The sequence below is a fragment of the Mobula birostris genome, chromosome 2 (assembly GCF_030028105.1).
Source record: "Mobula birostris isolate sMobBir1 chromosome 2, sMobBir1.hap1, whole genome shotgun sequence".
NCBI lineage: Eukaryota > Metazoa > Chordata > Chondrichthyes > Myliobatiformes > Myliobatidae > Mobula > Mobula birostris.
In genome coordinates this window covers 82,886,125-82,958,213 of record NC_092371.1, presented here as the reverse complement: position 1 = coordinate 82,958,213, position 72,089 = coordinate 82,886,125, and the positions used below count along the sequence as shown (strand labels likewise).

At 44.6% G+C, this 72,089-nt stretch overlaps 1 long non-coding RNA gene across 1 annotated transcript; it reads right to left on the bottom strand.

Annotated features, from left to right (window-relative positions):
• Nucleotides 1–30,003: 30,003 nt before the first annotated feature.
• LOC140208623 (uncharacterized) lies at nucleotides 30,004–44,368 on the bottom strand. Its single transcript, XR_011888847.1, has 3 exons — nucleotides 44,291–44,368; nucleotides 33,919–33,987; nucleotides 30,004–30,343 (listed from the first exon to the last, which is right to left on the bottom strand). It is a non-coding gene; the product is annotated as an uncharacterized lncRNA (long non-coding RNA).
• Nucleotides 44,369–72,089: the final 27,721 nt, after the last annotated feature.

Here is a 72,089-nt window from a genome sequence, read left to right as displayed (position 1 = left end):
TGTCCTTGACTTTGTGGGCTACTGTCCAAGGGCAGTGAGAAGTTTAGACTGAGTCATTGACGTAAAGGGTGGTTTGTGTGATGGACTACATGTCCATGTATCTCACTGGGTGGATGGTTTGTGTGATGGACTACCTGTCCATGTGTCTCACTGGGTGGATGGTTTGTGTGATGGCCTACCTGTGCATGTATCTCGCTGGGTGGATGATTTGTGTGATGGACTACTTGTCCATGTATCTCACTGGGGAGATGATTTGTGTGATGGACTACTTGTCCATGTATCTCACTGGGTGGATGATTTGTGTGATGGATCACCTGTCCATGTATCTCGCTGGAGAGATGGTTTGTGTGATGGACTACCTGTCCATGTATCTCACTGGGTGGATGGTTTGTGTGATGGACTACCTGTCCATGTATCTCACTGGGTGGATAGTTTGTGTGATGGACTACCTGTCCATGTATCTCACTGGGTGGATAGTTTGTGTGATGGACTACCTGTCCATGTATCTCGCTGGGGAGATGGTTTGTGTGATGGACTACCTGTCCATGTATCTCGCTGGGGAGATGGTTTGTGTGATGGACTTCCTGTCCATTTATCTCACTGGGGGGGGGGCGGTTTGTGTGACAGACCACCTGTCCATGTCTCTCATTGGCTGTAATATTCTGTTATCATATTTGTTTCCACCAGCTCCCCAGACATTCGCTGTCCTCAGTGTAAAAACCTTGCCTCATTAATCTTCCTTACACTTTCACTCTCTTGTCTTATTTATTTATTTCTTGAGATACAGTGAGGAATAGGTCCTTCTGGCAATTCGAGCCGCACCCCCAGCAATGCCTGATTTTATTTATTTATTATTATTGAAACACAGTGTGGAATAGTCATTTCAGCCCTTCATGCCATACCCCCCCCCCCAGCAGCCCCCAATTTAGTCTTAGCCTAATCACAGGACCTGTGCAGCTTCTTTCGGTCCTGTGCGGTAGCCTCCCCGCCCCCCCCCCCATACTAGGGAGCGATGCAGCCTGTCAGAATGCCCTATTAAGTGTAACCTGCGTAGATGCAAAGATACCTCACCCATCTCTACCAGTAATGCCGACGTTCGGAATGATTTAAAAGCACCGCAACATTCTCAATGCTTGAGCTTGCACCTTGTCTCGGGGCTTTCAGACCGCTGGTGAGGCTGACCCACAATCAAAGACAGACCTGATTAAGCAATATACATTTGTTTAAGTGACCTCCTGCTCGCACCCCATTCACACCTAACTAAGCATCTGAGCACATTAAGGCCTTTTTCACACTTCTCTAGAATTTTACTCCCATACACCTCCATGTTAGCCTTGTGCCCGTCCACATACAGCACCTAGAAATTGTGCCACTGACTCACCATCAAGGGATTTGCCAAATAACTTGAGATCAATTGTGGGGTAACCTTCCTTGTAGAAGAACAACCAACTTGAGTCTTTGCAACAGAAAATTTAACCACCCCCACCCCCTGTCAACGTCCCCATTCCTCTATTTCATTAATAGCTGGCTGCATTTCTGAGTCAAGTCCATTCAGAAACCGGATGGCAGAGGGGAAGAAGCTGCTCCTGAATGGTTGAGTGTGTGTCTTCCGGCTCCTGTCCCTCCTGCCTGATGGCAGCATGCCCTGGGAGACGGGGGCCCTTAATGATGGACTCTCCTTTCTGAGGCATCTCTGGTTATTTAATTTAAAATCCTGACTCTCTTCCACACTGCACCATTGTCAGTGTATGACAGATTGGAAATGTCTGAGCCAACATTTAAGAAAATATCACTAATCACAATATTACAAAGGAGTGGGCTACATACGCTCCCCTGTGGAGTCCCATTCCCTATCTCACACTCCTTAGAGAATGTTGTTCCCACCCTAACTTGCATCTTCCCACTGCATGAAAATTGAACATTCTCCCACCTATTCCCAGCTTTTCCAGTGTAAGCAGCAACTCTTAACATAAGCTTTCTTTACATCAAACAGAACTGTTACCACTGATTCTTTATTAACTTGGCCCTTATCATTATCAGATTCCAGACTTAACACTGAGTACATAGCCATTCCTCCTTTACAAAATGCAGATTGGTCTACAGCTAATTTCCATTACTTTCCACAAAATAAGAAAGCCTTGATGTAACCATTCATTATCTTACGTGCATGTGAATTTAGTGAAATAGGTCTATAAGTGGAAGGCTCTGATTGATCCTTATCAGATTTCAATATTAGGGATAACAACAGTTAATTTTCAGGAAGCGGAAAGTTGCCCTTCAAGCCATATTGGGAATCCCATAACTGTGTAAACATACCATCTTTCCCAGGTGATGTCTCACAGGCACTATTAATATCCCTTTTAAGTTCAGACAATGTAAATTCGACATTCAAGCAGGAAGTGAAACATTCGTTTTTCTCAGCAATTTGAGGATTACTTGCCAAAATTGTTCCTCTATAAGACCTCTCTTCTTTACTTAAATTGGCCAAACTATGTACACTGACATATGTTTTGCTAATAATTCTGCTTGTTCAGAGTCAGTACTGCGACATCCCCCCACCACCACCACCACACAAATCTGGTACTGCATCAAGTTTTCTAACTCCCCCCATTTTCTGTATTGAGTGACACTTTGTGTAAATAGCCATAAGGTGGAGCACTGGTGCTCTCTGGTGTCTGGGAGTGATGGTGCACATGGCCAGGCCTCAACTCAATAAACACAAGAGATTCTACAGATACAGTCAATTCAAGTTTATTGTCGTTCGACTATATATGCATGTATAGTGTCAAACAAGACAACATTTCTCTGGACCAGGGTGTAAAGCACATAACACACAATAATCCAGGAAAGTAAGAACTAAATCTACAAATGAATTATGCACAGAAAAACAAAGAAAAGTGCATAAATCAAATATTGTAGGGGACAGTACAAATTATCCGGTGACACTTCGAATGTGATGCGATAGATGCTGGACACCCAGAACAATACAGCTTCAATACCGGAGGAACTCAGCAGGTCAGGCAGCATCTACAGAGGGGACGAAACAGTTGATGTTTCAGGCCGAGACCCTTCATCAGGACTAGAAAGGAAGTGGGCAGAAGCCAGAATCAGAATCAGAATTGGAGGTTTCTGGATTTGCACCCATCCTTTCCAGTCCTGATGAAGGGTCTCGGGCCAAAACATCAACTGTTTGTTCATTTCCATAGATGCTGCCTGACCTGCTGAGTTCCTCCAGCATTTTGTGTGTGTGTGTATGTGTGTGTGTGTGTGTGTGTGTGTGTGTGTGTGTGTGTGTGTGTGACACATTATTAGATGGTGCACTGAATTCACAGCCAATAAACACATGTCCTCCCACCCCTTGTCACCTCAAATACTGCAAATCCTTTCTCCCTCATACATTTCACCTAATTCCACTGAGATAAATCAATGCTGTTTAAAAAGCAAAATCTTGGCAGAGTAAGAAAGTGAGAATGGGGAGAGCATTGGGAAGTGAGAATCTAGGACTGGAGTCAACTCTGTCACAGCAGACAGGGAAGTCATCGTTCAGAGCGTTTTGTCGAGTTGTGACTGCATTAGTGAAAATCAAAAAAACTGCAGATGATGGAAATCTAAGATAAAAGCAGATAATGCTGGAAACATTCCAGATTGGAAATAACATCTCCTCCTCGCTGACAATCAACACTGCCACACCTGAAGGATGCACGCTTAACCCACTGCTCTACTCTCTCTACGCCCACAATTGTGTGGCTAGGTACAGCTCAAACACCATCTATAAATTCGCCAATGACACCACTGTTGTTGGCACAATCTTAGGCAGAGACAAGGAGACGTACAGAAGCGAAATTGATCAGCTGGACGAATGGTGTCACGACAACCTCTCACTCAGCATTAGCTAGCCCGGGGAATTGATTGTGGACTCCAGAAAGGAAAAGTCGAGGAAACACACACTTGTCCGCTTCAAGGGTTCAGCAGTAAAAAGGGTGAGAGGTTTCAAGTTCCAGGTAATCAACATCTCAGAGGATCTGTCGTGGGCCAAAAATATTGATGCAATTATGAGGTAGACGTGCCAGTGGCTATATTTCATTAGGAATTTAAAGAGATTTGGTTGAGTCACCAAAGACTCAAATTTCCACTGATGTACCATGGCGGCCATTCTGACTGGTTACATCACCACCTGATATAGAGGCTCCTCTTCACAGGATTGAAAGAGGCTCAGAGGGCTGTAGACTCAGCCAGATGCACACAATCCTCCCCACCATCAAGGACATCTTCAGAAGGTGTCTTCCATCATCAAGGACCCTCACCACCCAGGACACGCCTTCTTCTCATCGCTACCGTCAGGGAGGAGGTACAGGAGCCTGAAGACACACACTCAACAATTCAGGAACAGCTTCTTCCCCTCTGCCGTCCAATTTTTGAATGGTCAATGAACCCATGAACACCACCGCTTTTACACTACTGTACTTATTCATTGTTTGTAACTTATAGAATATTTTATGTATTGCACTGTACAAATGCCACAAAACAACAACTTTCACAATATACATCAGTGATAATAAAGCTGATTCTAAGTTCAAAGTTCAAAATACATTTATTATCAAAGTATGTATACTGTATACAACCTTGAGATTCATCTCTTTACAGGCAGCCAGAAAACCAAGAAACACAATAGAACTCATTAAAAAAGAAAACTGTCAAACACCCAGTGTACAAGAATAAAGACCAAATTGTGTAAATGATAAAAAGTAAGCAAAAAACATTCAGAACCAAAGTTCATGAAGGTGAGTTCACAGCCACGACGCCAGTTATCAGCATAGCCGATTCAGGAGCCTGTCAGCTGCAGGCCCGGCCACAGCCTCAGCTCACCTCTAAGACCAGTAAACCTGATGGAACACCTCGCCTCCGGCCCTGACACCCTGACCTTTGCAGTCTCGCCCAGCGCTTAAATTGGCCAAATGTCAGCCTGTTCCTCGCTCTCGGACCCAGACCCTGCCACTTTGATTCTAATCCTGTTTCTGATTCAGATTGTGATTCTGATTCTGATTCAGAGCCGGTTGCACCTTATGGGAAGAGACAGAGAGTTTGCTGTTTCAGGTTGATGAACTGAGAGGGAAAGACAGTAGCTTGCGAAGCTGCAGGGACGAAGGTTGTCTCTGGTGGACAACCATCAGAATATGCTGCAAGCAAGGTTATCTGAGCAATCGGTGACTGGGAGTGAGGACCCTCAAATCCAGCTAGAGAGGTCTGGGTCAGATGTCAAAGTCTCCACTCAAAACACTGACTGTCCACTTCCCCTCATAGATGCCAGTTGGCCTGCTGAGATCCTCCAGCAGTCTGTGTCTGCAGTTCAAGATCACAGCGCCTGCAGTCTCTTGTGTCTGGGTAGCAGAGGAGGCGGTGAAGAGTGTTAGGTGGAACAAAGGAAATTTTTATGACAAAGTGAAGTTGTGTGAACACACCCAAGTGAAGTCAAGTCGAGTCATGTGCCCAGGGATGGCAAGATATGAGAACAATGGGAAACGTGTTTGTGGCAGCATCACAGGCGCGTGGTTACAGGAAACACTCCGATTATAAATCATAAACACAAAAGATTCTGCAAATGCTGGGAATTTTGAGAAACATACCCACACAAACTGCTGGAGGAACTCAGCATGTCAGGCCGAACCTGTGGAGAGGAATAAACAGTCAACGTTTTGGGCCAAGACCCTTCATCAGGGCTCATTAAACATTTATTATTCAAGGCAGTGAAGAGAACAAAAAGCTGCAAAACAAGATGCAAACAGAAAGAGGATAAGACTAGGAAACACACACCAGTCCTTGTAGAGGGATCAGAAGTGGAGAGAGTGAGCAATTTCAAGTTCCTGGGTGTCAAGATCTCTGAGGATCTATCCTGGACTCAACAGCGACAAAGGAGGCACGACAGCAGCTATACTTCATTAGAAGTTTGAGGAGATTCTCAAATTTCTACAGATGTACCATGGAGAGCATTCTAACTGGCTGCATCACTGTCTGGTATGGGGGTGAGGGGGCACTGCACAGGATTGAAACAAACTGCAGACAGCTGTAAACTCAGTCAGCTCCATCATGGGCACTAGTCTCCCCAGCATCCAGGACATCTTCAAGCAGCGATGTCTCAAAAAGGCGGCGTCCATCATTAAGGGCCTCCACTGCCTGGGCCATGTCCTCTTCTCATTGCTACCACCAGGAAGGAAGTACAGGAGCCTGAAGACACATACTCAGTGAATCAGGAACAGCTTCTTCCCCTCTGCCATCCAATTCCTAAATGGACATTGAACCCGTGAACACTACCTCAATACTTTTTTACATTGTATTTTACAATTTTTTATTATTATGTATTGCAATATACTGTTGCTGCCAAACAACAAATTTCATGACATTTGCCAGTGATGTTAAACCTGATTCTAATGCCAGTCCTGTCAGCAGCAATGCGTTTGGTGAAATAATCCTCTAGAGGGAGCTGTTCACTCAGTAACAACATTTCTCCAAATCTGCCAAACCACCGAAAGTAAAATGTTCCTGTCAACAAACTTAATTAAATCTGAAACAGGTTCATCAGGTTAAGCAAGACAATGGAGTAAGCAGAAAACAGAATACAGACATTAAACATAGAACATGCCAGAATGTAAAACATACAATATACAGCATACAACACAGAAGACAGAACTTGGACTGTAAAGCATAGAACTCAGCACAAAACATGAAATGGGGAACTTGGAGCAATTTTAAGTTTTTGAATTGTACTGTTGCGGTAAACCCCCAAATTCTGTGTCAAATAAGTCAGCAAAAATAGAGTCACAGAATCTTAGAGCACTGCAGCATGGAAACAGGCCTTTCAGCCCATCTAATCAGCTGGCCTGGCCTTCTGCCTAGCCCATCGACCTGTACCTGGACCACAATCATCCATACCCCTCCCATCCATGTACCTGTCCGAGTATCTTTTAAACGATACAATTGGATCCACATCCACCATTTCCACTAGCAGTTCATTCCACACCCTTACCATCTTGAGTGAAGAAGTTCACCCTCAGGTTCCCCTCAAACATTTCACCTTTCACCCTTAACCCATGACCTCTAGTTGTAGTCCCACCCAACATCAGTGGAAAAAGCCTGTCTGCATTTTCCCTATTTATACACCCCATAATTTTGTATTCACATCCACACTCACGTCCCCATCTACATCAACGGAGCTGTAGTGGAGCGTGTACCAAGCTTCAAATTCCTTGGTGTCCACATTTCCGGGGATCTCACCTGGTCCCTGAACTCCTTCATCCCGATCAAAAAGGCGCAACAGCACCTTTATTTCCTGCAGAGCATCAAGAAAGCTCACCTCTGTCCCAGGATACTGACGGACTTTTACCGCTGTACCATTGAGAGCATACTCACCAACTGCATCTCAGTGTGGTAAGGCAATTGTCTTCTATCACTGGTGAGTGTGGTGAAAAGCATTCCAGCGTGTGGTGAAAACTGCCCAGCGGATTATCGGCACCCAATTGCTGACCATTGAGAACATCTACCATAAACGCTGCCTGGGCAGGGCGAAAAGCATTATCAGGGATGCATCTCACCCTAACCATGGACTTTTTACTCTCCTCCCATCCAGTAGGTGCTACAGGAGCCTCCGCTCCCGCACCAGCAGGCACAGGAAGAGCTTCTTCCCTGAGACTGTGACACTGCTGAACCTCACATCACAGCGCTAAGCAGTATTGTACCCATCTTGTACTGTCTCAGTACGTCTATATTTGTGTGCTGTAGCACTTACTTTTTATTCGCAGCTATTTTGTAAATAACACTATTCTTTGCACTTCTGGTTAGATGCTAACTGCATTTCATTGGCTTTGTATCTGTACTCGGCACAATGACAATAAAGTTGAATCTACTCTAATCTACTATCTCTATCAAATCTCTCCTCAGTCTCCTGCACTCCAGGGAATAATGTCTTAATCTATTCAAGCTTCCCCTAGGGTGGTGCAGTAGAATAGTGGTTGGTGTAATGCTTTACAGTGCCAGTGACCTGGGTTCAAATCCTGTAAGAAGTTTGTATGTTCTCCTGTGACTGTGTGAGTTTCCTCCAGGTGCTCCGGTTTCCTCCCACATCCAAAAGAAGACGCATGCTTCGGTATTGCGTGCCATGCCGTGTTGTCACCAGAAGCATGGTGGCAAATGTGGGCTGTCCTTGGCAGAACCTCAGAGTCTGTTGGACACAAACGATGCATTTCGCTGTATCTTTTAAACACAAGATGTTCTGCAGAGGCTGGAAATTCAGAACGACGCTCCCCCCTCCCCCACCCACTCACCTTCCCCCTCACCTGGTCTCACCTGTCACCTGCCAGCTTGTACCCCTTCCCCTCCCCCACTTTCTTATTCTGGCTTCTTCCCCCTTCCTTTTCAGTCCTGATGAAGGGTCTTGGCCCAAAACATTAACTCCGTCAATGCCGCCTGACCTGCTGAGTTCCTCCAGCGGTTTTTGTGCGCTTAAATACTCCTGTTCCGTATCCTCCACTATCTCCTGAGCCTGAGCCCCTCCAGTATTTTGTGTGCACTTCACTGAACGTCTCGATGTTTCGATATACGTATGACAAATAAAGCAAACACTTAAATCATGAGAGCTCAGGTTCTGAAGTCTCGACAACATCCTTGTAAAATCTGGTTCTGCTTGGTGATTGCCAGTGTCTTTACTACAGATTGGCTGACAAGCACGTCAGCAGCTGGAGACCAGACAAACACAAAGAGCGGTAACTAAATGCTGCTCGCACAGGAAGGGTGGGTCTCCACCAGGTACGACAAGGCAGGTACCGACACTAATAAACAGAGACGCTTCAACAACTGCTAACTGCCCGCCACTGATCATCAGCAGCCTGAGGCACCCACTACGTCAAGACCTCATGAGCGAGGAAACAGTCACGTACAGGGGAGGGGAGGGGCAGGCCACTGACGCACAGCAGAACCCCAGAGATACAAGGCACAGGCTGGAGCGGATGGTAATAACTCAAGTGTTCAAAGTTCAAAACAATGTAAGTTTATTATCAAAATACATACATGTCACCATATATACAACCCTGTGATTTGTTTTTTCTTGCAGGTATTCACGTTAAATGCAAAGAAACACAATAGAATCAATGAAAGACCACACATAACAAGATGAGCAAACAACCAATGTGCAAAAGTCAACAAACTGTGCAAGTATATATATATGTGTGTGTGTGTGTGTGTATAAAGAAGAAAAATAAATAAATAAATAAATAAACAATAAAGATCAAGGACATGATATGAAGAGTCCTTGAAAATGAATCCATTGGTTGCGGGAACAGTTCAATGATGGAGCAAGTGAGTTAAGTGAATTTATCACCTTTGGTTCAAGAGGCTGATGGTTGAGAAGTAATAACTATTTCTGAACCTGGTGTTGTAGGCCCTGAGGTCCTGTATCTGCTTCCTGAAGGTAGCAGTGAGAAGAGAGCATAGCCTGGATGGTGGGGGTCCTTGATGGTCTCCTGCGACAGGGTTTCATGTAGATGTGTTCAGTGGCGCGTGGGTTTTACCCGTGATGGACTGGCCTGTATCCTCTGCATTTTGTAGGATTTTCCATTTAAGGACATTGGTATTTCCGTACCAGGCTGTGATGTAACCACTCAATATACTCTCCACTATATATCTATAGAAATTTGTCCAAGATTTCAATGTGTTGCTGAATCTAATCCCTAAGGAAGTAGAGACGTTGCTGTGCTTTCTTTATAATTGCACCTATATGCTGGGTCCAGGACAGATCCTCGGAAATGATGACGTCAAGGAATTTAAAGTTGCTGACCCTCCCTCTCCACCTCTGATCACTAGGACTAGCTCATGGACCTCCGCTTTCTTCCTCCTGTAGTCAATAATCCGCTCCTTGGTTTTGCTGACGTTGAGCGAGAGGTTGTTGCCCTAGCACCACTCAGCCAGATTTTCAATCTCTCTCTTGTATACTGATTCATCACCACCTTTGATTTGACCATTGACAGTGGTATCATCAGCAAACTGAAATATGGCATTGGAGCTGTGCCTCATAGTCATATGTATAAAATGAGTAGAGCAGGGGACTAAGCACACAGCCTTGTGGAGCACCTGTGTTGATGGAGATTGTGGAGGAGATATTGTTGCTAGTCCAAACTGACTGGGATGAAGGATCCAATTGCACAAGGAGGTATTGAGGTCAAGGTCTTGAACCTTATTGATTAGTTTTATGGGGATGATAGCATTGAATGTCGAGCTGTAGTCAATGAAGAGCATCCTGATGTATGCACCTTTACCGTCCAATTGCTCCAGGTTCGTGTGAAGAGCCAATGAAATGGCATCTGCTGTTGACCTGCTGTGATGGTAGGCAAACTGGACTGGATCCAAGTGGCTTTCTGGAGGTTATACATGGACCTCGTGTATTTTACTTGGTCACCAGGCCTGAATGCCATTGATCTGGCCCTCAGCAGGTTGGCTCACCCAGAGATGCTGACTGGACAAGACGCTGAATGATTTTGTGGCGACTGTTTTATAAGGTCCGTGACAACCGTGGTGTATTCGTTCAGATCCTCTCATGAGTCCCTGAACACGGCCCAATCCACCGACATGAAGCAACCCCTTCGCCGTCCCTTTGCCTCCCGAGACCACCTCTCTGTTGTCTTTACCTCTGGAGCTTCGCACTGTCGCCTCCATTTGTGTGCAGGTAGGAGGCGGACAGGTAAATGATCAAATTTCACAAAATGCAGTCTGGGCATGGAACAGTATGCATTCTTACTGGTAGTATAGAAGTGGTTGAATGTGTTGGGACCCCTGGTGCTGATGATAATAGGGCAGAAATTTCTTCAGACGAGCCTAAATGAAGTCCCCAAAAATGATTTGAAACGTGTTTCTGTAGGCCGATGCTTGTTTGCTAATCACAGCACTCAATACCCCGAGTTCTTGCTTAACATCGGCCTTTGGTGGCCGGAAACTGTGGTCAGGATCACAAGGAGAGCTCTCTCGGTAAGTACAAAAGTCGGCCATATATTCATTAGATGTTCCTGGTCGGGGGAACAAGCGTGCAACAAGACCGTTACGTCTGAGCACCAACAAAAATTTATCATGAAATATAGACCCCCACATTTTGCCTTCTCTGAATCAGCACTCCAGTGCTTCTGGTAGAGTGAGAAGCTCTCAGGTCTTACTGACATATCCGGCTTGCCAGAGTGAGCCATGTCTCTGTGTAGCACAGAATAGACTAATTTCTCATTTCCCTCCGATACAGCAATCCTGCCCTTAGTCTCCAGCGCCTGCCTATTCACTAACAAGATGCTGGGTAGAGGAAGTTTTACACCTCAATGTTTGAGTCTAGCTTGGAGACCGCCTCTCCTCCCTCTCTTCACCATGTAGGTCTGGTTGCCTCATTATATAACGTGCGAAGGCTTTAAAGAGGGCGCAGAGGAGACTGACCAGGATGCTGCCTGAACTGGAGAGCATGTTTTATGAGGAAAGGTGACATGAGCTAAGGCTTTTCCCTTTGGAGCGAAAGAGAATGAGAGCCGACTTGATAATAGGTACAAGACGATGAGAAGCACAGAGGAAGTGCACAGCCTGAGAATTGTTCCTAGGGTGTAAATGGCTAATACGACAGGGAAAATTTAAGCTGATTTTAGGAAAAGGTAGGGGGGATGTCAGAGGTAGGTTTTTTACACACAGAGTGGTGGGTGCTTGGAATGCCCTGCTGGGGTGGTGGTAAAGGCAGATATGTTAGGGGTATTTAAGAAACTCTTAGATAGGCACATAGATGATTGAAAGCTGGAGAGCGATGCAGGAAGAAAGGGTTAGATTGGTCATAGAGTAGATTAAAGGGTCAGCATGACATTGTGGGCCAAAGGGCCTGTACTGTGCTGCAATGTTCTATGTGGTTTGTAGCTCAGATGAGGGATAATTGCAGACTCCGTAACCGGAGAATAAGTTCCTGTTCTTCAGGAAGGTGAAATGGTATCTTTAGAGCATACGTCATAGCGCCTCAGATCTTAGAAAGAGGCCCATTCATTTTCCATTTTGTTGTGGAGGGGAGGGTGTTGTGTTCTGTTAGCTTTTTGTGTGGGGCAGGGGTTGGGTTTAGGGGGTCGATGTTCCTTTTTTCCAGTGTGCTTGACCCACCTGCCCTATCGTCCCTACACCTCTCCTGTCCATGTACTTATCCAGATGGCTTTTTATTGGCGCTAAATAAAACATAGAAATATAGAAAATAGGTACAGGAGTAGGCCATTTGGCCCTTCGAGCCTGCACTGCCATTCAGTATGATCATGGCTGATCATCCAACTCAGAACCCTGTACCTGCCTTCTCTCCATACCCCCGATCCCTTTAGCCACAAGGGCCATATCTAACTCCCTCTTAAATATAGCCAATGAATTGGCCTCAACTGTTTCCTGTGGCAGAGAATTCCACAGATTCACCACTCTCTGTGTGAAGAAGTTTTTCCTCATCTTGATCCTAAAAGGCTTCCCCCTTATCCTTAAACTGTGACCCCTCATTCTGGACTTCCTCAACATCGGGAACAATCTTCCTGCAGATAGCCTGTCCAATCCCTTTAGGATTTTATACGTTTCAATAAGATCCCCCCTCAATCTTCTAAATTCCAGCGAGTATAAGCCTAGTCGATCCAGTCTTTCATCATATGAAAGCCCTGCCATCCCAGGAACCAATCTGGTGAATCTTCTTTGTACTCCCTCTATGGCAAGAATGTCTTTCCTCAGATTAGGGGACCAAAATTGCACACAATACTCCAGGTGTGGTCTCACCAAGGCCTTGTACAATTGCAGTAATACCTCCCTGCTCCTGTACTCAAATCCTCTTGCTATGAATGCCAGCATACCATTTGCCTTTTTCACCGCCTGCTGTACCTGCATGCCCACTTTCAATGACTGGTGTACAATAACACCCAGGTCTCGTTGCACCTCCCCTTTTCCTAATCGGCCACCATTCAAATAATAATCTGTTTTCCTGTTTCTGCCACCAAAGTGGATAACCTCACCTTTATCCACATTAAATTGCATCTGCCATGAATTTGCCCACTCACCTAACCTATCCAAGTCACCCTGCATCCTCTTAGCATCCTCCTCACAGCTAACACTGCCACCCAGCTTCGTGTCATCCGCAAACTTGGAGATGCTGCATTTAATTCCCTCGTCTAAATCATTAATATATATTGTAAACAACTGGGGTCCCAGCACTGAGCCTTGCGGTACCCCACTAGTCACCGCCTGCCATTCTGAAAAGGTCCCATTTATTCCCACTCTTTGCTTCCTGTCTGCCAACCAATTCTCTATCCACATCAATACTGTACCCCCAATACTGTGTCCTTTAAGTTTGCACACTAATCTCCTGTGTGGGACCTTGTCAAAACCCTTCTGAAAATCCAAATATACCACATCCACTGGTTCTCCCCTATCCACTCTACTAGTTACATCCTCAAAAAATTCTATGAGATTCGTCAGACATGATTTTCCTCTCACAAATCCATGCTGACTTTGTCCACCTCAACCGCTATTCCAAATACGCACCAGCCATTGTGTAAAGAAGCTGCCCCTGACCTGTGGAATTCACGGCCACAGACGGCTGTGGAGGCCAAGTCATTGGGTATGCAGTATTTAAAGCATATGTCCAGAGAGTGAGGTAGCACCTTTGGTGAAGGGACTTGTCGTGTCCATTCCCGGACAGTTCTCACTCACCTTTGGTCCCCACCAGACACTCAGCTCTCACCTGAGGCTCCATGAAGCTGTTTGCATTTGACGGTGGCCACATCCCGGTGCACCGCTTTGACAGGAGGGCTGAAGCAGGTGAGGATAGCCGAAGGTTCTCGTTACCGGTGAGATAGGAACATGCCTGTCCCAGAATGCAAAGTCTGCTCTGGCAGACTAAGTGGATGAGATCCAGTGGCCAGGAAGGCAGTTCTGCAACGCTTCCTGGCAAGTGAAGGGCATGACACGGCACAGAAGACATCTTGGTCATCTACTGAAATCAAGGAAGACCCCAGTTTGTGACATTTCCTCATACCACCTGACCCAGAGTTCTAAGGTCGAGAGAATGGAACTGACCAGTGCAAAGGCTCTTCCACTTTTAAAAATTCTCCCACACAATTTTCCTGCCATTTAAAGCAGAAGTTGATAGGTTCTTGCTTAGTCAGGGCATCAAGGTTATGGGGAGAAGGCAGGAGAATGAGGTTGGGGGGATAATAAATCAGCCATGATGGAATGGCGGAACAGACTAAATGGACTAAATGGCCTAATTCTGCCCCTGTGTTTTATGGTCTTCTAGTTAATTCCATTTGGAATTCTTGGACCACACAGGAGTGCCTCTGGAAGAGGCTGGTACCATACAAGATCTTTCAACTTTTTGCAGATGCTTATTGAGATGTTAAGGGTTGTCATAAGAACATAAGAAATTAGGATCAGTTCAAGATTGACTTCAAGGGAGTCAAAGGCTACGGGGAGAAGACGGGGGTATGGGGTGGAGAGGGAAAATAAATCTGTTATGATGGAATGATGGAACAGACTAGATGGGCTGAATGGCCTAACACTATTCCTATGGTCTTATGTTGTCCCTTTTAAATCTCTCGGCTCTGCTCTTAAACCTGAGCCTTCTTGTTTGTAGCACCCCTCCCTGGATAAAAAAACAGCTATGTCCTTTTACCCTGCCCATGCCCTTCATGATCTTAAATAACTCTATAAGATCACCCCTCAGCCTCCTACATTCCATGCAAACTATAACCTTCTGACTATAAACCTGTGTCAAACACGAGAGCTTTATCTCCTTCCTTAGTAATCAGATTGCTGCACTAATAGCCTTTGTGTTCTGGCTTATGAATGATAGGGGAATCTCACTGAAACCCATCAGAAACTGAAAGGCCTACGCGGAGTGGGCAATGAGAGGAGTGAGAGGATGTTTCCTATAGTGGGGGAATCTAGGACCAGAGGGCAGAACCTCTGAATACTAGGACATCCCTTTAGAACAGAGCTCAAGAGGGATTTCGGTAGCCAGAGGTAGTGAATCTGTGGAATTCTTTGCTACAGACGGCTGTGAAGGCCATGTCATTGGGTACATTTAAAGCAGAGGTTGATAGGTTCTTGATTAGAAAGGGTATAAAAGGTTACGGGGAGAAGGCAGGAGAATGGGGTTGAGAGAGATAATAAATCAGACATAATGGAATGGCCGAACAGACTTGATGGGCCAATTGGTCTACTTCTGCTCTAAAGTCTAATGGTCTTTATGGTCTTATCACCTTCCAGCCTCTCTCTCCACATTCACCTGCCATTCCTCCACCTGGCTCCACCTGCCCGTCATCCGCAGTCCACCAATCACCTACCAGTCCTTGTCTCGCCCCTCCCACTCTCCACCAACAGCTCATTCCCTCATGTTCCCTCACTCCCTGTGGTGGAGACACAGGAGGTTCTGCAGATGTTGGAAATCCAAGCAGCACACACAAAATGCTGGAGGAACTCAGCTTTTTCAGATTTAATCGTTTTCATACTCTGTGTTTTTTTATCGCCCATTCTGAGGGTGTTTGGGGTTGATGTTCTGTTAATTTTTTGTGTGGGGATGGGGATGTTTCTTGGGGGGGGTCGAATTTCCTGCTCCATTTGACTGGGGGGAGAGGGGTTTTGGGGGGATTGGTGATCAGGATGCCATTCTTTTTTGTACGGGGGTGGTTTAATGTTTCTCTCTGAATAACTTCCATCTTCTTTCTTTGTTAGGTGACTATCTGGAGAATGCAAATTTCGGAGTTGTGAATGGATACCTACTTTCATAATAAATGAACCTCTGAATGTTTGAGGTCAGGCAGCATCTATGGAGGGGAATAAATGACATTGACATTTCGGGCCAAGACTCTTCATCAGGACTGGAGACAAAGGGTGGAGAAGCCAGAAAGGAGAAGGGGGAAGAGGGAGAAATGGGAATGGGACCTCGAATTGAAGGATTTCCCAGTGGCCACCCAATTCAACTTGACTTCCCATTCCCTGTTCAACACGTCGGTCCATTGCCACAATAACGCCACACTCAGATTGGAGGAGCAACACCTTGTATTCCGTCCTGATAGCGTGAACATCAATTTCTCCAACTTTCAGTAATTTCTCCACCCTCCGCCTTTCTCCCTTTTTCCATTCCACATTCCTCTCTTACACCTTCTCTTCTCCTCACCTGCCCATTGCATCTCCCTGGTTCCCCTCCTCCTTCCCTTTCTCCCATGGTTCACTCTCCTCTCCTGTCAGATTCCTTCTTTATCACCCCTTTACCTCTTCATAATTATCAATTACCTGCTCTGTCCGTTGAGGGTCATTATTATATGGCCGTAGAGAGCAACACTGACACAATCTGATTCTGACCTGGTGCACCTACAAGTCCTCTACAAAGCCCTTTCTTACCATGCTGACAGATGTGAGCAGGACAGGAAACAAAACTGTGAGCTCTTTCTAGACGAGTGATCTTAGGAGGTGGAGTGGGGGAGTTTACCTTCCACATTGTGCAGCAATGGAAAAGATGGCACTTCCCACGGAAAGTGACATCAGGAACATGACAATAAATGCTGTGACATTTCATCTGAAGGCAGCCCACTGATGGACGGCTGTGATCTCTGAACCTCAGATCCTAAACACAGAGGCCCGACCACAGACAACCCGCAAAATCTCCTCGCTTCGTCACACACAGGCATCTACATCTGTATACACACAGAGTTATACGTACATGAACACACAGAGTTATAAATAAACTCACACACACTCACACACACACACACACACACACACACACACACACACACACACACACACACACACACACTCAGAGTTATAGACAAACACACAGACACACATTAGATCTTTACAAATTAGGAATTTTTTACATAGCTTACTTCCAAATTTTCCCTCTGCTTATCCACCCAATATGATAGATACTCTTTTTCAGGTTAAACCATTTCAAAAAGGACTGATAGCTATAATTTATAAATGGTTATTGAATTTGCGAAAGGTATCTAACGATAAAATTAAAGGTGTGTCGGAATTGGAATTTCAAGAGTCACTTTCAGATAATCAATGGGATAAAATTTTTCATTTGGTAAATACCTCATCTATTTGTGCCCGTCATTCCTTGATACAATTCAAGGTAGTATATCGGGCATATATGTCAAAGGATAAATTAGCCCATATTTGTCCCAATATTAATCCTATTTGCAACAGATGTAATATTGAGGTGGCTACTTTAACTCATATGTTTTGGTCTTGTATCAAGGTAGATAATTTTTGGAAAGATGTCTTTAAAACTTTATCAAAATTTTTGAATTTCGACCTACAACCGAATTTATTTACAGCAATTTTTGAGATCATTCCACCAGAAGCAGGATATGTTCCTGTTTCCGCTCAACGGATGATAGCTTTTACAACTTTATTGGCTAGGACAGCCATTTTGCTTAAATGGAAGGACTCTAATCCACCTATTGTTTTTTATTGGCTTTCCTCCATTATGTCCTGACTAAGTTTAGAGAAAATAAGAAGTCGGACATTTGATACATCCTTTAAATTTGAAGAAACCTGGCGACCTTTTATTCAATATTTTCATATGGTTTGATTTATTGCTCTTCCAGTTACTCTCTCGAAACTTTGCATTTGATCAGAAAGTTTTTCTTTTTTCTTGCTTTTACTCTCATATGAGCTGCCCAGTCCCCTTTTTTTTCTCCTTTTCTTTTTTTAATGTTTTTTTTGTTTATAGAGAACAGTGGTTTTATATATATATATATAAATTATAAAAATTTCTTTATCTTTTTTTTCTTTTTATGAAATGATAACAGGAGAATTGATTATCTTATTTTTTATTATATACTATTAGATTAATACTATGTATGATCTTGATAATGTTGATTTTACCTTTTATATATAGTTATCGATATCGCTATCTGAGATAATCCTCCTCTTGTCTGTATATATGTACCTTTTTAAAATTAATAAAAAGATTGATAAAGATAAAGATAAAATATATGTACATGAACACACACTCACTCACACACGTGTGCAGATGCACTCAGGCATAGTTATACATAAACACACACATGCGCGTGCACACTCTGAGTTATATACAAACACACAGACACAACCAGAAACTTATGCAAACACATTGTGGAATTAATTGCCACAGGCTCCTGTGGAGGTCAAAGTATATTTAAGGCGGAAGTTGGTAGGTTCTCGATTAATCAGGGTATGAAAGGTTATGGGGAGAAGGCAGGAGAATGGGATTGAGAAAGATAATAAATCAGCCATAACAGCCGAACAGACTTGATGGGCTAATTGGCCAAATTCTGCTGGTGTCCGATGTCTAATGGTCTTTATGGTCTTATCATCTTCCAGCCTCTCTCTCCACATTCACCTGCCATTCCTCCACCTGGCTCCACCTGCCCGTCATCCGCAGTCCACCAATCACCTACCTGTCCTTGTCTCGTCCCTCCCACTCTCCACCAGCAGCTCATTCCCTCATGTTCTCTCACTCCCTGTGGTGGAGACACAGGAGGTTCTGCAGATGCTGGAAATCCAAGCAGCACACAGAAAATGCTGGAGGAACTCAGCAGGTCAGGCAGCATCTATGGTGGGGAATAAACGACAATGACATTTCAGGCATCATCAGGACTGGAGACAAAGGGTGGAGAAGCCAGAAAGGAGAATGGGGAAGAGGGAGAAATGGGAATGGGAACTCGAACTGAGGGATTTCCCAGTGGCCACCCATTTCAATTTGACCTCCCATTCCCTGTTCGGCATGTCGGTCCATTGCCTCATCCACTGCCACAATAAGGCCACACTCAGACCAGAGAAGCAACATCTCATATTCTGTCTTGATGGTGTGAACATAAAGTTCTCCAGCTTCCAGTCATTTCTCCTCACTCCACCTTTCTCTCTTCTTCCATTCCACATTACCACTTCTCCTCACCTCCCTCTGGTGCCCCTCCTCCTTCATTCATGGTCCACTGTCCTGTCGTAGAGTCATGGAGAAGGACAGCACAGAAACAGGCCCTTTGGCCCATCTAGTCCATGCCAAAACCATTTAAACAGCCTAGTCCCATCGACCTTCGCCGGGACCATAGCCCTCCATATCACTCCCATCAAAGTACCTATCCAAACTTCTCCCCAGTCTCATGGACCCACACCCGGACCATAGTCCTCCATACCCTCCCATCCACGTACCTATCCAAACTTCTCCCTGGTACCATCGACCCACACCCGGACCATAGTCCTTCATACCCTCCCATCCACGTACCTATCCAAACTTCTCCCTAGTCCCATCGACCCACACCCGGACCATAGTCCTCCATACCCTCCCATCCATGTACCTATCCAAACTTCTCCCTAGTCCCATCGACCCACACCCGGACCATAGTCCTCCATACCCTCCCATCCATGTACCTATCCAAACTTCTCCCTGGTCCCATCGACCCGCACCCGGACCATAGCCTCAATACCCCTACCATCCATGTACCTATCCAAGCTTCTCCCTGGTCCCATCGACCCACACCCGGACCATAGCCTCAATACCCCTGCCATCCATGTACCTATCCAAACCTCTCCCTAGTCCCATCGACCCACACCCGGACCATAGTCCTCCATACCCTCCCATCCATGTACCTATCCAAACTTCTCCCTAGTCCCATCAACCCACACCCAGACCATAGTCCTCCATACCCTCCCATCCATGTACCTATCCAAACTTCTCCCTGGTCCCTTCGACCCACACCCGGACCATAGTCCTCCATGCCCTCCCATCCATGTACCTATCCAAACTTCTCCCTAGTCCCATCGACCCACACCCGGACCATAGTCCTCCATACTATCCCATCCACGTACCTATCCAAACTTCTCCCTGGTCCCATCGACCCACACCCGGACCATAGCCTCAATACCCCTGCCATCCACGTACCTATCCAAACTTCTCCCTGGTCCCATCGACCCACACCCGGACCATAGCCTCAATACCCCTACCATCCATGTACCTATCCAAGCTTCTCCCTGGTCCCATCGACCAACACCCGGACCATAGCCTCAATACCCCTGCCATCCATGTACCTATCCAAACCTCTCCCTAGTCCCATCGACTCACACCCGAACCATAGTCCTCCATACCCTCCCATCCGTGTACCTATCCAAGCTTCTCCCTAGTCCCATCGACCCACACCCAGACCATAGTCCTCCATACCCTCCCATCCGTGTACCTATCCAAACTTCTCCCTGGTCCCATCGACCCACACCCGGACCATAGTCCTCCATACCCTCCCATCCGTGTACCTATCCAAACTTCTCCCTGGTCCCATCGACCCACACCCGGACCATAGTCCTCCATACCCTCCCATCCGTGTACCTATCCAAACTTCTCCCTGGTCCCATCGACCCACACCCGGACCATAGTCCTCCATACCCTCCCATCCGTGTACCTATCCAAACCTCTCCCTGGTCCCATCGACCCACACCCGGACCATAGTCCTCCATACCCTCCCATCCGTGTACCTATCCAAACCTCTCCCTGGTCCCATCGACCCACACCCGGACCATAGTCCTCCATACCCTCCCATCCACGTACCTATCCAAACCTCTCCCTGGTCCCATCGACCCACACCCGGACCATAGTCCTCCATACCCTCCCATCCACGTACCTATCCAAACCTCTCCCTGGTCCCATCGACCCACACCCGGACCATAGTCCTCCATACCCTCCCATCCACGTACCTATCCAAACCTCTCCCTGGTCCCATCGACCCACACCCGGACCATAGTCCTCCATACCCTCCCATCCACGTACCTATCCAAACCTCTCCCTGGTCCCATCGACCCACACCCGGACCATAGTCCTCCATACCCTCCCATCCACGTACCTATCCAAACCTCTCCCTGGTCCCATCGACCCACACCCGGACCATAGTCCTCCATACCCTCCCATCCACGTACCTATCCAAACCTCTCCCTGGTCCCATCGACCCACACCCGGACCATAGTCCTCCATACCCTCCCATCCACGTACCTATCCAAACCTCTCCCTGGTCCCATCGACCCACACCCGGACCATAGTCCTCCATACCCTCCCATCCACGTACCTATCCAAACCTCTCCCTGGTCCCATCGACCCACACCCGGACCATAGTCCTCCATACCCTCCCATCCACGTACCTATCCAAACCTCTCCCTGGTCCCATCGACCCACACCCGGACCATAGTCCTCCATACCCTCCCATCCACTTACCTATCCAAACCTCTCCCTGGTCCCATCGACCCACACCCGGACCATAGTCCTCCATACCCTCCCATCCACTTACCTATCCAAACCTCTCCCTGGTCCCATCGACCCACACCCGGACCATAGTCCTCCATACCCTCCCATCCACGTACCTATCCAAACTTCTCCCTAGTCCCATCGACCCACACCCGGACCATAGTCCTCCATACCCTCCCATCCACGTACCTATCCAAACCTCTCCCTAGTCCCATCGACCCACACCCGGACCATAGTCCTCCATACTCTCCCATCCACGTACCTATCCAAAGTTCGCTTAAACGTTGAAATCAAGCTCGCAAGCAGCACTTGCGCTGGCAGTTCATTCCACATGCTCACAACCCTCTGAGGAAAGAAGTTCCGCCTTGTGTTCTCCTTAAACTTTTCACCTTTCACCCTTAACCCATGACTTTTGTCCCATCCAACCTCAGTGGAAGAAGCCTGCTTGCATTTACCCTATCTATACACCTCATAATTTTGTATCCCTCTATCAAATCTCATCTCAGTCTTCTATGTTGTGAAGAATACAGTCCTAACCTATTTAATCTTTCCTTATAACTCAGGTCCTCCAGACCTGGCAACATCCTTGTAAACTTTCTGTCAGAATCTTTTTATTGAATTAGTACACAAAAGGCAAACCATGTAGGCACTAATACACCGTTGCAATATAACTTTACAAGAGATATTAATACACAAAAAGAAGTTAGTACAAACAGTGCAGTTTAGATATAAAATAACAAGGTAATATAATAGCATACTAATTTTCATACATATCAATAAGGAAAAGAAAAAAAAACCCAACCCCCCCCCAAAAAAAACCCACCATGCAACTAATCTAAAATGCAAAGCAAAGCAATGGTCTAGCTAGGTATCAAGTAGAGTTAAACAGCTTAAAACAATCACGTCCTCAAACCCAACCTCCATTAAAAACAGTTAAAAAGCAAGAAGGGAATGTAAATATGAACAGAGAGAGAAAAAAAATTACAATAAATGAAAATGTTGAATAAAAGATCTCCAGGTCTGTTCAAATTTAACTGAAGAATCATAAACATTACTTCTAATTTTCTCCAAATTTAAACATAGTATCGTCTGGGAAAACCAAAAGAACGTAGTTGGGGCATTAATCTCCTTCCAATGTTGTAAAATACATCTTTTCGCCATTAAAGTAAGAAATGCAATCATTCTATGGGCTGAAGAGGAAAGATCACTGGAAATTTTAGGTAATCCAAAGATAGCAGTAATAGGATGGGGAGAAATATCTATATTCAATACCTTTGAAATAATATTAAAAATGTCTTTCCAAAAAGTTTCCAAAGTAGGACAGGACAGGACCAAAACATATGAGTTAAGGAAGCTATTTCCCCATGACATCTGTTCCCTTATATCAGAACCTTCCATTTAAATTGGTTAATAATCATTTTTCATATCTTGGGATTAAAATTACCTGTAAAAATAAAGATTTATTTAAGACTAATTTCCTACCCTTAATTGATCACATTACTCAACTTTCATTTAAATGGTTTCCATTTTATTTAACTTTGATTGGTCATATTAATGCTGTTAAGATGTTTATTCTGCCAAAATTTTTATATGTATTTCAGGCACTACCGATTTTTGTTCCAAAATCCTTTTTTGACAAAGTTGACTCTAAAATTTCTTCATTTATTTGGCAAAATAAAAACCCGAGATTGGGTAAGATACATCTACAGAAAGCTAAGAGAGATGGAGGTTTGGCATTACCTAACTTCAGATTCTATTATTGGGCAATTAATTTTCGACACATGAAATTTTGGTTACTTGATCAAGATACACTATCCATTCCTAAATGGGTAGTATTGGAATTACAATCTGCTCAAGGTTATGCACTTGGCTCCATTTTAGGTTCTTCTCTTCCTTTTGATTTGAAACGCCACAAACAGGTTTGTAACTCAATAGTTAAATATACCTTACGTATTTGGTTTCAATTCCAAAAATTTTTCGATCTTAATCAATTTGGGCTTGCGATTCCTATTTTAGGCAACATATTCTTTCCCCCCTCTTCCACGGACCGTGCCTTTCAAATTTGGAAGACTAATGGTATTTCACGGTTTTTGGATTTATTTTTAGATGGTTCCCTTATGTCTTTTGAACAATTATCTAACAAATATAACTTACCAAGAATAAATTTTTTTAGATATCTCCAAGTTAGAAATTTCCTAAGTACTATACTCTCTTCCTTTCCGACCTTACCTCCTACATATATTTTAGATACTATAACTAACCTTAATCCATGTCAGAAAGGTGTAACGGTTATTATTTATAATACTATTATGAAACTTAGGAAAGCTCCATTCAATAAGATTAGGTCAGATTGGGAAAAGGAATTGGGCTTTATTATTTTGGCGGATGACTGGGCCATATTTTACAACTAGTCAATACTTCCTCTATTTGTTCTAAACACTCCCTAATTCAATTTAAAGTTGTCCATAGAGCACATATGTCTAAAGATAAATTAGCTCGTTTTTATTCTCATATTAACCCTCTTTGTGACAGCTGTCAGAATCTACTATCAGATTCCTTTTTCTTCAGTCCTTTACCTCTTCATAATTCTCAATTACCTGCTCTGTGCATTGAGGGTCGTTATTAATTGGCCGTAGAGAGCAACACTGACACGATCTGACTCTGACCTGGTGCACCTACAAGTCCTCTGCAAAGCCCTTTCTTACCATGCTGACAGATGTGAACAGAACAGGAAACAAAACTGTGAGCTCTTTCTAGAGGAGTGATCTTAGGAGGTGGAGTGGGGGAGTTTGCCTTCCACATTCTGCAGCAATGGAGCAGATGTGAGCGATACCCACACAGAAAGTGACATCAGGAACATGACAGTAAATGCTGTGACATTTCATCTGAAGGCAGCCCACTGATGGAAGGCTGTGATCTCTGAACCTCAGCTCCTAAACACAGAGGCCTGACCACAGACCACCCCGCAAAATCTCCTCGCTCCATCACACACACAGGCACCTACATCTGTATACACACAGAGTTATACGTACATGAACACACACACACACACACACACACACACACACACACACACACTCACGCACTCACGCACGCATGCAGATAAAATCACAGATAGTTAACCATAAACACACCCACACTCAGAGTTATAGACAAACACACAGACACACATACAAACACACTGTGGAACTCATTACCACAGATGGCTGTGGAAGTCAAGTCATTCAATACATTTAAAGCAGAAGTTCTTGATTAGTAAGGGTCAAAGGTTAAAAGGAGAAGGCAGGAGAACGGGATTGAGAGGAATAATAAATCAGCCATGATGTAATGGCAGAGAAGACTCGATAGGCTGAATGACCTAATTCTGCTCCTATTTCTTATGGTCTTATGGTCCACACACACAACTGTGCCAGTTCCTCTGTGTGTGTGTGTGTGTGTGTGTGTGTGTGTGTGTGTGTGTGTGTGTGTGTGTGTGTGTGTGTGTGTGTCTCGCTCTCTCTCTCCTCTTGTATCCCACCTTTTTCTTTTCCTTTCCCTACCTCTCTACCTCTCTCCTCTCTCATTCTCAGTCACACAAAAAGCACACACACAAACACACAATCAAATCCAAAAAATTGTAAGTTTGCCCCACCTCTGACTGCTAACTTGTTTTAAATGTCAACCAAGAACTAGTTCCAATCCCTGTTTTCCTTGCTCCCTCCCTGATCTCACACAATCTGATCTGATTAGTCATTTATTATGGAAGAACTTTGAACAACATACACCCATGAGATAAAATGCTGGAATGCAGCTGTGGGAATCACTGTCTGAGCTGTAGTCCCCTTCCTGTACTCTCTGTCTTGTCCCATTGTTAGCTCTTTCCAGTCATAGCTTCCCACTCCAAACCAACCATGGTCAGACTTCAGCCTGTGTAAAATATATAGTTGCCACATCATATGCAAATCAGCTCCTTTACTAATTTGTAACACACACAAATTTCTGCAGGAACTCGGCAGGTCAGGCAGTATCTATGGAATAGAAGAAACAATCGACATTTCAGACCGAGACCCTTCATCAGGACTGGAAAGGAAGAGGTAGAAGCCAGAATAAGGAGGTGGGAAGGAGAGGAACCAGTTCAAGCCAGCAGGCGATAGGTGAAGTCAAGTGAGGGAGAAGGTGGGTGGGTGGGAGGGGCAATGAAGTGGGAACTGGGAGATGATAGGTGGAAAAGGCTGAATCTGATAGGAGAGGAAAGTGGACTGTCGGCTATCAGAGGGAGTTGATTGATAGGTTAGAAGGGGTGAGGATCAACCTTATTCACAATATACATCCTTTTACATATATCAACAAGTTCCTAATACCTGTAAGTGTGTGTGACGAATGAAGTCTATCCTTGAAGTTGAGAGGGGAATCTCCTTGGGGATAGCAATTTAGGTGGGGTCTGTTCCTCTGTCCTGGAGAACCTGTCCGGGAAGATGGCCAATACTCTGGACCGGCCTCTGCACCAATACTATCTCTCCACTGCTTTCACACTGGTGAATTCCAGTACGCAGAATCAGGTTAAATATCACCAGCAGATATCGTGAAATTCGTTGTTTTGCGACAGCAACACATTGCAATTCTCAATAAAGAAGCGTTAAATTACAATAATTATATATATAAATTAAATTAGTGCAAAAAGAGAGAGAGAAAAGAAAAAAAACAGTGAGGAAGCTCATGGGTTCATTGTCCATTCAGAAAACTGATGGCGGAGGGGAAGAAGCTGTTCCTGAAGCGATGAGGCTGCGTCTTCAGACTCCTTACTTCCTCCTTGCTGAGAAGGGGACATGTCCTGGGCACTGGGGTCCTCACTGATAGGTACTCACTGCTTATTGGATGCTAATCGTCACAATCTCCTGCATTGATTGACCTCATCTTCTATCTTGCCCAGTTTTGCTTTGAGGAGCTCGATGGGACTCAGGTCTGCCTCCCAGCCTGGCTGTTCTTGGTTCCTTTGGTGAGGATCCTCAGACCTGTGTCTGTGTCCAGGGTCACACACCACGTACCGCTGGAAGATCGTCAATTCAGAGAAGACGCCCATTGATCTGCCTCGAAACGTATTGGTCTGCCAGCACATCGAGATACCCTTGAGGGAATACTGCTGACTGGCACAATGCAGGTTGCAGGAGGACATGCTGGGGGATGGTGGGAAGGCCCACAGCCTGGGCTCCTTCTGCCACCACACCTGGCAGGGCTGCTTTGGGTGGCGAGGCCTCTCAAAAGTTGACCCAGGGGGCCACGAGTGCCAATGATAATTTAATTAACCAATTGACACTAAGAAAATAAAAGGGTTTTGCACTGTGTGTATATACTTTTTTACTGTGTACATATTTTTTTATTCTAAAAGTCAAGTTTATCATCGGATGCACAAGTACATGTCTGCACAGAACCATGAAAAACTTCCTTGCAGCAGCAGCACAGGCCCATTGTATCAATACCCAGCATTTACAACATAAAACTTGAATTAAACATAAATAACCTACAAATTTTACAAGGAAGAAGACAATTAGAACAAAAAGACAACGTGCATTTTAGTGCAAAGTGATACCGAGTTGCTAAACTGGCGTGATTAGCGTTCTGCAGAAGCCAATGGTTGAAGTGAAGTCACTGTCCTTGGACCTGGTGGTGTGGGACGCCAGGCTGCTGTACCTCCTGCCTGGCAGGACCTGTGAGAAGATGGCATGGCCCAGATGGTGGGGATGATGGATGTCTCCTGTAGATGTTACTGATGGTGGGGAGCGATGTGTCTGTGACGTACTGGGCAGAGCTCACTCCTCTCTGCAGCCTCTTACATTTCTGTGCGTTCGTATTGCTGTACCGGGCTATGATGCAAGCAGATAGGGTACTATCAACAGGACATCTGTAGAAGCTTGCTCAGTGGCAAACCAAACCTCCTTAATCTCCTAAGAAAGGCACACCTTGTGGTTCTATCTGTGTACTGAGACCAGGACAGGTCACCTGACATTTTATAACTACTTACTTCCTGTTTCCGCTGAACGTATAATAGCCTCTTTGACTTTACTGGCAAGCAGAGCCATTTTATTGAAGTGGAAGGATTCTAATCCACCTGCGGTCTTTTATTGGCTTTCCTCCATTATGTCCTGTTTAAGTTTAGAGAAAATAAGAAGTTGGACATTTGATACATCCTTTAAATTTGAGCTAATCTGGCGACCTTTTATTCAAAGTTGCTGGTGAACGCAACAGGCCAGGCAGCATCTTAGGAAGAGGTACAGTCGACGTTTCGGGCAAAGACCCTTCGTCAGGACTAACTGAAAGAAGAGATAGTAAGAGATTTGAAAGTGGGAGGGGGAGGGGGAGATCCAAAATGATAGGAGAAGACAGGAGGGGGAGGGATGGAGCCAAGAGCTGTACAGGTGATTGGCAAAAGGGATATGAGAGGATCATGGGACAGGAGGCCTAGGGAGAAGGAAAAGGGGGAGGGAGGGAAACCCTGAGGATGGGCAAGGGGTATAGTCAGAGGGACAGAGGGAGAAAAAGAATGTGTGTATATAAATAAATAACGGATGGGGTACAAGGAAGAGGTGGGGCATTAGCAGAAGTTAGAGAAGTCAATGTTCATGCCATCAGGTTGGAGGCTACCCAGAGGGAATATAAGGTGTTGTTTCTCCAGCCTGAGTGTGACTTCATCTTTACAGTAGAGGAGGCCGTGGATAGACATGTCAGAATGGGAATGGGATGTGGAATTAAAATGTGTGGCCACTGGGAAATCCTGCTTTCTCTGGCGGACAGAGCGTAGGTGTTCAGCAAAACGATCTCCCAGTCTACATCGGGTCTCGCCAATATATAGAAGGCCACATCAGGAGCACCGGACGCAGTACACCCCACCTCCCCCTCGTACCCCATCCGTTATTTATTTATATACACACATTCTTTCTCTCTCTCTCCTTTTTCTCCCTCTGCCCCTCTGACTATACCCCTTGCCCATCCTCTGGGTTTTCCCCCCTCCCCCTTTTCCTTCTCCCTGGGCCTCCTGTCCCATGATCCTCTCGTATCCCCTTTTGCCAATCACCTGTCCAGCTCTTGGATCCATCCCTCCCCCTCCTGTCTTCTCCTATCATTTCGGATCTCCCTCTCCCCCTCCCACTTTCAAATCTCTTACTAGTTCTTCCTTCAGTTAGTCCTGACAAAGGGTCTCGGCCAGAAATGTCGACTGTACCTCTTCCAAGAGATGCTGCCTGGCCTGCTGCGTTCACCAGCAACTTTGATGTGTGTTGCTTGAATTTCCAGCATCTGCAGAATTCCTTGTGTTCACCTCTTATTCAATATTTTCACTTAATTTGATTTATGACCCTACCAATTTTTTTTCTCAAAGTTTTAGATTTGATCAGAAAGTTTTTCTTTTTTTTGGTCATATCCTCAGAATGGACTGCCCAGTCCCTTTTTTTTGTATAGTGTAGTGGGGGAGTTTTTTTCCCTTCATTTAAAATCTAAAGTTTTTCTCTTTCCTCTTTATGAACTGATAAGGGGAGAATTGCTGTTTTCTTTTTTATTATATACTATATATTAGCTTAACACTATGTATGATTTTGATAATGTCTATCTCAATCTCAGTTTGTATTGCTATTGATATAGATATTTGAGATAATTCTCCTCTTGTTTGTCTTTATGTTCCTTTTAAATCAATAAAAAGATTAATAAAGAAAGAAAGAAAGTTACTTACTGATGCTCTCCACTGCTGATGCCCCTCTGGAGACTGGCAAATTTTCACCCTCTTTCCCCTTCCTGAAGTTAACGATCAGCTCGTTAGTTTTGCTGGCGTTGAGAGGATGTTGTTGCAGCACCACTCGACCAGGTGATCTGTCTCACTCCAGTAAAGATAAAGATGATAAAAATCAGCTTTCTTTGTCACATCGAAACATGCAGTGAAGTGCCTCATTTGCATCAACAGCCAACGTAGACCCAGGGCGTGGTGGGGGCAGCCCGCAGGTGTTGCCCATAAAGCAACACACGTAAAATGCTGGAGCAACTCAGGCAGCATCTATGGAAATGAACGGCAGTCACGTTTTGGGCTGAGACCCTTCTGGAAAAGAAGGAGGAAAATGTCAGACTTGTAAGGTGGGGGGAGGGGAGGAAGCTATTCAGAAGGTGATAGGTCATTCCAGGTGGGTGGGAAAGGTAAAGGGGCAGGAGAGGAAGGAATTTGATAGGAGAGGAGAGTGGACCATAGGAGGAAGGGATGGAGGCGGGGATCCAAGGGGAGGTGATAGACAGGTGAGAAGAGGTAAGAGGCCACAGTGGGGAATAGAAGAAGAGGGGAGGGGGAGGGAATTTTTTTTTAACCAGAAGGAGAAACCGATATTCATGCCATCAGGTTGGAGGCTACACAGAGAGAGTACAAGGTAATACACACAAAAGGTTCAAAGGTTCAAAGATCCAATTTAATATCAGAGAAATATATAGAATATACATCCTGAAATGCTTTTTCTTCGCAACCATCCACGAAAACAGGGGAGTGCCCTAAAGAATGATCAACAGTTAAATGTTAGAACCCCAAAGTCCCCCCCGCAGCTCCCCCTCCCGCGCATAAGTGGCAGGGAACAACAATCCCCCCTCCCCCCACCGACAAAAAAAAAGCATCAGCACCCCCCACCGAACACTCAAGCGTGAGCAAAGCAACAGCAAAGACACAGACTTGCCCCAAAGACTTCACATTTCACCGGTATTCGACATACCACAGGTTCTCCCTCTCCCTAATAAGGGAGAAGGCGGTGTCTCCATTTTCCCAATGAGCGGTAAGACAAAACAAACAATTCCTTGGTTTATGATGTTAAAAGACTGTTATGTCGCTTTTTTCGAGCTCTGTGCCTGAAGATCGCAAAGATCCCGGGTCTCCAGGCACACAGCAGATATCCTGACTCCTCCGACAACACACGGGTCTCCTGTCGTGACGCTGACCCTCTCAGGCCGAGCCTTTGGCGTGCCAAACAACAGCCAGTTATGGAACCCCGAGAGTGGGTCCCATTCCTGCAAAGAACCATAGTCAGCATGTAACTCCAGGACAAGGTCTTCAAAGAAACCCTGAAAGGGAAAAATAGAGATATTAAAGATAGAAATAGAGCTGTTTCCAAAGATGCAAACAAAGGAGTCGCCATTAGGTGCCATTAACCTTCCTAAGTTCCACCTTCAAAATGCTGGAAAACCTCAAAAGGTCAGGCAGCATTAATGGAATTGACTAAACAGTCAATGTTTCGGGCCGAGACCCTTTATCAGGACTGAAAAGGAATGTAAAGTGTTGCTCTTGCAGCCTGAGTGTAGCCTCATCATGGCACAGGAGGAGGCCACGGACCAATATGGGAGTGGGAATGGGAATTAAAATGTTTAGCCATCAGGAAGTTCCGCTTTTGGTGAATGGAGTGAAGGTGCTCAACGAAGCAGTCCCCCAATTTACGAGAGGTCTCACCAATGTAACGGAGGCCACATTGGGAGCACCGGACACAACGGACAGCCCTAGCAGATTCGCAGGGGAAGTGTTGCCTCACCTGGAAGGAATGTTTGGGGCCCTGAATGGAGACCTTAACCTGTACGTCTTTGGAATACGAAAGGAAACTGGAGCACCCGCAGGAAACCCATGCAGTCACGGGATGAAAGTACAAACTCTTCACAGGCAGTGGCAGGAATTGAACCCCAATCATTGGTGCTGTAATCCATTATGCGAAACACTACACTACTGAGTTGTTCACTCAACATTGACTCATTGTCAATGTGATTCATCCAACAATTGTGTTATCATTGGCAAATTTATTTATGACATTGGTACCAAAGGAAGTTTGTTTCTGAAATAAAAAATAATAATCATTCAGCAATGATATCACAAGCCAGACTGACTCAATGTCCACTGTCTCTGCAGATTCCAGACAAACCGTCTGGGTTGTTCTTGCTGTTGGTGTTGGTTTATTATTGTCACACCTACCAAGATACAATGAAAAGCTTGTCTTGCAAACCGTTCACACAGGTCAGATCATTACACAGTGTATTGAGCTAGGATAAAGTAAAACAATAACGATAAAGAGTAAAGTGTAAAAGCTCCCAAAAAGGGTAAACAATAAAGTGCAAGATCAGAACAGGGCACTACGGAAACATAGGGGTTACTGTGATGCTTTTACGACTCAGGGCGTCAGAGTTCAGAGTTCAAGCTGACACTGCCCGTGAAGGGTTTGTACGTCCTTACCGTGACCGCGTAGGCTTCCTCTGGATGCTCTAGTTTCCTCCCACAGTCCAAAATGAACCAGTTGGTAGGTCCATTGCTCATTGTAAATTGTCCTGTGAGTGGGTTAAATAATTGGGTTGCTGGGCAGTATGATTCGTTGAGCTGATATTGCCTGGTCCACACAGTATCGCTAAACAAATAAATATATATTCTATTATCATGCCAAGGATTATGGTAGAGGCACATTTAAGAAACTCTTAGATAGGTACGTGGATGAGAGAAAAATGGAGGACTGTGTGGGAGGGAAAGGTTAGATTGATCTTAGAGTACGTTAAGAGGTCTGTACAACATCGTGGGCTGAAGGAACCATACTCCACCATATTCTATATTCTATAATCCCATAAGACCATAAGGCACAGGAACAGAATTAGGCCATTTGGCAAATTGAGTCTGCTCCACCTTTCAATCAATGGCTGATCCTTTTCTCCCCTCCTCAAACCCACTCCCCGGTCTTCTCCCTGTAACTTTTGATGCCGTGTCCATTCAAGAACCTATCAATCTCTGCCTTAAATAGATCCAACATCCAGCTGCCTTTGGTAATAAGTTCCTCAAATTCACCACACTCTGGCTAATGAAATGTCTCTACATCCTTGTTTTAAATGGACACCCCCTCTATCCTGAGGCTGTGCCCTCTTGTCCTAGATTCCCCCACCATGGGAAACATCCTTTCCACATCTACTCTGTCTAGACCTTTCAACATTCAAAAAGTTTCAATAAGATTCATAGAAACATAGAAAACCTACAGCACAATACAGGCCCTTCGGCTCACAAAGCTGTGCCGAACACGTCCTTACCTTAGAAATTACCTCGGGTTACCCATAGCCCTCTATTTTTCTAAGCTCCATGTACCTATCCAGGAGCCTCTTAAAAGACCCGATCATATCTGCCTCCACCACCGTTGCCAACAACTCAGTCCTTCATCCTTCTAAATTCCAGCAAGTACAGACCCAGAGCCATCAAACGTTCCTCATATGATAATCCTTTCATTCCTGGAATCATCCTTGTGACCCTCTTCTGGACCCTCTCCAATGCCAGTACGTCTCTTCAAGCCCAAAATTCTTCATAATACTTTTATTTTAGATTATGAGAACACTCAGTCCCCTTTTATTATCATTTAGAAATGCATACATGCATTAAGAAATGATACAATGTTTCTCCGGAGTGATATCACAGAAAACAAGACAGACCAAAGACTAACACTGATAGAACCACATAATTATAACATATAGTTACAGCAGTGCAAAGCAATACCATAATTTGATGAAGAACAGTCTATAGGCGCAGTAAGAAAAAAGTCACAAAGTCCCGAGTTGATCGACTCCCGAGTCCCCGATAGTGGCGGCAAAAGGAAGAAACTCCCTGCCATAAACCTCCAGGCACCGTCAACTTGCCGATACCTTGGAAGCAGCGGAGCACAGCCGACCCTGAGTCCATCCGTCTGAAAACTCCGAGCTTCCGAGCAGCCTCTCCAATAGAGCCTCCCGAGTGCCTTTGACCTTTCCCCAGCCGCTGAAACACGCAAAGCAGCGGATTTCGAGGCCTTCAGCTCCAGAGGTTCCGGTTACCACACAGTAGCAGCGGTAGCAAAGTGGGCATTTCAGAAGTTTTCCCAATGTTCCGCTATGCACTCATGCCTGTCTCCATCAAATCAGGATTGTGCACGGTCCCCTACTTGACAGATAACAGATATTCATCACCGGAGAGGCCGCGGAGGTAAAGCTTTACAGTGTCTTATAAAGCCTCAGCATCACTTCCCTGTTCTTGTACTCTAGACCTCTTGAAATTAATGCTAACATTGCATTTGCCTTCCTCAGCACCGACTCAACTGTCAAGTTAACCTTCAGGGTGTTCTGCACAAAGATTCCCAAGTCCCTTTGTATCTCAGATTTTTGGATTTTCTCCCTGTTTAGAACATAGACTGCACATTTATTTCTGCTACCAAAGTGCATGACCATGCATTTTCCAACTTTGCATTTCCTTTTCAATATTTTATTACTAATTTCTACATAAGGAATACAGAGTACAAGGAGTATATAAGTAAAAAAAGATAAAATAATACCAATACATATTTGAATCACACTTGTAATCTCATTACTCTATATTCATGTAAATTAAATTAAATCATAATATTGAAATATGATAATTTTATTATTATGCAGAAAAAAAATCTAAACCCACTACCAAGATCGAACCTGCTTGGTAAAGAAAGAAAGAAGGAAAAAAATCCTTATCATATAATGAAATAAGTTATTAGCCAACATCTGTACTTTAACAACAAATCAAAGGTTTTGAAAATAGTTCAAAAATGGTCCCCACAATGTGTGAAAGTCTTGGCTAGATTCAGAAATTGAACAATGGATCTTTTCTAAATTTAAACATGACGTACCATCACGTAACCATTGAGCGTGAGTAGGTGGAACAACGTCCTTCTATTTAAGAAAGAGCATCCTCCTGGCTATAAGAGAAATAAAAACCAAAATGTGCAAATTAGATGTCTCCAGAATAATATCTTTTTCTCCAACAATACCGAATAAAGCAGTCAAAGGGTTAGGCTTAAAATTTACTTTGAAAAGTACAGAGAAAGTTTGAAATGCTTCTTTCCCGTGTCTCCCAAGACTCGGACATATCCAAAACATATGAATTATTGAAGCTTCTCCATTATTACATCTATCAAAAAAGGGAGATATATCCGAATAAAAACGAAATAGCTTATCCTTGGTCATATGGGCCCTATGGACCACCTTAAATTATAAGAGGGAGTGACGACACATAACGATGAAGTGTTAAACAATTTAAAAATTTCATTCCAAGTTCCCTCAGAAATTGAAGTCCGTAAATCTTGTTCCTAAAGATTTTTAATTTTGTCTAAAGGAGCATTTCTCATTCCCAGCAACATACCATAAATATTAGATATTGAACCATTATGAAAAGGTTTCAAATTAAAAATTACATCTAATAAGTTCTTATCAGGACTTTTAGGAAATATATATAACTGAGATCGCAGAAAGTCTTTAATTTGTAGATATCAAAAAATGTGGGTTTTTGGTAAGCTATATTTAGCTGACAATTGCTCAGACAAAGAGACTTCCTCCAACAAACAAATCCTGGAAGCATTTAATACCTAATCTATCCCATTCTTTAAAAACTAGATCGGTCATACAGGGTTTAAAAAAATAATTAGAAAAATTGGGACTAGAAAGAGAAAATCTCAATAAAACAAAATATTTTCTAAATTGTACCCAGATCCTCAAAGTATGCTTAACTACTAAATTGTCAGTTAGTTTACTTAAAGATAAAGGAAGTGAGGATCCAAGAAGAGAAATCATAGAAAATTTATTAACAGAGTTAGCTTCTAAAGAGACCCATACCAGACAGTCCTCACGGTTGATATAATATGACCAAAACGTGAGGTTTCGTATATTGACTGCCCGGTAATAAAACCTAAAATTGGATAAAGCTGAACCTCCATTTTTCTTAGCTTTTTGAAGATGAATTTTATTTAATCAAGAATGTTTATTTTTCCATATATAAGAAGATAGAATAGAATCAAGAGAACCAAAAAAAGATTTAGGAATGAAAACAGGTACGTCCTGGAAAAGGTATATAAATTTAGGTAAGATATTCATTTTAATAGAATTAATTCGGCCAACCAATGATAACAAAAGGGGTGACCAGTTTGATAGTGCCCTTTTAACATAATTCAGTAGGGTAAGAAAATTTTCTTTAAGTAGATGTTTATCATTCTTGGTAATTGTTACCGGAACGTCGTCTCCGCACCCCACTGCCCACGGGAGGACTGCAGTGAGGAGGAGTCTGTGACCCAACTCTTTGCACACTGTCAGTTCGCAAAGAGAGTGTGGAGGAGGATGGACGGGCTAGTGTCACGTTTCATCCCAGCAGCTGCGTAACAGAGGACTCTCTGATCTACGGGCTGTTCCCAGGAACGCACATGGAGACAAACATCCGGTGCTGCTGGCAGATCATCAACTCGGTGAAAGACACTCTTTGGTCGGCCCGAAACTTGATGATCTACCAGCACATGGAGATGTCCGTGGGAGAATGCTGCCGACTGGCACATTCTCAGCTGCAGGAGTACGTGCTGAGGGACGTGCTGAAACTCGGTGCAGCCACCGCAAGGGCCCGGTGGGGAAGGACCACAGTATAGGTTTCTCCACCCATGGGAGTGGGAGGGGTCGGTGGGCGGGGAGTATACCCCTCAACAATGATATGGTAAGCTGAACTACTGGAGTGGGTGGCTATAAATACGGATATGTACTGACTATAATGGAAACGTATGTAAAGGATGAAAAGTTATTGAATGGTTTATTGTATATATTTATTTTTGAATAAAGTATATTTTGAAATTTAAAAAAAGTAATTGTTACACCCAAATAGGTAAATTGATTTCTTACAATTTTAAAAGGAAGGCTAGTATTAATTGATACCAAACTATTCAAAGGAAAAAGTTCACTCTTATATATATTCAGTTTATATCCTGAAAACTGACTAAAACAGGAGAGCAGAGAAAGCACAGGAGGTAACGAAGTCTCGACATTAGAAGTAAAAAGCAATAGGTCATAAACATTGAGCGAAACTTTGTGGGTAGTACCTCTTCTTAAGCTACCAGTAATATCATTAGATTCTCGAAAAGCTATGGCTAAGGGTTCTAAAGCCAGATCAAAGAGCAAAGGGCTCAGGGGACAACCTTGTCTAGTTCCACGTTGAAGTTTAAATGGTTTGGAATTCTGAAAATTAGTAAGAACCTGAGCAGAGGGAGATAGATAAAGTAATTTAATTCATGGAATGAAATCGGGCCCAAAATTAAATTCTTCTAAGGTTCTAAATAAATAATTCCATTCAACCGGATCGAAAGCCTTCTCAGCATCTAAGGATATCATGCATTCTGATATCTCCTTAGAAGGAGAATAAATAACATTTAATAAATGACAAATATTAAAGTGGGAATATCAATTTTTAATAAATCCAGTCTGATTATCAGAAATGATGGATGGTAAAATATCTTCAATCCTACGAGCCAGAACTTTGGATAGGATTTTAGTATCAACACTAAGTAAGGAGATTGGTCTGTATGAAGAACATTCAATTGGGTTCTTATTCTTACTAAGAATAAGTGAAATAGAAGCTGCATAAAAAGATTGTAGCAACCTACCCAACTTAAAGGAGTCCGAAAAGACTGAACATAAATGAGGTATAAGCAGTGAGGAAAAAGCCTTCAGAAAATCCATCAGGACCCGGAACCTTCCCCGAGTGCAATGAACGTACAGCCTCGGCAACTTCCTCATAAGAAATAGGTTGATCCAACTATTTTCAGTTATCAACAGAAAGTGTAGGAATGTTTAATTGGTCTAAAAAATTATTCATTGCAGTAATATCTTTATGAGGGTCGGACTTATAAAGGTTAGAATAAAATTCTCTAAAGGTATCATTAATTTCTAAATGGTCAGTTGTCCTATCACCATTAGCTTTGCAAATGTCTTTAATTTGCCGTTTAGCTATAAAGGTTTTTAATTGGTTAGCCAACAATTTACCTGTTTTATCTCCATGAATATAAAACTGACTTTTATCTTTTAAGAGTTGAGTTTCAATTGAATAAGTTAAAAGAAGATCATATTTAGTTTTAGTTTCAACACGCCTTTTATATAAAGCAGGATCTGGAGCCAAGGCATATTTTTGGTCTAATTGTTTCAACTGATTAGCTAATTCAATTCTCTCTTTATTAGCTTTTCTCTTAACACTTGCAGTATAGGAAATAATTTGTCCTCTAATATAAGCCTTGAAGGCATCCCATATAATAAGACTAGAAGTCTCTTCCAGCGTATTCTCTTCAAAAAAAAGAATAATTTGTCTCTCCAGAAACTTTAAAAAATCCTTATCAGATAGCAAGTTAGATTAAAATGCCAAAACCTATTTATTTGAGGGAGACCAGGGAGACTTAAAGATAAAAGCACAGGAGCATGATCTGAGACAGCAATCTCTTTACAGTCACGATATCGAACTCATGGAATCATTTGGCTATCAATTAAAATATCAATCCTTGAATACGTGTGATTAACATGAGATAAAAACGAATACTCCCTGTCTACTAGATATAAAAGATGCCAGACATCAACAATAGCACATTTCATTAAAAAAGATTAAATAAACAAAGCTGATTTATTAAATGTTGCTGGTTTAGAAGATGATCTAACCAGCAATTAAAGTCTCCTCCTATCACCAATGAATAAAGACTCAAACCTGGCAAAAACGAAAAAAAATGCTCAAAGAATCCTGGATCATCTGTATTCAGGGCATACAGATTAGCAAATACCAGTAACTTATTATCTAATTTTCCTGACACCATAACAAAACGGCTATTAGTATCAGACACTACTTTATGTTGGACGAAGGGAACTGTGTTATCCATAAAAATCGAAACTCCCCTAGACTTAGCCTGAAAAGAAGAATACAACTTTGCATTTCATTTGTCACTTTCTTGCTTATTCTGCTAATCTAAGTCCTTCTGCATCCTACCTGTTTCCTCAACAGTACCTGCCGCTCCACCAATCTTCATATCATCCGCAAAATTGGCAACAAAGCCATCTATTCCATCATCTAAATCATTGATATACAGCATAAAAAGAAGCGGTCTCAACATTGACCCTGCGGAAGACCACTAGTCACTGGCAGCCAACCAGAAAAGGATCCTTTTATTCCCACTCGCTGCCTCCTACTAATCAGGCAATGCTCTAACCATGTTAATAACTTTCCTGTAATATCATGGCCTCTTAACTTGGTAAGCAGCCACATGTGTGGCACCTTGTCAAAGCACTTCTGAAAGCTCAAATATACAGCATCCACTGCATCTCCTTTATCTATCCTACATGTAATCTCCTCAAAGAATTTCAAAGGTTTGTCAGGCAAAATGTTTCCTTAAGGAAACCATACTGACTTTCTTGTCATTTGTCACCAAGTACTCCATAACCTAATGAGGTAGATTGTGAGGTCAAGAGTCCATCTTATCGTACACGAGGCCTATATCAAGAGTCTGACAACAGTGGGATAGAAGCTGTCCTTGAGATGGTGGTATGTGCTTTCAGGCTTTTGTATCTTCTGCCTGATGGGAGAGTAGAGAAGAGAGAACGTCTGGGTTGTGCATATCAATGCTGACTATCACACGAGACCTTTTGTAAAACCACACACATAAAAATTGCTGGTGAACGCAGCAGGCCAGGCAGCACCTCTAGGAAGAGGTACAGTCGAGGTCTCGGGCCGAGACCCTTCGTCAGGACTAACTGAAAGAAGAGATAGTAAGAGATTTGAAAGCGGGATTGGGAGGGGGAGATCCGAAATGATAGGAGAAGACAGGAGGGGGAAAGGATGGAGCCAAGAGCTGGAAACTTGATTGGCAAAAGGGATATGAGAGGATTATGGGACGGACGGGAGGCCTAGGGAGAAAGAAAGGGGGAGGGGGAAAGCCCAGAGGATGGGCAAGGAGTATAGTGAGAAGGACAGAGGGAGAAAAAAGAGAGGGAGAGAGAGAAAGAATATATAATAATAAAAGATAAATAAATAACGGATGGGGTACGAAGGGTAGGTGGGGCATTAACGGAAGTTAGAGAAGTCAATGTTCATGCCATCAGGTTGTAGCCTCCAACCTGATGGCATGAACATTGACTTCTCCATCCCTTCCCCCTCCTGTCTTCTCCTATCATTTTGGATCTCCCCCTCCCCCTCCCACTTTTAAATCTCTTACTAGCTCTTCTTTCAGTTAGTCCTGACGAAGGGTCTAGGTCCGAAACGTCGACTGTACCTCTTCCTAGAGATGCTGCCTGGTCTGCTGTATTCACCAGCAACTTTGATGTGTGTTGCTCGAAATTCCAGCATCTGCAGATTTCCTCATGTTTGCTGTTTGTAAAGCCAATGGGAAGCAGAAGTCAGAAACCATGGTGCACCATCCCAGGCTGGACTGAGCTTGAATGGCAAAGGGGTGCCACAAAGGCATCAGGCAGAGAGCCCACTGTCCCCTCCAGTGAGTGGGAAAGTTCCTGGGGCCACCACTTCACAGGACAGCGGAAAAGTTTGTTCCAGGGACCAGGACTAAGTCCTGTCATGTGCACAGGTACAGGGACAATGAAAAGCTTGATAACAGCAACATCACAGGCACGTAAAGTACAGTCGGCCCTCCTTAGCCGCGTGGGAGTGGTTCCGGGACCCCCCGCGGATACCAAAAAACACAGATGCTCAAGTCCATTATATAAAATGGCGTAGTATTTGCATAAAACCTACACACATCCTCCCATATACTTTAAATTATATCTAGATTACTTATAATACCTAATACAATGCAAATGCTATGTAAATAGTTGTTATACTGTAATGTTCAGGGAATAATGACAAGAAAAAATGCTCAAACAATGAGTGCTGGAGTTTTCCCAATCCGCAGTAGGTTGAATACGCGCATGCGGAACCCGCGTATAAGGAGGGCTGACTGTAGGTATAGACAACCCTCAGGATATAAATAACCTGTTTATTATGCAAGATCTTCCAGTTAAGATGGCGGTTGCGAACAACGATTCCTCAGGCAACGCCTTTCAGATAGCAAACCTCTCCAATTTTTTCACTTTTTCTACACCTCCTGCTTGTTCCTTTCGTCTTGCTTGTGTCACAGAAACTGTTGGAGCCTGTGACGTACAGTTTGAATCTGGCTCAAAGTATCCAGTGCTGGGCTGCATTCAGAGAGCTGTCTCTTGGAGATCAGGGACCAGGGTGAATCTGTGGAACTCATTGCCACTGACAGCTGTGGCTACCAAGTCATTGGCTATATTTAAGGCAGAGGTTGACAGATTCTTGATTAGTCAGGACATGAAGGGATATGGGGAGAAGGCAGGAGATTGGGGCTGAGAGAGAGCCATGATGAAATGGCAGAGCAGACTCGATGGGCCAAATGGCCTAATCCTGCTCTAGTTTTATACCTTATGTTCTTATGGTGTTAAACAACACATTTCCCTCCGAACGTTTGGATGTAGATCTGATAAATGAATCTGAATCTGAAAGAGAGATAAACAGCCTGCAATTTATAGACAGAATGAAAATGAAAGTGAAAAAAGACACAGTCAGAGAAAAGTCAGTGGTAGTCCGTAGTGTGAGAGTTGTGTACGTTCCTCAAGCAATCTCACAAAGCCAGATTATCTCATCATTACCACCTTGCCTGCGCCTTTCCTGTACTGGAACTATCTGGGTCGTGTCTGGGAACGAAAGATGACTTGTCTCCCACTCTGCATCTGTGGGCTATGAGGGGAGCGATGAGAGCAGGTTGGGGCTCACAGATAGGGTAGGAGGTGGATGGTTTGTGAAGAGTTACACTCCTCTGCCATTACACGAGGACTCTGTCTCTGCTCCCAATGCACGAACACGAGGATCACGGCGTCAGCGCAAGTCCACTTCGAACAGACATGGACCAGGGATTCCCCAATAATCATTGCGTTTTCACACAAGGTTTGCATGTACAATCCACCTCTTGCTCTGACTGTCCGAGAATCTCTTTCCGAGACACAGCTCAGAGTAGAGAAAACACAAGAGCCTCTACAGACGCTGGAAATCCAGAGCAATACACACAGAATGCAGGAGGAAGTCAGCAGGTCAGGCAGCCTCTGTGGAGAGGATATTTCAGGCTGAGACCTTTCATTAGGTCTCGCCAGATCATGATGAAGCATCTTGGCCCAACATGTTGGCTCTTTACTCCTTTCCATAGATGCTGCCTGGCCTGCTGAGTTCCTCCAGCACACTGAGTGTGTTACTTGGAGCAGAGTAGCTGTTTGCACATGTTGGGAGGCCTAAGTCCAAGCTGTTATTGACTCGCTCACTGAGGTGTAACGACAACAAATGTAATCCAACAGGTAAGTTCAGCATTTTGGTCATGGTAGTGCTGTGGAGGGTGCTGTACAAACGAGTGTCTTTCATCATTAGTTTAGCAGTAAAGGTAAACTCAGACCTGCCTTCTGGCTTCGTGCCTATAACAGACAGTTTGTAATCTCGCTCACCCACATCAGTCTGGGTCAAAATATAGAAACATAGAAACATAGAAAACCTTCAGCTCAATACAGCCCCTTCGGCCCACAAATCTGTGCCAAACATGTCCCTAAGAACTACCTAGGCTAGTATAGAACTACATAGCCCCCTATTTTTCTAAGCTTCATGTAGCCATCCAGGAGCCTCTTAAAAGACCCTATCATATCCACCTCCACCACCATCGCCGGCAGCCCATTCCACTCACTCACCAATCTCTGCGTAAAAAACTTACCCCTGACATCTCTGTACCTACTTCCAAGCACCTTAAAACTGTGCCCTCTTGTGCTAGCCATTTCAGCCCTGGAGAAAAGCCTCTGACTATCCACACAATCAGTGCCTCTCATTATCTTGTACACCTCTATCAGGTCACCTCTCGTCCTCCATCGCTCCAAGGAGAAAAGGCCGAGTTCACTCGACCTATTCTCATAATGAATGCTCCCCAATCCAGGCAACATCCTTGTAAATCTCCTCTGCACCCTTTCTAAAGTTTCCACATCCTTCCTGTAGTGAGGCGACCAGAACTGAGCACAGTACTCCATGTGGGGTCTGACCAGGGTCCTATATAGCTGCAACATTACCTCTCGGCTCTTAAACTCAATCCCACGATTGATGAAGGCCAATACACTGTATGCCCTCTTAACCACAGAGTCAACCTGTGTAACAGCTTTGAGTGTCCTATGGACTTGGACCCCAAGATCCCTCTGATCCTCCACACTGCCAAGAGTCTTACCATTCATGCTATATTCTGCCATCATACTTGACCTACCAAAATGAACCACCTCACACTTAGCCGGGTTGAATTCCATCTGCCACTTCTCAGCCCAGTTTTGCATCCTATCGATGTCCTGTTGTAACATCTGACAACCCTCCACACTATCCACAACACACCCAACTTTTGTGTCATCAGCAAATTTACAAACACATCCCTCCACTTCCTCATCCAGGTTATTTATAAAAATCACGAAGAGTAAGGGTCCCAGAACAGATCCCTGAGGCACACCACTGGTCACTGACCTCCATGCAGAATATGACCCATCTACAACTACTCTTTGCCTTCTGTGGGCAAGCCAGTTCTGGATTCACAAAGCAATTTCCTCTTGGATCCCATGCCTCCTTACTTTCTCAATAAGCCTTGCATGGGGTACGTTATCAAATGCCTTGCTAAAATCCATATACACTACATCTATGGGTCTACCTTCATCCACGTGTTTAGTCACATCCTCAAGTGTCACACAAGTGTCCCGTATTTGACTGCTACTTTTGTCCCTTATTTGAGAGTGAGAAAGTTGGCAACCCTAGTGATGACAGCTACAAATTCAGATTAATTTACTTATCACATGTACATCGAAACATGCTGTAACATTAATCGTTTGTGTTAACAATCAACACAATCACCATCGTAATACTGATAGGGTCGCTCTTGTCCTTACCTACCACCTCATCAGCCTCCACTTTTAACACATTATCCTGCACAAAATCCATCATCTCCAAAGGAACTTTACCACTAAACATACCTTTACCTCAACCCCACTTTCTGCAGAGATTACTCCCTCAGCGATTTCCTTGTCCAGTTATCCCTCCCCACTAATCTCCCTCACATCACTTATCCCCGCAAATGGCCCAGGTCCTACACCTGCCCACTCACTCCATTCAGGGCCCCAAGCAGTCCTTCCAGGTGAGGCAGCACTTCACCTGCAAATCTGCTGGGGTCATCTCTTGTGACCGGTGCTCCCGATGTGACCTCCTCTACATTGGTGAGGCCGTTTCTAAACTGAAGGATTGTTTCATCGAGCAACTCCACTCCATCTGCCTAAGTGGGACTTCCTGGTGGCCAGACATTTTAATTCCGATTCCCATTTTCATACCGACATGTGGTCCATGGTCTCCTCTTGTGCCAAGTTGAGGCCACCATCAGGGTGGAGGAGCAGCACCTTATTCCATTTGGGTTTGCCTTCCCAAGAATAAAGTTCCTGCCCCCACCTCTCCTTCATTCCCACTCTGACCTTTCACTTATTCTCACCTGCCTATTAATTCTCCCAGGGTCCCTTCCCCCTGCCCTTTCTCCAATGGTCCACTGTCCTCTCCAGTCAGATTCCTTCCTCTCCAGCCCTTGACCTTTCCCACCCACCTGGCTTCAGCGATCACCTTCCAGCCAGCCTCTTTCCCATCTCACCACTTTTAATCTCAGTTCTGAAGGAGTCTCAGCCCGAAACATCCACTCTTTACTCTTTTCTGTAGAGGCTATTTGATCTGCTGAGTTCTTCCAGCATTTTGTGTGTGTTGCAACACAGCCTAAAGTTGTGTGGACTGCCTCTCATTCTGATGCCAACATAACATGCCCTCTGTGCCCAGCACAGCGACACAGTGATCATCATCCACAAGAAAACAGCAACAGCAAAAACAAGCTCCTTCAACCCCCCACAGATATACACACACACACAGAGACACAGACACACACAAACACACACACACACACACACACACAAACACAGACACACAAACATACAGACACAAACACACACACACACAGACACACACAGACATGCACATACACACACACACACACACACGCACACACACACAACCCCAAGCCAAGCCAGACGACCAGTCCCTGGACTTTCTGACTTACAGAAATCAGACATCCAACCTCCAGTTCCCAGACCAGACTTGCAAACTCATAGATCTCTGACCTTTTGGCATACCAATCCATGGTCTTTGAACCTTGAACCTTGACCTGCAGACTCACCAATTTCGGTCTTCAAACCTTTAGGCACACACAGTATACAAAACTGTAAGAGGCTTCTGAATCTAGAGGCTTTGACGTCATCCAGTGTCCTAAAGCTCTTCAAAATCTGACTCCAACTCAATTACTGACATCAGTGTATGGTGAGGCTTTGAAATTCTCTATTCCTGGAAATCTCTGGAATCTCTGGAATTCTTAATTCAGTAAATTGTATCTTTGGAGCAACACACACAAAATGCTGGTGGAACGCAGCAGGTCAGACAGCATCCATAGGAAGAAGCACAGTCGACGTTTCGGGCTGGGACCCTTAGATACCTGACTAAGGGTCTTGGCCCAAAACGTCGACTGTGCTTCTTCCTATAGATGCTGTCTGGCCTGCTGCGTTCCACCAGCATTTTGTGTGTGTTGCTTGAATTTCCAGCAGCTGCAGATTTCCTCGTGTTTGCATTTTTAAATTGTGCCTTTAGAATTGTTTACCTGGAATTTGGAATCTTCGGCATTCTTTTTCTCAGAAGGTTGTTATTGTTCAGTCCTTGAAAACAATAGAGTGATTGTCATACTGCTCTGAAACAGGCCCTTCAGCCCAACTCATCCTTACTGACCGACGTTTCTATCTGAGCTAGTCCTGTCTGTCTGCCCTGAACGTTTCCTGTCCATATACCTTTTTCAAAAAGTCTTTTAAAAATAGTAGCTGCAGCCACCTCTACCACTTCCTTTTCCAGCTTGTTCCATATACCCACTATGAAGTCACTTTCAAGGACTATGCACTCATGTTCTCAGTATTGTTGTGTCATGTATTTAATATTTCAGTAACATTCGAGTAAGCTTGTGTATATATATTATTTGATTCAGCAATCTTGTTTGTTTAAATACCTCATTACGGGTTATATGTATAAAAACGCAAATGGCATTCGTCATCATGCCCCCACATGATACGTGTGTGTCTCACTAAAAGTAAACATGAAGTTAGACTCATATTTTGGACTTCAGTATCTTCCTTTGAACTAGCTTAATGTTACAAAGCATTATATGCATTTATTTATTTTTATTTGCCTAGTTTGTCTTGATAGTAGGGGAACTTCTGGTTTGGTCGCCGGCCGCTCGACCATGGTTTTCGGTCGGGCGCCGGACGCTCGGAGAGATTCAGCGGGGGGCGAGTGCCCAGCACTCGGCCGGGGGCCGTGGTCGAGTGGTCGGCAATTTGGGCCGACTCCCCCAACGGACTTAGTCTGGTGAGGAGGGTGTGAGGACACCCAGCAGGACCTGACAAAGGGCGGATGAGCTCCTTGTGAGCCAATGGCCATCTTCCGTGGAAGAGATTAAAGCCTCACCACTTATCTACGAATCGTATGCTATGCACCTGGTTAGAAGAGACACGATGAACTTGGGCACTGTGCCGTGTGCCTGGACCTGCCCAAGGCCTCCGCCTAAGGAAGGGCCGAGCTCGAAGAAGCGGCCGCGGCTGGAGGCCAACACGGCCTCGGGCTCGAGTTCAGTGGGAGAAGCGGCAGGCAGTGCCAAGGTGGCCAGCGAGAACAAACTGGAGGAGAGGCCGTACTCGGTGCTGTCACAAGATCGAAGAAGATGGAGGTGCATAGCCGCCAACCCCAGATTCGGGACAGCACCTACTGACTGACTGACTGAATGTCTTGATTTCCATTTTGTTGGTTCATGTGTAGTTTTTCATTGAGTCAATTGTAATTCTTTGTTCTACTGTGAATGTCCACAAGAAAATGAATCTCAGGGAAGTACATGGTGACATGAACATACTTTGATAATAAGTTTACTTTGGACTTTGAACTGTGATATACACCACCCTCTGTGTGAAGAAGTTGCCCCTTGGGTCCCCTTTAAAACTTTCCTATCAACTGATTTCCCTTTGTGACCCTCCCACTACCTTCTCTGCAAATTCAACTCTTTCCCAGTTCTGAAGAAGGTTTTCACCCTGCCGTGTCCACAGATCATGTCTGACTTGTTTGCTGCATTTTCTGTTTCGTAAGTGAAGCGTCTCTTGGCATGATTCCACGATTCCATGAAGCATAAGGAATTTTTCTGGTCTGGAGACAACATTTTCTAATCAGTCAACACCTCCAGAACAAATTAGTTATTTATATCTCTTTGCTATTTCTGGGAACTCGCTGCACATAAGTTGGCTGGCCAGCAACGACTAGATTTCAAAATCTAATTCATTGAAGCTCTTTGTGATGTGGCAGCATTTCAACATAACTTCCCCAAGCATTGGTTGGGATTATTATTCATTATATTAAGTTACAAAACAAAACAGAAAGGGAGGGGCAAAAAGAAAACTTTCATAATACAGTTTCATGCTGAATAAAGGATAATAGTTTGTGATGTAATCTTTAATATGAAATATAGTGATACCAAATTGCTCAGCTTTGTTATGGTCATTCTCTCTCCTCCTTCTTCCTGTTAGCAGAAGATATACAAGTCTAAAAGTATATAAGGATGTGTTGTCATTGGAGAGAGGAGGTTCACGAGGATGATTCCAGGAATGAAGGGGTTAACATATGAGGACTGGTTGGCAGCTGGAATTTAGAAGAATGCATGGGGATCTCATTGAAACCTACTGAACGCTGAAAGGACTATATAGGGAGGATGTGGAGAGAATGTTTCCTATGGTGGGGACATCCAGAACTAGGGCACAGCCTCAAAACTGAGGGGCGACCCTTTAGAACAGAGGTAAGGAGGATTTTGTTAGCCAGAGAGTAGTGAATCTGGGGAATGCTCTGCCACAGACTGCGATGGAGGCTAAGTCCTGGGTATATTTAAGGCGGAAGTTGTTCATTTCCCAATCAGTCAGGGCATCAACGCATAATGCGAAAAGGCAGGTGAATGGAGTTGAGTGGGACCCGGGATCAGCCATGATGGAATGGCGGAGAAGACTCAATGGGCTGAATGGCCTCATTCTCCTCCTGTGCCTTCTTGTCTTATGGTACGATCATGCTCAAGGCCAGCTGCTATCCCATTGTTATCAGACTCTCATATGCTAAAAGATGAATTCTTAAAAACTGGATCTCGCAATCTACCAGGCCATGGCCCTTGCATTTACTTTGTATACTGTTCTGCACTTTCTCTGTAACTACATTATATTCTGTATTCTGTTTTCTTTATACTACCTCAAGGTAATCATGTATGGAATGGTCTATCAAGATCAAGACTAGCTTTACTTGTCGCATGTACATAGAAGTATACAGTAAAATGCATCGTTTGCGTAAAATCAAATCAAATTAGCAAGGTTGGTGCTGGGCAGTGACCAACAAAGTCCGAGGATGCACTGGTGGCAGCCCACAAGTGTCACCAGCCTTCCAGTGCCAACATAGCATGCCCACAACTCACCAAACCCTAACTCTTATGTCTTGGGAATGTGGGAGGTAACCAGCGCACCCGGAGAAAACCCACATGGTCACAGGGAGAACATGCAGCCTCCTCATGGACAATGGTAGGAACTGAACCTCGGTCTTCCAGCTGGTGTTGTAAACTGATGTGCTAACCACTACATTACCATGCCAGACGGCACACTAGCAAAAGTTTTTCACTGTTATAAGTCACAGTAATAAACCAGTTACCAATAGTTTGAGCTCATTGTTGTGGGCATACCAGGGTATAAATGCCATGAAAATTAGCTTCTTGCAGCAGCAGTACAAAATATAGCAAACCACAACAAATCTAAATTACATGTTAAATTAGCATAAATTATGCATAATTTAAACAACAGAATAAACATAATGACTAGTGCAAGTTCAGAATCAGGTTTAATATCACCAGCATACAGTATGTCATGAAATTTGTAGTTTTGCAGCAGCAATACATTGTAATGTATTGCAATGAAGCCTATAAATTACAATAAGTATAGTATATACACACACAAATATATACAGTGCCTGTAAAAAGTATTCACCCTCCCCCACCCCCGGAAGTCTTCATGCTCTATTGTTTTACAATATTGAATCAGTGGACTTAATTTGGCATTTTGACACTGATCAACAGAAAAAGGCTCTTTCAAGTCAAACTGAAAACAGATCTCACCAAAGTGATCTAAATTAATTACAAATATAAAACACAAAATAATTGATTGCATAAGTATTCACCCCCCCCCCTTTAATATCACACACCAAATCATCACGGGTGTAGCCAATTGGCTTTAGAAGTCACATAATTACTTAAATGGAGATCTGTTGTCTGAGACCTGTATGTAGTCAAGGTGTTTCAACTGATTGTAGTAAAAATACACCTGTATCTGGAAGGAGGAGATTGCAAAGGGAGCTGGAAAAGGCATGTAATAAGGGCAATGACACAATTGTAATAGGAGACTTCAATATGCAAGACAGGGGATTGGGAAAATCAGGTTGGTGTCAGTTCACAAGAGAGGGGATTTGGTGAATGCCTGCAAGATGGCTTTTTAGAGCAGCTTGTGCTTGAACCTACTCAGGAAAAGGCTATCATAGATTGGGTGTTGTATAATAATGCAGGTCTTATTAGGGAGCTTAATGTAAAGGAGCTCTTAGGAGACAGTGATCATAATATGATTGAATTCATACTGCAATTTGAGAGAATGAAATATAACTCACAGGTGTTAGTGTCACAATGGAATAAAGGGACTACAATGGCATGAGAGAGGAGCTTGCCCACGTGGATTGGAGGAGGATGCTGGCGGGATATAACAGCAGAGCAGAGATGGCTGAAGTTGCTGTGAATAGTTCACAAGGCGCAATGTGGATATGTCCCACAGAAGATGTTCTCAAATGGCAGGGGTAGACAACCGTGGCTACAAAGGAGGTTAAGGACTGCATAAAAGCCAAGGAAAGGGCATACAAGGTAGTAAAAGTGAGTGGGGAGTTGAATGATTAAGAAGCTTTTAAAACCCAACAAAAGGCAACTAAAGAGAAAAGATGAAGTATGAGGGCAAACTAGCCAAAAACATGAAGCAGAATTCCAAAGATTTTTCAGTTATATAAGGAGTGAAAGGGAGGTGAGAGTTGATATTGGACCACCGGAAAATGATGCTGGTGAGGTAGTAATGGGGGACAAAGAAATGGCAGATGAACTTAATGGGTACTTTGCATCAAACTACACTGTGGAAGCCAATAGCAGTGTGCCAGACATCCGTGAGTGTCAGGGAGAAGACTGAGTGCCATTGCTATTACAAAGGAAAACATGCCAGGCAAACTCAAAGGTCTTAATGTGGATAAGTCACCTGGACCAGGTGGACTACATCCCAGAGTCCTGAGGGAGGTTGCTGAAGAGATAACGGATGCATTGGTCATGATCTTTCAAGAATCACTTGATTCTGGCATGGTCCCGGAAGACTAGAAGGTTGTAAATGTGACTCCACTCTTTAAGAAGGGAGGACAGCAAAAAAAAAGGAAATTATAGGCCAGTTAGCCGAACCTCAATAGTTGCGAAAGATATTGGCATTGGCATGGATAGGGGAATTGCTGACAGGCAGCAGGCAGTGAGTGGGAATAAAAGGAGCCTTTTATGGTTGGCTACCAGTGACTAGTGGTTTTTCTTTGTGGTATTGGGACCACTACTTTTCACATTGTTTGTCAATGATTTAGATAATGGAATTGAAGGCTTTGTGGCAGTTTGTGTATGAAACAAAGATAGGTGAAAGGGTAAGTAGTGCTGAGGAAGCAATACGATTGCAGCAGGACTTAGACAAATTGGAAGAATGGGCAAAAAAATGGCCGATGGAATACAGTGTTGGGAAATGTATGATAATGCTTTTTGGTAAAAGGAACAATAATGCAGACTATTATCTAAATGGGGCGAAGGTTCAAACATCAGAGGTGCAGAGGGACTTTGGAGACCTCGTGCAAGAGTCCCTGAGGTTAATTTACAGATCGAGTCTGTGGTAAAGAAGGCAAATGCGATGTTGGCATTTATTTCAAGGGGAATAGAATATAAAACCAAGGAGATAATGCTGAGGCTTTATAAGACACTAGTCAGACCACATTTGCAGTACCGTCAATAGTTCTGGGCCTCATATCCCAGAAAGGACGTGTTGTCATTGGAGAGAGTCCAGAGGAGGTTCACGAGGATGATTCCGGGAATGAAGAGTTTAACATATGAGAAGTGTTTGGCAGCTTTGGGTCTGTACTCACTGGAATTTAGAACAATACAGGGTGATCTCATTGAAACTTACCAAATGTTGAACAGACTCGATAGAGTGGATTTGGAGAGTATGTGGGGGTATCCAGAAAGGAGGACACAGCCTCAAATTGAGGGGTGACCTTTTAGAACAGAGGTAAGGAGGATTCTTTTCAGCCAGAATCTGGGGAATGCTCTGCCACAGACTGTGGTGGAAGCCTAGTCGCTGGGTATACTTAAGGCGGACTTGATAGTTCCCTGATGGGTCAGGACCTCAAAGGATATGGCGAGAAGGCAGGTGTGTGGGGTTGAGTGGCGTCCAGGATCAGCCATGATGGAATGGCAAAGCTGACTTAATGGGATGAATGGCCTATATCTTAAGGTCTTTTGACCCAGCTCTGGTGAGTCAGTTTCCTGACAAAAACTATACCATGAAGACAAAAGAACACACCAAGCAACTCTGCAAAAAGGTTATTGAAAAGCACAAGTCAGGAGATGGATACAAGAGAATTTCCAAGTCACTGAATACACCTTGGAGTACAGTTAAGTCAATCATCAAGATATAGAAAGAATATGGCACAGCTGTAAATTTGCCTAGAGCAGGTCATCCTCAAAAGTTGAGTGATTGTACAAGAAGGGGACTAGTGAGGGAGGTCACCAAGAGAGCTATGACAACTCTGGAGGAGTTAGAAGCTTCAGTGAGCTGAGATGGGAGAGAATGCAGTTACGACAACTATTGCCTGGGTGCTTCACCAGTCACAGCTTTATGGGAGGGTGGCAAAGAGAAAGCCACTGCTGAAAAAAACTCACATGAAACTTCGCCTAGAGTTTGTCAGAATGCATGTGGGAAACTCTGAAGTCAGCAGGAAGAAGGTTCCTTGGTCTGATGAAACCAAAATTGAGCTTTTTGCCCATCAATTAAATGCTATGTTTGGCGTAAGCCAAGCACTGCACATCATTAAAAAGACATCACCCCTACTGTGAAGTATGGTAGTGGCTGCATTATGCTGTGGGGATGCTTCACTGCAGCAGGCCCTGGAAGGTTTGTGAAGGTAGAGGGTAAAATGAATGCAGCAAAATTCAGGGAAATTCTGCAGGAAAACCTGATGTAGTCTGCAAGAAAACTGTAACTTGGGAGAAGTTTTGTTTTCCAGCAGGACAGTGACCTCAAGCATACACTGGAAAGGCTTAAAAACAACAAAGTTAATGTCCTGGAGTGGACAAATCAGAGTCCAGACCTCAGTCATAGAAACACAGAAAACCTACAGCACAATACAGGCCCTTCAGCCCACAATGTTGTGCCGAACATGTACTTGCTTACAAATTACCTAGGGTTACCTATAGCCCTCTATTTTTCTAAGCTCCATGTACCTATTGAAAGACCCTATCGTACCCACCTCTACCACCGTCATCAGCAGCCCATTCCACATACTAACCACTCTCTGAATAAAAAAACTTACCCCTGACATCTCCTCTGTACCTACTTCCAAGCACCATAAAACTTTGCCCTCTCATGTTAGCCATTTCATCCCTGGGAAAAAGCCTCTGACTATCCACATGATCAATGCCTCTCATCACCTTATACACCTCTATCAGGTCACCTCTCATCCTCCGTCGCTCCAAGGAAAAAAGGCCGAGTTCACTCAATCTATTCTCATAAGACATGCTTCCCCAATCCTGGCAACATCCTTGTAAATCTCCTGTGCATCCTTTCAAATTGAAAATTTGTGGCTGGACTTGAAAAGGGCTGTTCACTCATGATCCCCATGCAATCTGACAGAGATTGAGCAGTTTTGTAAAGAAGAATGGGGAAAAATTACAGGGCCCAGATGTGCAAAGCTGATAGAGACCTATCCACACAGACTCAAGGCTGTAACTGCTGCCAAAGGTGCATCTACTAAACACTGACATGAAAGGGTGAATACTTATGCAATCAATTATTTTGTGTTTTATACTTGTTGTTAATTTAAGCCACTTTATAGAGATCTACTTTCACTTTGATACCAAAGAGTCTTTTTCTGTTGATCAGTGTCAAAAAAGCCAAATAAAATCCACTGTGATTCAATGTTGTGAAACAATAAAACATGAAACACACACATGTACATGAATCTGTTCCTCAATTGTTGAGGGTGTGTCTTCAAGCTCCTGTACCTCCTCCCTGATGCTAGCAATGAGAGAAGGGTATGTCCTGGGTTATGTTTTGTAACTGCAAAACATCAAATTAATTCAAAGGAAAACATGGGAGACCAAAATGTGAGTCTAACTTTGTGTTTTACTTTAAGCTAGATATGTCAGGCAAGCTTCACTGGACAATGTGGATCAGTGTCTCACGTCACCACGTCCTTTTCCTTTTTGAAAACCACCACACACTGGCTCACATTTCCGATTTCCATGTCTTCCTTTTAATGTTTTATGCTAGTTTAATGTTTTGAAGTTACAAAACAGAATATCCTGGGTGGTGGGAGTCCTTAATAATGGATGCCACCTTTTTGAGGCATCGAAGACTGCAACTAGTCCAAGGCAGCATCAGGGATTTTCATGTCAGTTCAATCACCTGAAGGGCAGTGGGGAAGAAGCCACTGTTGAACCATGAGATGTGGGTCTTCAGGCTCCTGTACCCGCTGCCTGCTAGCAGCATCAAAAAGAGGATATGGCCTCAGTGGGGAAATCTCAGCTTCCTGAGACAATTCCTCCAGTACAGGAATTCCCAACCATTTTTATGCCATGGACGTGGACCTCTCCTCCAAGAGGACCACAATCTTGTCGTGGTTTGGAGGCTTGTGTGCCTCAATGACCCAGAGAGCAATGTTGGCTGGAGTCAAGGTTTTATGCTTTGGCTGTTGGTAGGGTCGCCCTTCCCAAACAGGTCAAAGCATTGAATGGTGCACCAGTCTGCCAGGTTCAAGGGTTCAGCTCAGGGCTAACAACCCTACTGGTAAAACAAAATTGTTACAGAAACAGCAGTGAAGATTCCTTCTACATTGAGTGTGATGGTATTCCTGAGTCTCCAGCCGGGATTTGCGTGACTGACAGTAGTGAAAACTGAGAGGAGGCTACTGACACGATGAAGGAAGCCCTGAACACCGCCAGAGATGGAGGACCATCATTGCTGCCCTGAATGTCAGCGGTGTAACAGGTAGCAACACACTCTGCCATTAACACGAGTGGTCCATGGATCGCATGTTGGGAACCCTGCTCTAGTAGATGTCTTCAAAGCTGTTAAGGGCTAAACCTATCAAACTTGGCACTTGAAGGCCTCTTTTATGCAATATCTTTACAAGTGAGAAGTGACCTATTGAGAATAAGGCAGCATGGTAGAGTAGCAGTTTGTGTAACACTTCACAATGCCCATGACCCGGGTTGAATTACTGCTTCTGGCTGTAAAAGGTTTGTATGTTCTCCTTGTGACCACGTGAGTTTCCTCCAGGTGCTCCAGTTTCCTCCGCATCCCGAAGATGTCAGGATTAGTAAGTAATGGGTTTATTTCGTAAGTGCATGCAGGTTTTTAAAGGGGTGCCACGTTTGCATAGTGGTTAGCCAGCGGTTTTACAGCTGGGGTGTCTGAGTGTGGAGTTCAATTCTGCCATCCTCTACAAGAAAGTTGGTATATTCTTCCAGTGAGTGTGCTCGTTTTCTCTGGGTGCTCCAGTTTCCTCCACAGTCCGAAGATATATTGGTTAGTAGGTTAATTGGGCATTGTAAATTGTCTTGTCATTAGTTAATGGTTAAATTGGTGGTTTGATGGGTGGTACAACTCATTGGGCCGGAAGGGACTGGTCTGCACGACATTTCTAAATAAAATTAAATTAAGGAATGAGTTGAGTTGATACCTTCTGTCCGTACTGAGACCGGATGGATTGTGAACCAATTCGTTAAAGTTGCGACTTGCCTGCCATCAATGAGCAGATGCAGAAAGCAGATGATTTCTATGGGAATTCAAATTTGTAAAGGATTGCTCACAGTCCCTCTGGTTGGTAGAAACAAAAGATCACAAAAAGTTGAAGTTCAAGATTAATTATCATACACCCTTACATGAATATAGCCAAACAAAACAACATTCCTCCAGCACCAAAATGCAAAACACATTACCAACAGTACACTACAAATAGCACATATGGTTACAATTTCAGAAACATACGCAGTCACAAAAAATAACAAATTAGCCCAAGTCCCAGCATGTCATGACTGTAGATGGTCCTGGTCCAGCTTATTCATCCATTGAGCGAACACTGGAGAGCAGCACCGAGTGAACACTGGAGAGCAGCACGGAGGGAACACCGGAGAGCAGCACGGAGGGAACACCGGAGAGCAGCACCGAGCGAACACTGGAGAGCAGCACCGAGTGAACACCGGAGAGCAGCACCGAGCGAACACCAGAGAGCAGCACCGAGTGAACACCGGAGAGTATCACCGAGCGAACACCGGAGAGCAGCACCGAGTGAACACTGGAGAGTAGCACCGAGTGAACAGCACCAAGTGAACACTGGAGAGCAGCACCGAGCGAACACCGGAGAGCAGCACCGAGCGAACACCGGAGAGCAGCACCGCGGGAACGCCGGACAGCAGCACCGAGCGAACACCGGAGAGCAGCACCGAGTGAAAACTGGACAGCAGCACCGAGCGAACACCGGAGAGCAGCACCGAGCGAATACCGGAGAGCAGCACCGAGTGGACACTGGACAACAGCACCGAGTGGACACTGGAGAGCAGCACCGAGCGAACAACGAAGAGCAGCACCGAGCGAACACTGGAGAGCAGCACCGAGCCAACACCGGTGAGCAGCACCAAGTGAAGACCGGAGAGCATCACCGAGCGAACACCGGAGAGTATCACGGAGTGAACACCGGAGAGCAGCATCGAGCGAACACCAGAGAGCAGCACCCAGCAAACACCGGAGAGCAGCACCGAGCGAACACCGGAGAGCAGCACCGAGCCAACACTGGTGAGCAGCACCAAGCGAAGACCGGAGAGCATCACCGAGCGAACACCGGAGAGTATCACGGAGTGAACACCGGAGAGCAGCGTCGAGCGAACACCGGAGAGCAGCACCGAGCGAACACCGGAGAGCAGCACCGAGCGAACACTGGAGAGCAGCACCGAGCAAACACCGGAGAGCAGCACCGAGTGGACACTGGACAGCAGCACTGAGTGGACACCGGAGAGCAGCACCGAGCCAACACCGGTGAGCAGCACCGAGCCAACACCGGTGAGCAGCACCAAGTGAAGACCGGAGAGCATCACCGAGCGAACACCGGAGAGTATCACGGAGTGAACACCGGAGAGCAGCATTGAGCGAACACCAGAGAGCAGCACCCAGCGAACACCGGAGAGCAGCACCGAGCGAACACCGGAGAGCAGCACCGAGCGAACACTGGAGAGCAGCACCGAGTGAACACCGGAGAGCAGCACCGAGTGAACACCGGAGAGTATCACCGAGCGAACACCGGAGAGCAGCACCGAGTGAACACCGGAGAGTATCACCGAGCGAACACCGGAGAGCAGCACCGAGTGAACACTGGAGAACAGCACCGAGTGAACACCGGAGAGCAGCACTGAGTGGACACTGGACAGCAGCACCTAGCGAACACCGGAGAGCAGCACCGAGCGAACACCGGAGAGCAGCACCGAGTGAACACTGGAGAGTAGCACCGAGCGAACAGCACCGAGTGAACACTGGAGAGCAGCACTGAGCGAACACCGGAGAGCAGCACCTAGTGAACACTGGAAAGCAGCACGGAGCGAGCACCGGAGGGCAACACCGAGTGAACACTGGAGAGCAGCACCAAGTGAGCACCGGAGAGCAGCCCCGAGCGAGCACCGGAGAGAATCACCGAGCGAGCACTGGAGAGCAGCCCCGAGCGAGCACCGGAGAGCAGCCCCGAGCGAGCACCGGAGAGCAGCCCCGGGTGAGCACCGGAGAGCAGCACCGAGCGAGCACTGGAGAGCAGCCCGGAGCAAACACTGGACAGCAGCACAGAGTGAACACTGGAGTGCAGCACTGAGCGAACACCGGAGAGCAGCATCGAGCGAACACTGGAGAGCGGCACCGACTGAACACTGGAGAGCAGCACCGAGTGAATACTGGAGAGCAGCACCGAGCGAACACTGGAGAGCAGCATCGAGCGAACACTGGAGAGCGGCACCGACTGAACACTGGAGAGCAGCACCGAGTGAACACCGGAGAGCAGTACCAAGTGAACGCCGGAGAGCAGCACCGAGTGAATACTGGAGAGCAGCACCGAGTGAACACTGGAGAGCAGCACCGAGTGAACACCGGAGAGCAGTACCGAGTGAACGCCGGAGAGCAGCACCAAGTGAACACCGGAGAGCAGCACGGAGTGAACACTGGAAGGTAGCACCAAGCGAACACTGGGGAGCAGCACCGAGCAGACACCAGCATTGGCTCATATCAGAATCAAAATCAGGTTTATTACCACTGACATATGTCATGAAATTCAGAAAAAAGATTAGCTTTATTTGTCACATATACATAAAAACATATGCATCATTTGCATCAAATCAATTGAATGAGGATTGTGCTTGCTCAAACATCGCCATACTTCCAGCGCCAACATAGCATACTCATAACTCACTAACCATAACCCTTACACCTTTGCAACATGGAGGAAACCAGAACACCTGAAAGAAACCCACAATTGTGGGGTGAACATACAAATTCTTTTTGCACAACAGGAACCGAACCCTGGTCTTACAGTTGCCACTGAAAGCAATATGCTAGCTGTTAAGCTCTTGCTTTGCTGTATCAGTACAGTGCAATTCATAAATAATTTAAAAAGAGAGCAAAAATTGTGAACACAAGAGATTCTGCAGATACTGGAAATCCAGAGCAACACATACAAAATGCTGAAAGAACTCAGCAGGTCAGGCAGCATCTATGGAGGGGAATAAACAGTCGACATTTTGGGGTGAGACCCTTCCTACACCGGCAGGCACGGACATTCCCAGACCGCAATCCCTGCTTCTAACCTCAACGATTCTAACGATCCCAAGCAGATTCAAAACCCAGACTCCACCACCATCAATGCGGGTTCCAATGATCTCAGACACCTTCAGATAGGTGATAAGTGAAGCCAGCTGGGTAGGCAAAGCAAAGGGCTGGAGAGGAAAGGATCTGATGGGAGAGGAGAGTGGACTATAGGAGAAAGCAAAGGAGGAGGGGACCCTGGGGAGATGAGAAGAGGTAACTGACCAGAATGGGGAATAGAGAGAGAGGGGGGAGGGGAGGGAATACTTCCTTTACTTGAAGGAGAAATCAATATTCACACCATCAAGTTGGAGGCTACACAAATGGAAGAAAAGTGTTGCTCCTCCACCCTGAAGGTGGCCTCATCTTGGCTCAAAAAGAGGTCATGGACTGACATGTTGGACGGGTATGAGAATCAGAATTAAAATGTTTGGCCAGCAGGAAGGTCCACTTTTGGCGGATGGAGCGGAGATGTTCAACAAAGCGGTCTCCCAATTTATGAGGGGTCTGACCGCATTGGAAGCACCAGACACAATAGACAACCTAGCAGATTCACATATGAAGTGCATGACTTGAATGGAACTGAGGGGAGAGGTGGATAGGCAGCTGTAGCAATTTGGCCACTTACAGATTTAAGCGCCGGGAGAGCGATTAGTGGGATGAATGGACAAGGAATTTAGAGAATCAAGAGATGTAGAGTCAGTATAGATAGAACTGAGAAATTCTAAGGGTAGAAAGACCCTAATGGGAGTTATCTACCGGCTCCCAAACAGTGGGATGTAGGGTGTAAGTTGAATCAAGAGTTAAAATTGGCATGTGGCAAAGGTAATGCTACAGTTGTTATGGGGGACCTCAACATGCAGGTAGACTGGAGGAATCAGGTTGGTACTGGACCCCAAGAAAGGGAGTTTGTGGAGTCCCTCCGAGATGGATTCTTAGAACAGCTTGTACTGGAGCCTACCAGACAGAACGCTATTCTAGATAGTGTGTTGTGAAATGAACCGGATTTGATCAGGGACCTCGAGGTAAAGGAGCCATTAGGAGATAGTGACCATAATAAGATAAGTTTTAATCTACAATTTGAGAGGGAGAAGGGAACCTCAATAGTATCAGTTGAACAAAGGGAACTATGGGGCTATGAGGGAGGAGCTGGCCAAAGTTCAATGGAACAATACCCCAGCAGGGATGACAGTGGAACAGCAATGGCAAGTGTTTCTGGGAATAATGCAGAAGGTGCAGGATCAGTTTATTCCAAAGAGGAAGAAAGATCCTAAGGGGAGTAAGGGGAGGCCGTGGTTGACAAGGGAAGTAATGGACAGTATAAAAGTAAAAGAGAAGAAGTATAACATAGCAAAGACGAGTGGGAAGCTGGAGGATTGGGAAACTTTTAAGGAGCAACAGAAGGTAACTAAAAAGGCAATACGCGGAGAAAAAATGAGGTACGAAGGTAAACTAGCCAAGAATATAAAGGAGGATAGTAAAAGCGTCTTTAGGTATGTGAAAAGGAAAAAATAGTTAAGACCAAAATTGGGCCCTTGAAGACAGAAACGGGTGAATTTATTATGGGGAACAAGGAAATGGCAGACGAGTTGAACAGGTATTTTGGATCTGTCTTCACTAGGGAAGACACAAACAATCTCCCAGATGTAATAGTGGCCAAAGGACCTAGGGTAATGGATGAACTGAAAGAAATTTATATTAGGCAGGAAATGGTGTTGGATAGACTGTTGGGTCTGAAGACTGATAAGCCCCCGGGACATGATGGTCTGCATCCCAGGGTACTTAAGGAGGTGGCTTTAGAAATCGTGGACGCATTGGTAATCATTTTCCAATGTTCTATAGATTCAGAATCAGTTCCTGTGGATTGGAGGGTGGGTAATGTTGTCCCTCTCTTCAAGAAGGGAGGAAGAGAGAAAACAGGGAATTATAGACCGGTTAGCCTGACGTCGGTGGTGGGAAAGATGCTAAAGTCAATTATAAAAGATGAAATTACGACACATCTGGATAGCAGTAACAGGATCAGTCCAAGTCAGCATGGATTTACGAAGGGGAAATCGTGCTTGACTAATCTTCTGGAATTTTTTGAGGATGTAACTATGAAAATGGACAAGGGACAGCCAGTGGATGTAGTGTACCTGGACTTTCAGAAAGCCTTTGATAAAGTCCCACATAGGAGATTAGTGGGCAAAATTAGGGCACATGGTACTGGGGGCAGAGTACTGACATGGATTGAAAATTGGCTGGCTGACAGAAAACAAAGAGCGATTAACAGGTCCCTTTCGGAATGGCAGGCGGTGACCAGTGGGGTACCGCAGGGTTCAGTGCTGGGAGCACAGCTGTTTACAATATATATTAATGATTTAGATGAGGGAATTAAAAGTAACATTAGCAAGTTTGCCGATGACACAAAGCTGAGTGGCAGTGTGAAATGTGAGGAGGATGTTATGAGAATGCGGGGTGACTTGGACAGGCTGGGTGAGTGGGCAGATGCATGGCAGATGCAGTTTAATGTGGATAAATGTGAGGTTATCCACTTTTGTGGTAAGAACAGGAAGGCAGATTATTATCTAAATGGAGTCAAGTTAGGGAAAGGGGAAGTACAACGAGATCTAGGTGTTCTTGTACATCAGTCACTGAAAGCAAGCATGCAAGTACAGCAGGCAGTGAAGAAAGCTAATAGCATGCTGGCCTTCATAACAAGGGGAATTGAGTATAAGAGCAAAGAGGTCCTTCTGCAGCTGTACAGGGCCCAGATGAGACCACACGTGGAGTACTGTGTGCAGTTTTGGTCTCCAAATTTGAGGAAGGACATTCTTGCTATTGAGGGAGTGCAGCGTAGGTTCACAAGGTTAATTCCCGGGATGGCGGGACTGTCATATATTGAAAGATTGGAGCGACTGGGCTCGTGTACACTGGAATTTAGAAGGATGAGAGGGGATCTGATTGAAACATAGAAGATTATTAAGGGATTGGACACGCTGGAGGCAGGAAGCATGTTCCTGCTGATGGGTGAGTCCAGAACCAGAGGCCACAGTTTAAGAATAAGGGGTAGACCATTTAGAACGGAGTTGAGGAAAAACTTTTTCACCCAGAGAGTGGTGGATATATGGAATGCTCTGCCCCAGAAGGCTGTGGAGGCCAAGTCTCTGGATGCTTTCAAGAAAGAGATGGATAGAGCTCTTAAAGATAGCGGAACCAAAGGTTATGGAGATAAGGCAGGAACTGGATACTGATTGTGGATGATCAGCCATGATCACAGTGAATGGCGACACTGGCTCGAAGGGCCGAATGGCCTACTCCTGCACCTATTGTCTATTGTCTATTGTCTACTGAATGGACAAGGAAGTTAGAGGGTTGGGACGGAGGGACAAGGAATTTAGAGGAGTGGGATGGAGGGACAAGGAATTTAGAGGAGTGGGAGGGAGGGACAAGGAATTTAGAGGGGTGGAACGGAGGGAGAAATCCCTGCAGAAAGCCGAGAGCGGGTGCGAGGGGAGCAGGTAAATATATGTTTAGTGGTAGGATCTCCGTGGTGATGGTGGAAGTTACAGAGAATGAACTGTTGGATGCGGAGGCCCATGGGGTGGTAGGTAAGGACAAGAGGAACTCCATCACTGTTGATGTGGCGGGAAAATGGGGTCAGCGTGGATGTTCAGGAAATGGAGGAATTGCAGGTGAGGGCAACATCAATGGTGGAGGAAGGGAAACTCCAATCTTTAAAGAAGCAGGATGTCACTGAGGTTCTGGAAAGAAAGGGTGCATCCTAGGAACAGATGTGGTGGACATGAAGGAACAAGAGAAAGGGGAATAGCATCTTTACTGGAGACAGGGTGGGAAAAGGTATAGTTAAGATAACTGTGGAAATCGGTAGGTTTATAAAAGATGTTGGTTGGCATGACATAAGTAGTGAGGTAGTGCTCACAGGTTTGTGGTCCATTCAGAAATCTGATCACAGAGGGGAAGAAGCTATTCCTAAATGTTGAATGTGAGTCTTCAGGCTCCTGTATCTCCTCCCTGATGGTAGTAATGAGAAGAGGGTATATCCTGGATGGTGGAGGATGCTCCCCTCTTGAGGCATCACCTTTTGAAGGTGTCATTGAAGGTGGGAGATGGAGCTGGCTGAGTTTCCAATTTTCTGCAGCTTTTCTGGATCTTGTGCTGTGGCCCTATCATAGAACATGGTGAAGCAACCAATCAGATGGTCTCCATGGAACAACTGCTGAAATTTGCTGGAATCCTTGTAACTCCAGAACAAGTATTGTGGAAAATTTCTAAACACTCCCTTAAATGGACCAGTCATTCACTCCATTTACGGCCACTTTAAGATAAACAATAAATCAAGATTCTAAGTTCAAAATTGTTTAACATTATTTCCTGTACACAAGTGTAAAGGAGAACAAAATAATTGTTACACCAGATCTGGTGTAGCACAAAAAAGTCAATAAGATAAAGAACACAATGATAAAAAATGTCATGGTCCCAACCGTTAATTCCCCATTTTCTCCTTCCTTTTGATTGTATCATGGTCCCGACCTTTAACCCCCCATTTTATCTGAATTCCCTTTGATTGTATCATGGTCCCGACCGTTAATTCCCCATTTTCTCCTAATTTCCTTTGATGGTGACACACCTGGTTCTCATCAAGACCTGCAGCATAAAAACCCTGGCTTTGCATCCACTCGTTGCCAGATTGTTGTTTTAGCCAGTGTGGTAATTAATGTTCACGGCCACTTAAGATTGTGTATTTTAAGTTTTACTTCAGTACCGAGGTTTACCTGTGTAACTCTGTCTCTCTGTGTCAAGAAAAGTATTGTCTACCGCTTGCTTTTCTACGCTCCATGTCGAGGTAAGTTCTGCCTGCCTTCTGCTTTCCCATTCACCCTCCTGTTTGCCGTTCATCTCCAGCCACTCTCACAACCTCTTCTGCACCCTAACTCAATTTCCGTGCCAGTGCCCTGCGTTTGGGTCCGCCCCGTTCTTTGAAACAAAAACACAATAAATATAAATACATAAGATATCTAATATATATATAGACTGATTGTATGTCCATAAAGTGACACTAGGCACAGGAGTGTCTGTACATAGTGACTGAGAGGAAATGATGGTTGGGGTGCTTGGGGAGAGTAACTGTTTTTGAGTCTGGTGATCCTGGCTTGGATGCTACATAGCCTCCTCCATGGCGGGAGTGCGACAAACAGTCCATGAGCAGGGTGGTCATGCTAGTCTTGCTATCAATATTCATGTTTCATGCATGAGAAGAGATTCCAGGAAATGATTTCATAAATGTTTGCATTTATGTAAGAGGAAAGGGTTTGCATTGTGAAGAGGTTCCCTGCCTATGCCAATGTCAGGCTTTTTTGTGAGTAAGCTCCCTAAATTGTTATACTTGCAGCCCTTCCCCGTCTGAACACCAACATCAGTAAATGCTTAGACAGATCAAAGTGTATCTTTACTGTTGAGTCTGTGTGCATAGCCAAGTTCTCACCCAGTTAATTAATAACTTTTAAAGATAATAAAACAGCTCACTCAGATTTTTTTGTTCAATTTGCCAATGAAGGGAAAATGTTTCCTTTAAGACCGTAAGATAAAGGAGCAGATTTAGGCCAGTCAGGTCATTGAGTCTGCTCCACCATGCCTGCCTGATATTTCTCTCTACCTTATTCTTCCACCTTCTCCTCATAATTTATCAAGGACCTATCACTCTCTGCCTTAAGTATACCCGATGATTTGGCATCCACAGCCCTCTGTGCCAATGAATTCCACAAATTCACCACCATCCTCATCATAGTTTTAAAGGGATATCGCTTTATTCTGAGACTGTGTCCTTAGATCCTAGACTGTCCTACTAATGGAAACAGCATCTCCTCTTCCACTCTATCCAGTGAATACAGGCCCAATCTTCATCCAGGCATGTTCAAGAGTTCTAGGTAATTTTATTATCAAAGTACATACTTTATATATCACCATATACAACCCTGAGATTCATACACAATAAATCTACAGAATAATAACCATGACAAAATCAATGAAAGACCACCCAACTAAGGAGTTCATCCAACGTGCAGAAGAAAACAAGCTGGGCAAATACAAAAAGAATAAACAATAATAAATAAATAAGCAATACCTATTGAGAACACAAAATGTTGAGTCCTTGAAAGTGAGTCCATTGGTTGAGGGAACACTTCAATGATGGGGCAATTGAAATTGAGTGAATTTATCCCCTTTGGTTCAGGAGCCTGATGGTTGAGGGGCAATAACTGTTTCTGAACCTGGTGGTGTGAGCCCTGAGGCTCCTGTACTTTCTTCCTGATGGCAGCAGTGAGAAGAGAGCTTGACCTGTGTGGTGGGGATCCCGATGATGGATGCAACTTTCCTGCAACAGCGTTTCATGCAGAAGTGCCTTGTGGTTGGGAAGGATTTGCCTGGGGGATTTTCCATTCAAGGGCATTGATGTCTCCATACCAGGCCGTGACGCAGCCGGTCAATACATTCCCCACCACACATCTATAGATGTTTGTCAGAATTTTAGATATCATGTTGAATCGCAATGGCACAAAGGTTCCATTTAATATCAGAAAATGTACACAATATACAATCTGAAATTCTTACTCTTCGCAGGCATCCACGAAACAGAAGAAAACACCAAAGAATGACAGAGAAACATTAGAACCCCAAAGCCCCCCCTTCCCTCCCACACACAAGCAGGAGCAAAGAATGAACCCTCCCCTTCCTCCCCTCACTTGTAGAAAGAAACTCCTAAGCAAGTAGTGACACTGCTGTGCTTTCTTCATAACTGCACTTACATACTTGGCCCACGTCAAGAATTTAAAGTTGTTATCCCTCTCCATCTCTGACCACCCGATGAAGACTGGCTCATGGACCTTCAGTTTCCTTCTAGCGTATGTTGTAATTGGTCTCACTGGCATTGATTGAGAGGGTCTTGTTATGACCCCACTCAGCCAGATTTTCATTCACCCTCCTATACGCTGATTCATCACCACCTTTGATTCGGTCTACCACAGTGGTGTGATCAGCAAACTTGAAAATGGCATTGGAGCTGTGCTTAGCCACATAGTCGTAAGTGTAAAGCAAGTAGCGCAGGGGTCTAAGCCACACTCACCCTTACCAGGAGCAAGGGTTGGTTGTTCAGTCTCTCAAGCTCGGCTCTGCCAGTTAACCTCAAAACCACTTTGCTGCACTAATCCCTCATCCCTTCTTTGTTTACTGCCATAGAGTCCCAGATTAATAAAGCACAGATTTGGCCCTTTGGCCCAACCATGGAGCTCAACCAGCTTGTCCACATACCCTGCATATGGCCCATATCTCTCCATACCCCTCCACCTACCCATCTCCTGAGGCCCTCTGTTGGTCGCAGTCAACCATAGAAGTTGCACCCTGCTGACTATGTGATAAGCCAGGGCAATACAATGTGCAGAGCAAGCTGTTGCCAATGGAACGGCAGAGGCTGGTACAGTTTGGCACCAGTGGCATTGCGAAAGCTGCCAGTCACTGTTGAGCTCAACATAGGACTGCCTTAGGGACTTTTCCTCGGGGTTTACTCCTGAAACCTTCTCCATGAGTGGGTACAGCGGCAAAGCAGTGGAGGTTTGAGATCAGGGTTTTCCTTCTCCTAAATGAGCTGCCAACCATGTCTGACAAGCTCCATCTGCCCAAAGTACATATATGTCATAAAATATTACCCCAAGATTGATTTTCTTGCAGGCATTCACAGTAGAACAAAGAAGCACTATAGAATCAATGAAAAATTACACACAAAGACGGACTAACAAACAATGTGAAAAGACAAACTGCGGAAGAACTTTAGAATTTGCTGGAGAGGAATCACAGATTCACAGTCAAGGTTAAAGTAATTATCAAGGTACCAATATGCCACCATATACCACCTTGAGATTAATTTCTCTTGTTGGCATTCACAGGAAAATAAAAAAATACAATAGAATGCATCTTATTTAGAGGTACAGCATAGGACAGGCGTTTCCAGCCCAATGACCCACTCCACCCAGCAACCCACCTATTTAACACTAGGCTAATCACAGGACAATTTACACTGACCAATTAACCCATAACCTGGTCCTTGGGCTCTGGGAGGCCATGACTGTGTGTGTTTCCTCTGGGTGCCTGAGTTTCCTCTTGCAGTTCAAAAATCTGCCTCCTTATCATCAATTTATTCCTGCAAAATCAAAGTTCAAAAGTTCAAAGTAAATTTATTATCGAATAAATAATAAATAATTATTATTAATTTATTATTTATTTATTATTTATTATATTATTTATTATACTGTATGCCACCATACAGAACCCTGGGATTCATTTTCTTGTGGGCATTCACAGTAAGTACAAAGAAGCACAAAAGAGTTAATGAAAAACTACATGCAACATGATGAACAAACAACCAAAAGACAATAAACTGGGCAAACACCAAAAGAAAAAAATATTTATAATAATAAAAATAAATAAATAAACAATAACTATCAGGAACATGAGCAGAAGGGTCTTTGAGAGTGAGTCTGTAGGTTGTGAGGAGAGCTCAGTGATGAGGCGAGTGAATTTGAGTGAAGTTATCCCCTCTGGCTGAGGGCTAATAACTTCCTGAACCTGTCTGTCTTTTGAGATCCTGTTGAACAAGATGATCAGTGCTGTTGGGAACCTAGAGGAGTGAGCAATGAACTGATTGAACGGTGCAGGTTTCTAAAAGACACTGGCAGGGTAGATGCTGAAAGAATATTTGGATGTGTAAAATAAAGTTCAGTTTATTGTCATTCAACCGTTCACATGTATACTGCCAAACGAAATAAAGTTCCTCCAGACCAAGGTGCACAACTTCGCTACTTGGGTCTTGGTTCCCAGTGGAGCATAGGCCATCGATGGCCTCCCGTCTCCATCAGCCTCTGAAATCGATGGTGTGGTTGGTGTCTATCGACGTTTCTGTAATCCATTGCCTCCACTGTACCAGGGACTGACCTGTACAGCTTCACCAGAGCCCTGTTAGCCGGCCTCACCCGTTTCCAGCTCTCATGACGGAGGAATAAGGTTGGACACTGAGAGGAAAGGTGCACCACACTGTACGTATAACTCACACACACACAACACACAACACATAAAGTAATATTACTACTAGTAAATTAACAAATAATAAAGTTCATTTACAACCAAGTTTAAAAAGTAAACAGTATTACACTACTAGTGCTTTATACGTGATGAGACCTGGGTGGTGGCAGGGTGTTCAGTAGTCTTATGGACTGGGGGAAGAAGCTGTTTTCCAAACTATCAGTCCTTGTCCAAATCCTGTGGTATCTCCTGCATTACGGTAGGGGATAAAAGAGATTAATGGACCGATAGGAGAGATGGCAGATGCTGAAAACACTTCCTCTCCTCCGAACCAGGAATTGGGAATGATTCAGTTAAGCCAGACACGGCAAATCACAAAGGATTGTACTTTAACTGTGAACATAAATCTAGGCTCTCCATGGTCCAATTAATTTCTATTATTTATCGCCACCCATTGTCGTCTATTATTCTTCCGTGGATTCCTAAGCAGCTGCTTACCAGCTCAGGCTTGAAGCCTGCCATTTAATCTTGTGTTCAGTCCCGCAGAGTTTTCAAAATCTTTGGGACTTATTTACTCTGTGATGTTGACCTGACCCATTGTCATTTCTCAGTCGTGAAGTCAGTCAGGCCTATCGGTTGCTTTTAAACTTGACTGCATCCTCCCTTGTCCAACTCTCCATAAACTTGAGGAATCCAAAACTCTGTTTCATGTGCCCCTCCTCAATCCAAGTCTCATTCAGTCAGCCACCCTCCCACCCCCCCAAAAACATTGGTAAAATTGGTAGCGTAGATTGGACGGCACGTTAGCGTAGCGTGGGTGTGGCGTTGTAGCGGTTAGTGTAATGTTATCACAGAGCCAGCATTCAGCGATTGGGGTTCATTCGCACCACTGTCTGTAAGGAGCATCAGTGGCTCCAGGCACTCTGGTTTCTTCCCACATTCCAAAGACATACGGGTTAGGGTCAGTGAGTTGTGGGTATGCTATGTTGGTGCCATAGCCAAGGCGACACTTGCGGGCTGATGCAAACAACATATTTCACGTGTGTTTCAACGTACGTGTGACAAGTAAAGTTAATCTTTTCTCTTTAAATTGGTAAATTGCTTTGTTATCCTCACATGTATGGAGACGCAATGAAAAACTTTGTTTCTCATGCCATCCTTCCAGGTAATTTCATCACATCAGTGCATCAAGGAAGTACAAGGGAAATGTTCAAAGTAAATTTATTATCAAATTACATATACTACTACTACTGCTACTACTACTACGACGTCGACTCAGGCCTAAGGGGCCGGTGTCGGGCACCATGACAGACTCTCCACTTCTCCCCCTCCCTCATCAGTGTGTTCAGTTCATCTACATTAGATGCGTAGACAGTGCCCCGCTAGTTGCAGCCTTCTCGCCTCAATTTTAGTGGTGAGCATTGGTAGGTCATCATAGAGCTCGACGTTTGTCATGTGTTGTTGCCAACTCATGTCAAGAGCCATCCGGAGCATTCATGTATAGCAGCCACCTAGAGACTTTTGCATAGTCTTGGTGAGTACATATACATCACCGTTTCCAGCCCTGAGATCCATGCTCTTGTGGGCATACTCAATAAATCCATTGAATAATAACTATAGCAGAGTCAATGAAAGACCTCACTAACTTGGGTTTTCAACCACTGTACAAAAGACAACAAACAGTGAAAATACAAAAAGAAAAATAATAATAATAAATAAGTAAGCAAAAATATTGAGAACATGAGACAGAGAGTCCTTAAAAGTGAGTCAATTGTTTGTGGGAACAGTTCAATAATGGGGCAAGTGAAGTTGAGTGAAGTTACCCTATCTGGTCCAAGAGTCTGATGGCTGAGAGGTAATAACTGTTCCTGAACCTGGTGGTATGAGTCCTGAGGCTCCCGTACTCTCTTCCCGATGGCAGCAGCGAGAAGAGAGCATGTCCTGGGTGGTGGGGGTCCCTGATGATGGATGCTGCTTTCTAGCAAGTGTTTCATGTAGATGTGCTCAATGGTGGGGAGGGCTTTACCTGTGATGGGCTGGGCCGTATCCACCAATTTTTGTCGGATTTTCCATTCAAAGGCATTGGTGTTTCGATACCAGGCTGTGATGCAGCCAGTCAATATACTCTACACAGCACTATAACAGAATGCAGAATGAAGTGTTACAGTTACAGAGAAAGTGCAGTGTGGGCCAACAGACAAGTGCAAGGAGGTAGATCTGAGGCCAAGATTCCATCTTATCATACAAGAGTGTTAGAACAGTGGGATAAAAGCTGCCCCTGAGCCTGCTGGTAGGTGCTTTTAGGCTTTTGTAACTTCTGCTCGATGGGAGGTGGGAGAGGAGAGAGTGGCCAGCATAGTAGCATAATATTTAGCATAATGCTATTAGAGTGCAAGGAGCCCAGGTTCAGTTCCACCGCTGTCTGTAAGGAGTTTGCATGTTTCCTCTGTAACCGCATGGCTTTCCTCCAGGTGCTCCAATTTCCTTGGCTTCGTAGGTTAATTGGGCAGTGTGGGTTTGTTGACCTGTCACTGTGTTATTTTTGTAAATAAAATAAACTGTGCAAGCTCCCAATACATCAGGTGTTCTTACCTTGGGGCCCAAAGATCTCTCAGAGGTCCATGGATGGATTCCAAGGGTCTATAAACTTGGATGGGAACAAACTTACATCTTTATTTTCACTAACCTTTAACCGAAATTTAGCATTTCCTTCAATGATGAACGTAAGCAACAAACCACAGTAGTAATAGCTGTAGCTATGACTTTGTCACCAAATCACAGATATTTTCATATCACATTACAGTTGTCATAAATAGCACAAAATATTGTTTAATGCACGCTCATCACTACTTCAAAATTGTGGTAGTTATTACACCCGCGGCTAAATTGAACGTGATCGCAGTCTTCCTGGCTGCAGGCGCCCGTGCACCGTAGCTGGCCAACTATCGGGCAGCCCTGCAATTGGACGTCCAACATGACACGCATGTTGCTTTGTCAAAGGCCAGCCTACAGTTTAATGTTCCAATTCAAGCTAAACAACAGCAGCCTTCACACTGATAAGTAGCTGTTCAGAAGAAGAAGAAGAAGCATATCTTGAAGAAGGAGAGTTTTATAAGCTGTCTGCAAGATGGCACCATTGATCACAGGGACCTTCTTGTTGGAAGTCCAGATCTATTCTGCTTGCTATTTCCTTAAAGAATTCCAAATTAATTTGTCAGGCAAGATTTCCCCTTAAGGAAGCCATGCTGACTTTGGTCTATATTATCATGTGCCTCCACGTACCCCAAAACCTCATCCATAATAGTAAACTTCAACATATTCCTAACCACTGAGGTCAGATTAACTGAAAGAATTCTTCTTCAGGTCCCATCCAAATCTTTTCCCTCTTACCTTACACCTACGCCCTCTAATTTTAAAAGGCAAGGCAGTGAAATTGAATTACATCCTTCATATCATCATCATCATCATCAGGTGCCGTGCCCAGTTTGAGCTTTGACTGCCATGGCCCACACACTCCTGTTTTGGGTCAAGTGGATCAATTCATTGATATTCATTTCCAGTTCTCTGGCTGCTGTCTCCATCATCATTTGTCTTTGCCTTCCTCTTGCTTTCTTCCCTTCAACCTTTCTCAAAATTACTGTGCATTCTAACTTCTCTCCTCTAATCAAATGTCCAGTGAAGTTACATTTCTTTCATTGGACATGTGATTAGGAGTATACATGAGGAGTAAATATCTTTATGTCTCCATCTAAATGTGCAATGCGCAATTTATAGTAATTAATAATAAATATTATGTACAGCAGGATAGTCAATATAACATAGAAATACAGATTCGTCAGCATGAATTAATCAGTCTGATGGCCTGGTGGAAGAAGCTGTCCCAGAGCCTGTTGGTCCTGGCTTTTATGCTGCGGTACCGTTTCCCGGATGGTAGCAGCTGGAATAATTTGTGGTTGGGGTGACTCAGGTCCCCAATGATCCTTCGGGCCCTTTTTACACACCTGTCTTTGTAAATGTCATGAATAGTGGGAAGTTCACACCTACAGATGCGCTAGGCTGTCCACACCACTCTCTGCAGAGTCCTGCATTTGAGGGAAGTACAGTTCCCATACCATGCAGTGATGCAGCCAGTCAGGATGCTCTCAATTGTGCCCCTATAGGAAGTTCTTAGGATTTGGGGGCCCATACCAAACTTCTTCAACCGTCTGAGGTTAAAGAGGTGCTGTTGTGTATTTTTCACAACACAGCCGGTATGTACAAACCACGTGAAATCCTCAGTGATGTTTATGCTGAGGAACTTAAAGCTGTTCCCCCTCTCACCCCAGATCCATTAATGTCAATAGGGGTCAGCCTGACTCCATTCCTCCTGTAGTCCACAACCAGCTCCTGTTTTTTGCGACATTGTGGTTGTTATCTTGACACCACTGTGTCAGGGTGATGACTTCTTCTCTGTAGACTGCCTCTTATTATTTGAGATTAGGCCAATCAGCGTAGTGTCGTCAGCAAGTTTAATTAGCAGATTGGAGCTGTGGGTAATGACACAGTCATGGGTATACAGAGAGTAAAGGAGGGGGCTTAGGACACAGCCCTGAGGGGCTCCTGTATTGAGGGTCAGGGAGCAGAGGTGAGAGAGCCCACTCTTACCACCTGCCGATGATCTGACAGGAAGTCCAGGATCCAGGTACACAAGGCAGGGTGAAGGTTGAGGTCTCTGAGCTTCTTGTCGAGCCTGGATGGAATTATGGTGTTGAATGCTGAACTGTAGTCCAAGAACAGCATTCTCACATAAGCATCCTTCTTCTCCAGATGTGTAAGGACAGTGTGTAGAGCTGTGGTTGTTGCATTATGTGTCGATCGATTGTGTCGGTAGGTGAATTGTAGGGAGTCCAGTGTGGGTGGCAGTATGCTGTAGATGTCGTCCTTGACCAGCCTCTCAAAGCATTTGCTTATTATTGAGGTGAGTGCGACAGGATGTCAGTCATTCAGACATGTTACCTTGATCTTTTTAGGTACTAGAACAACGGTGGATGTTTTGAAGCAGGAGGGCCCTCTACACTGGGGGAGGGAGAGATTAAACTATCTGTAAACACACCAGCCAGTTGAGCCGTGCACATCCTGAGTACCCGCCCTGGGACATTGTCTGGTCCCATAACCTTGCGACTGACCACTCGTTGGAAACACCTGCGTACTTCGGCCTGAGCGATGACCAAGGTGCAGGTTGCATCAGGTGTAGATGTTGTCTACATTGACTTTAATAAGGCATTTGACAAGGTCCCGCATGGCAGGCTGGTCAAGAAGGTTCAGTCACTCAGCATTCAGAAAGAGATAGTGAATTGTATTAGACATTGGCTTTGCGGGAGAAGCCAGGGAGCTGTAGTAGAGGGCTGCCTCTCTGACTGGAGGCTTGGAGTGCCACAGAGATCGGTGCTGGGTCCTTTGTTGTTTTCTTGTCATCTATAATCAATGATCTGGATGACAATGTGGTTCACTGGATCAGCAAATTTGTGGATGGCACCAAGATTGGGGGTGCAGTAGACAGCGAGACCTGCATCAGCTGAAAAAAATGGTAGATGGAATTTAG